We start from the raw sequence: 72089 nt of genomic DNA, 5'->3' as shown, positions 1-72089 counted from the left end.
GTACTACAGTGAACTAGAATATTGTAATAGTGGCAAAAGCGGCACAGGGAAATTGAAGCCAGAAATACGGAAATCCGCTAGGGGCGCTGCTGCGGAATACTGGACGGGACGTAGTGTAGTGGATAGAGTGTCCGCCTTCCAATCAGCATTCATGGGTTCGAATCTCGGTGTGGGACAACTTGTTTTTTTTTTTTTGCATATGCATGAGGCGCACGAACAAGATGCCTAAACCACACTTAAGGTCAGGAGAATATGTCCTTTTTCATAGCGTAGCTGTATTACGTTACGCTTTCATACATTTTTCGGTGCCCTTCGTCGCGGGCACTGCATGTCGCGGCGGCCCTATAAATTTCCGCCCCCCCCTCCTATTCCTATTTTCTCTCTCTCTCGCTCGATTCCCTCACATCAAGACGCCATGCGGCAAAGCCAACTTTATGCGCATGTTTTTAATGCGCGAGGCGTCAAAAAAAGCGAGAAGTTCATGGCTGTGCGCCTATTTCAGAGGCTCCAAATGCGTTGAAGCGCGAAGCTTCCTGAAACACGTGCTTGAACCCGGCAATGGCCTAAGGAAACAAGCAGCGGTGTAACGTGTAGGAGACTGATCGAATGCATTTGTAACCGGAAGGTGGAAGGAGATCGCGAAGCAACCGTAGAGAACTTGGGGCGGTTAAAGATGATTCAGAAAATAAGAAATAATTTTAAACAGAATTAAAACACGAAACTATAAATGAAATCAATTTAAACCTTAGATAAAAACTTCGCTATGCCGTCGATGTGCTTTCCAAGTCATGTTTTCTTAACACGGATTCGTTCATATGCATTGGCGCTCCTTCGCGCAGATACCCGCCGCGGTGGCTCAGTGGCTAAGGCGTTGCGCTGCTGAGCACGAGGTCGCGGGTTCGATTCCCGGCCGCGGCGGCCGCTTTTCTGATGGAGGCGGAAAGCAAAAACGCCCGTGTGTACGAGATTTTGGCGCACGATAAAGATCCCCAGGTGGTCAAAATTAATCCGGAGCCCTCCACTACGGCGCGCCTCATCGCCTGCGTTGCGTCGGCGCGTTAAACCCCAGAATCAATCAATCAATCCTTCGCGCAGATATCTTGGCGCCGCTAACAAGAACGTTTTGTACGATGACGGATCAAATTGTGGTGGAAGTAGGAGTCCAAGCTCTCCTTTGTTGCATCGATTTTAAAAATTAAGTCTTGGTCGTCATAAGGATGGGCGTGCCATTCTTCCATCCACCCCCGAGAAAACCAAAAATTTCGGGAAACAGAGTGACCCGTCACCCCTGCAAAACTATTCCCCCATTAGCTAGAGCTCATCATGCCTTGTGTGTATTTGTCCTTGAAGAAAAAAATGCTCGTGCCTGCTATGGGATGTCACAAGAGCTCAAACGCCTGAACGTGCGTGTAACCTGAGCCGCCATTGCCGCGAAAAAGGCTGCGCGGCCCAGTGTTCCTTTCCCTCCACTTCATTTTTGTTTCAACGCGAGAAGGAAGGCAGATTGGGAATGCCACAGAAAATGTAGGCCATCCCCAATGAGAGCTTGTCATACGAGGTCTTCAGGATGAATTTTCTTCCGAGCGCAACTTTGAGAAGAGAAAGCTGCTTGGGAACAGTTCAGTCAAATACTCCATATCTCTTACAAGTAGGCGCCTTTGGTAGGGAAATAGAGACATTGGCAATTGGGGAAAGCGTACAACCGTCGTATCTGCTTACGCCCCAATAAACCACTTGGCCGAGAGCAAGACTATGCTACTCTCAATGCCCAAAATGTAATAGCATTCTTTGCTGAGTACCTCCGCAGCCAGGACCAAGTAACCCCCTGCATTTCCACAAAAATACAGATTTGTCAAAAAAACAGCTTTAATTGTTACAATAGCGTAAATGGGGATACTTTGTCGGACAGCATTTCAAAAAACAAAAGATAAAAAAAAATTTTCACGAACATTATCTCACAAAATCAAAAATATGCATCTTATACATTTCCTCCCACAACCGAATAATAAACTAAAATGCCCGCAAAAGAACGTCAGAAATGCTAATAAAAAATAGCGTAAACGCTCCAACTCTGCGTACGCTTGCACCTTCGGAAAAAGGTATTATCAGCCAGCTATAAGGCGCTTCATCACTATACTACTAAAATTTCCATTAATCGAGAAAAGAAACAAACAAAACTTAAAAATAATAAAATAAACCAACGACTTTTGCTACTCATACTCGTATTTGGCTACAAAGAACTCACACTCAACACAAGTAGCACAAGAACGCTAGGCATTAATAGACAATTCTGTGAATTTCTGCAGAATTTTTCGCTGCCAATAATCAACCCAAGCATTAAAGGAGCCATGAAGATAAAATACAACTTCGTTTAATTTGAAAGAACTAGAATTCAGTATCTCACTCAGCTCCATTACAGCCACAAAAGATGTTTTTTAACGAAAAAAAAAGCGAGAAGTATTTAAAAACTTTCAAATTTTGCGCCACAGTGACCTGTTATGAGCAAGAATGACGTCATACGGGCCAACAATAAAACATGATTTTCAGTGCGTTAACTGCACGTTAGCATTCAAGTGATGCGGTCAAATGGAACTAGAGGCCCCATTACAGACGTCCAGTCATGTGTCATCGCGACAGGTCAGTTAGGCGGCCGCCAATCGCACAAACAAGATTCCGTAACGTCATAGAAAAGTTGCGGGAAATCGGCTAGGGGGTCGCAACTGCTTCACACGTTTTCTTTAATATCTCCGTTATTTGTTCGAAGAGTGCGATGATATTGGTATCATTGTTATCTTGACTAAGCAGTCTTTCTAAAAAACTCAACTTGTATTTTGTCTTCATGGCTCCTTTAAATCAGTCGGCGTTTAGCACAGAGCATTTGCTTTTATTCGTGTTCCTGGGTTTCGAAAAAAGAAAAAAAAAATGCCACACGCCAGGATTCGAACCCAGGGACAACGAGTGACAGGCGGTGATAGTATCCACTACACTATTGACCCTCTAGTAATCGATGGCAGCGCCCCTTGCGGATTTCCAGTTTTTCGGCCTCACTGCCTCCCATTGAAAATGCCCTTGCTTTTGCCACTCTTCCAATATTCTGCCGTACTTTGCTACATGTAGCGCAGCCCGACGAACATTCGGCGTCGTGACGCGGCTGGTCTTCCGCCGCGCGAACTTCGTCGTGAAATATCGCTCCATGTATAGTAGGCAACTGCGGCATAGAGAAATCAAAAATTAGAAGAGTGGACACACGGGCTAATCGCGGCCGAGTGGCCTGACTCCCGCACCATCCAGCAGTCGGCGCAAGTGGTAAAAAACTATATATTCAAAATTAAGCTAACACAGAATATTATACTTTTAAAATTGTGTTACACATTAGACTACACACTTTTATTTGTGTAATAAGTTGAATGGCTCTGAATGTAAATTTTTGTGGCTTCTTTGCGCCAAGCCTGGCCAAGCCGCAAGCGCAAGCCGCCATTTGGCTCTTTCGGCAGCGTTCGCACGTGCGCTTCCGCAGCCTCGTGATAAGTGGTGATAACCTCTGTTGTTGAGAAGGAAACGCCTAGCGCTTTCTTTGCGACATCGGTATTGCATCCTGAACGAAAGGTGAGACTTTCTTTTTTAAAGTGCTGGTGTGGCGTATCATATTTACGTTTCATTGTACTGCAAACGCTGCGAGCACTGCGTAACCTCAGGGAATCAGGCATAGCTAGTGCTTCGTCTTTAGGGGGTAAGCGCTTTGGAAACGCCCCGGAAAGGCGTAAGACACCATTTTTTAGCCGGACGTAATGGTATTTTAGTCTGGTTGTGCCGTTTTATCTAGCGCTGAGGGATGCCAGCGGTACGCGCCCGTCGTGCACGTAGCGTTTACGTGCCGCAAACGACGGCGGTGAGTTGCGGAAGTGGCCGGCCGGCCGGCGGTCCGTAGGCGAAGCAGGCGTTGTGCGCTGTCGCTGCACTGAATTAGGTGAGCCGCAGGCTGCATTGTATTATACTAGCTAGCCATTGCTAGCTTGGCCAACTGTTACTGCTATTATGTATTATGGCCGTGATGCACTGCAAAGCCGTCCGGGCTAGCGTACACGGCGAAGTATAGCCGTATCTGCATTAATTTGGCTTATCTGGGCATAACCAGCAGCCGTACACTCATCGTAAGTTTTACACATGGGTGCATACCAAGGTGCCTGCGTACAAAGCAAACCGCTCGCCGACGCCGATAACGCGCGCGCGTCGCTTCGCTTTGGCTCGTCAAGTACGGTAAAAACGCGCCTTTCGTCCGCAGATAACAGCTTTGCTCGAGGCGGGGTGAGTGCGCAGTGCATTGAAACCTTCAAATTTGGTCTTCGTTCTACATCGTATATCAATTCCGGTATCGCAGGCATTGCATAGAACTGTTCCACACCTGCTGTTTTTTCAAGCGTTTGCTCTCTTTTCTCTAGTCATATTTTGGCTAGTTTCATGTAACACGTATTGTGCAGATTGTTTTCGTCATATTTTTCAAGGCATGGCCTTTGGCGGTCAGTAGTACTCCGTACGACGCTCGCTGCTGCTTGCCATGGTGCCCACACAGCGCCCAAATATACTTTCGCCAGGTGCCCGTTCTCGGGATGGGTTTCTTTCGCGAGCCCGTGGGGAAACAGGTTTAAGCTTTGTATTACGTTCAGCTCGCTCTCGCTCTTCGTCCTGATTTTACAAGAAAAAGACAAAGGGATTCAGGCTATGTGAGCAGCGTTATGATTTTAGTTAACCCAAACAATAGCTGAATTGCATTAAGAATGTGCCTAACCAGTGTTGCGAAATTACTAAGACCCATATTTGTAGTGTTGCTAATTGCTTGACCACATGATTGCTGAATAGAATAAGAGAACTTGTGTTTTAAATAGGTGGCATGCACTGGAGGCAATGCTTGAGTACTAGTTGCAGTGAAATTTACAGACTATTCGCAGGTCATCAGTCATTGCAAGCAGTTTGTGTACTATATCACCTATCACCTGTGCAGGTCTACATGTGGCCTCAAGACAGAGCCAACGAGCCAGCTGCATTTGTCATACCAAACATGGTGTAAGCACTTCATGGATCCTGCCCTCACAGGACTCACAAAAGTGGCCGTGCCAGCTGTTCTCCCAGAGTTATTCAGTTGTATTGATGACGGCATGCAATGCTTCTTGCTGCCTTATTGATGCTTCTGATGGATACCGCAACTGTATTCCATCTATTGAACCTTGCCATTAGCACCGAAAATCTAACGCAAGTCTCGGCACTCATTAAGGCGTGACCACTGAAAAGACTATCGTTGACTCAAGGAACAAACTGTTTTTTATTACTGACATGCCTCATCTCATTAAAACCACTAACAGCGTATACAGTCTCCAAACTCCACTCACAAATTATTGTTGCTGCTAGTTGTAATATTGTGAAAACAGTACACCCACAAAAACCCTTTTACATTATGAAGACTGCCAGGGTAAGAGCTCATGCTAAATGTCGTTTGTCACCGTACGTGCTGCGTGTTGTCGGACTGGCCTAGATGAAGAGAACCATGTTGGGACCTACGTTGTCAAATGCTTATGCGACTCTGTAATGTGCCACCATTGTCTCATACACGAGAAGCATATACTGCTTCCCTGTTTCTTATATTAGACTGTTCGTATTGACAGCGGAAGGCATGAATTTGTGTGCCTTAATCGAGCCTGAAACCTGTCGGTTGACTACGTGCACGTACCTGAAATATCCCCGCCTGGCCTTTGCCTTTACTGGGAAGGCGACGCTTTCGGAAGGTAACCCGGCTTCTTGGGAAAATGCACCCTTGCAAGGAACCAATAGGAAGTTGATTTTTTTCCTCTTAACATTTTGCGTGTGCATCTGCACACAAATGTGATTTCTGTTCAATCACTGCTACTGATTTGAAGTTGCCCCGAGGGAATATACCTCATTAGAGTTCATCAAATAAGCGAGGCCATCAAAGCCTAAGTTTTTCCCTTCTTTCACATCCTAACTGGAGAAATTGCCAGACTAAAAAAATTGTCTGCGGAGATAGTGGTTGTAAACAGTTGCAAGTATCCCAGTGTCTAGATTATGTTATGGTTGATATTTTTGTATGACTACAACGGCGCACAGAGTCTGAGGGTGTCGTAGATACAAGTAAACCTGTGGATGGCTGAGTCTTCTGGGTTTTCTGCATTTTCAATTACCGTGAAGAAAAAATCATTTGTGTGGTTGTGATACCTTTACTTGTGCATTCTTTTTCATTCCTGGAAACGTATTTTCCTCTCACTACTGTGTATTGTCTCTGTTGTGTATCACCCACTGTTTATTATTATATGTGTGTTGCAAAGAATGATGACAATTTGAACTTGTTGTTCCGTTTAGTGCCATGCAATAAATATTTCTTCATTTATGATGTGTCTCTTTTATGTGGCTTGGCAAGATGTGAACACACGACAGAATTCTTAAAGAAGTGGGAATGGTACTGTAAATTGCAATATCACATTTTCAGAAAAAGGTTTTTCCCTTCAAACTACCCGCCAATATCGGTGTGCGCGAAACCGAAACCGAAAGTGAACGTACGAAAGTGAACGAAAGTATGGTTAGTAGTTTGGCTACCCAACTGCTCGGCGCGCTACACTACAGTACAGTCATTCGGCCGCAGGGCTCTATGGGAGTGTCCACTCTTACCAGTATTTCTTCCTCTATGACTGTGGTTACTCAGCGCAAGGCGCCCACGATCGGCCGCTCCCCGCCTTTGCCTGCGTCACATAGCTGCGCGTGCGTGGCGCAGTGACTCCAACAAACGACGACCATTGGGACTGGCCCAAAGCCATGTTTAGTGAGTCAGTACTTGATCCTGAGGCGTCACGTGCATGCCACAAGACCAAAAGAAAATAAATTAGCTCATTGGCAACGACGTCGGAACTCGGTTTATTTCGACCAGGTAGCAGCCGCACAGTGCCGAGGCATACAAATCGAAGCAAGTGCTTTGTGCCAACAACAACAAAAACAAATGAGATGACGGTGAGCGACAACCCGAAAACTGCCAATTAGCCGTGGCATTATTCCAAAAAAAAATGGTAAAAATGCAAGCGTCATGGCAAACAGTCGCCGGGATAGGCAGCAGCCCCTGGACAACAAAGGCAGTGGCGGGAGCCTTTTGGAGACGCTTCAATACTTCAAGTCCCCCTTGGCAGACACAACAGCCGCCACACGTCGACGAATGCTCTCGAAAAGGCGCGCCGCGAAGCCGGTAGCCCGGAGGTGCTGCCACTCCTCTTCGACAGCTTGCCACAACGCGTCACGCGAGCCGCCCTGTAGCTGTCGGCTGCTAAGGGACTTCTTCATTGCTCCCCACACGTATTCAATTATATTCATGTCCGCCCCCTGCGGTGGCCACTCGATCACCATCACGCCTCGCTCGTCCAGTAGGTGTTTTACTGACCGAGCCATGTTTATCGGCTTTGGTCGTGCTGCAAATAATACAGTCCATCCGCGAATGAACCATCGAGGGGGTGGGGTATCACCACGCTGTCAACAATGTCCTCGTAGGCAGCCGCGTTGAAGCGGCCCTCGATATGAACTAACGGACCGAGGCCATGGCTTGAAATCGCACCCCACACGCTAACGGCGCACCGGCCGCTACTTGAAATCCGCTGCAGGTTGCACGACTCGAGTCTGAGGAAGAAAGAAATCGCAGTAGGCTAGTGCCGCAATCGTTCGGACGTTTGTATATCTCTGGGACATTGTCGACAGATGCACCCGACGATAATGTCGCTCCGGAAAAGGTAGTGCTGTAGGCAGCTAAATGACTGCATATGCTCCACCGTCTTTTTTCCTATTGTGAGTCACAAAAGAAACTTGGCGCCCAAGCTTGGGAGCGCAATAGGTCTGACTGCGGGCGAGGGCTACGCCGAACAAAGATATGAAATAACTGCACTACAAAATGCGTGGTGAGTGGCAACAAACCTTCACGTAAACGAACATGCAAGCAACACGATAGCTTGTCGTGGGCTCGTTTCCCTGGTCTATCTTTTAATTATATTCGCGCTATCACTGTGTATTCTATTACTATTTGGTTTTAAAAAAATGAAAAACTTTTGCATCACTCATACCTGGTGTTCACGGCCCTCCAAATGCGTTGGCGCTGGTCCCAACGGCTTGAAAATGTGAATTCGTCCGTGAAGAGAACACAGCTCCAGTCTTCCGCCGTCCAGGTTGCGCGGTCTTCTGCGAAAAGCAGTCTCGCAAGCTTGTTCGTTTCGGATATAGCTTGGGCTTTCTAGCAGGGACACAATATCGAAGCCGCACATCACGTAAGCGGCGTCGAACAGTTTTCGTGCTTGCCGATTGATCGAGCTCACACTTGATTTGTTTAGACGTCAGGGACGGCTTTACTGCCGCGGCGGCCACGATTAGCATGTCTTGCTCACTTGTGGTAGCCAGTGGTCTGCGTCCTCGGGGAAGATTCTCGATCCGGCCCTCATCGCGGAACGCTTGCAGGATTCGATTCACTGTGCATAGTGGTCGTCCTGTGGCTTTCGTAATATCGCGCTGCCTAATACCTTCCTGGAAGAGGTGGATCATGCCCAGTCGGTCTTCCTCCGGAACGCTTGGCATGGTCGGTTTCAAATGAGGGCATCGCTGACGGCCTCTTCGCATTTTATACAGTTTTGTTAACACGTCACCCTTTTCCTGGTGTCGCTGTTGTGTTTCGAGTCGTGCAATCTCAGATTCGAGTCGTGCAACCTGCAGGGGATTTGAAATAGCGGCCGGTGCGCCGTTAGCGTGTGGGGTGCGATTTCAAGCCATGGCCTCAGTCCGTTAGTTCGTATCGAGGGCCGCTTCAAAGCGGCTACCTACGAGGACATCGTTGACAGCGTGGTGATACCCTACGCCCTCGATGGTCCATTCGCGGATGGACTGTATTATTTGCAGCACGACCGAAGCCCGATACACATGGCTCGGTCAGTAAAACACCTACTGGACGAGCGAGGCGTGATGGTGATCGAGTGACCACCGCAGGGGGCGGACATGAATATAATTGAAAACGTGTGGGCAATGAAGTCTCTTAGCAGCCGACAGATACAGGGCGGCTCGCGTGACGCGTTGTGGCAAGCTGTCGAAGAGGAGTGGCAGCGCCTCCGGGCTACCGGCTTCGCGGCGCGCCTTTTCGAGAGCATTCCTCGACGTGTGGCGGCTGTTGTGTCGGCCGAGGGGGACTTCACCAAGTATTGAAGTGTCTCAAAAAGGCTCCCGCCACTGTCTTTGTTGTCCAGGGGCTGCTGCCTATCCAGGCGACTGTTTGCCATGACGCTTGCATTTTTACCATTTTTTTTTGGAATAATGCCACGGCTAATTGGCAGTTTTCGGGTTGTCGCTCACCGTCATCTCATTTGTTTTTGTTGTTGTTGGCACAAAGCACTTGCTTCGATATGTGTGCCTCGGCACTGTGCGGCTGCTACCTGGTCGAAATAAACCGAGTTCCGACGTCGTTGCCAATGAGCTAATTTATTTTCTTTTGGTCTTGTGGCATGCACGTGACGCCTCAGGATCAAGTACTGACTCACTAAACATGGCTTTGGGCCAGTCCCAATGGTTGTCGTTTGTTCGAGTCACTGCGCCACGCACGCGCAGCTATGTGACGCTGGCAAAGCGGCCGATCGTGGGCGCCGAGCGCTGAGTAACCGCAGTTGCCGCAGTTGCCTACTATCTTGAGCCGCCTTGCTAACAGCTCAGCTTTCAGCGCTCTTGCGGCTGCTCTTGCGGCGCGGCGACAAAGCAAGCATGCGAGCGAGCAGAGGGACAATATCGGAGTGGGACACGCAGCCTTGCTCCCTCCATCTCAACTGCGCATGTCCGTGAGTTTTCCACGGCCGCTGCCAGGTGACGGTACTGGTATCTTCGGCCATGCCCTCCACGGTTCGCATTTGAATTGTCCATGACTGTACAAGTACTCTCCCCTATACTAATTATTGGTGTTTCATGCATAACCTAACATGTAGCCACTAAATGGCAACCTTGATTGTTGATTTCGGAAAACTCAAAATTTTGCCCAAAATCATAATTTGGGTTTAGCAGTTAATCACCAAGTATCCGAATTTCCTGGGGTTAGTCATGTTTACGTTATTGCCATATTTCTTAGGTGTGGACACAAAAATGTCGGTAACTTTGTACTTTCGTCTTGGATGAAGCCCGGCCAGTTGTTTTGTTTTGTTCAGCCTTTCTTCGGATGTTTATCATGTGAATTGACAGTCCTTGCAGTCCACTTTCCCAGTTCGTTATGTAACTGGCTGTGCCATGTAACGGGGCCGGATTAGGGTTCTGAAGGCTGCCATTTACAAACGCTAGTTCAGGACCACCAATAAGGGAACATCCTTCTACAAAGAAATAGATTTGGAAGTGTGAAGTATCAGCTGCATTATCCTTAACTTGAACGTGCTGATTACAAGGCTTAGGGCTTTTCCCGAAAGTACTGTGGATGTTCAGCTGACCAGGTAAGAGGGAAACCACCAAACACACCGGCCAAGGCCGATGCTGCTGCAAGATACGAGCAAGCATTGAGTCGACTCAGCAATACATTGTACCTTTTTTTAAGCGGCCGACGTGCATGCCCCAGGTTCTCCTGATTGGGCGTGTTCTTATTCTTTCTTGCGTCCACCACACTCGAGTCACGTTAATTTCGGAATGGTGGAATACAGCATTTTCGGGCAAGATAGGAGAGCTTGAACTCAAGCCACTTTCCCGCAATGAGTTTTCAAAGCCCTCCACCAGCTGAAGGTACTGCAGTGAGTTGTAAGCATTGCCTGAAAACCATAGCAGATGAGGTGAAATATAAAGCATAGTTTGCGTTATGTGTCTTTCTGTCCCATTTACATGTTTTGAACGAAAAAACTCCCACCTCCCCTCGCGCGAACCCCTGTGTAGATGCGACGCATAGGCGGAGCGGCGAAGGGACCGCGTTTTATAGCGCGCATAACGTTGAGGGGACTGCGTAAGCCGGTCCCAGTCGATGACGACGTTGGCGTACTTGTAAAGCGGCGTGGACTCTAGGTGTTTGAGCCAAGCGTGGATGTTGCTTCGCCGGAGAACGGCACACCGGTTATATGCGCAGCGCGCCCGAAGGAGAGGAAACCGCGGAAGAGAGAGTACTGCACATGCGCCGGCCCCAGCGCGTCTGCCGCGGCTATGACGCAACACAATCCAACACAATCCACTTTAATCCAATCCGATCCAATCCAAATCCAAGCCAAGCCAAGCCAATCCAATTCACTCCAAGCCCATCCAATCGAATCCAATCCAATGCCCCTCGCGAGAGAGTGTTCTCTATCGGAGAAGAGAGGGGGTGAGCGGTGGAGAGTGTAGCTGGCGCGGCGAGGAGAATGGGGGAGGGGCGGACAACGCCGACCACGACGACGACGATGACGCCGGAGGGACAAGGCGAGTGAATGAGATGCTCTGCATCTAAAAAGTGCCATTTAAATGTGACTCCTCCTTCCTTGCCGATTTCCGATGCCTGATTGTTCAGTTTGTGGGGATAAGTTTAGCCGATTGCTCACATATGTCTAACCTGTATGTGTGCTTTAGCAGTCAAACGCTGATGTTAGCAGTGAAGTAGGTGAAAATAGTAGTTTGATTGTAGTTGTGTGCAGATTACCTACATTGTGTTAATTCCTAGAAAAGCAAAATTGAGGTAACCCTGCTAACAGTTCTACATTGCAGCATTTTATTATGCGAACGTTAAGGAGTTCAGCTGTTTGGTAAAGGTGAAATAAACAGTGGTACAAAAAGGAGAGCATCTACTAAACAGAAATATCTTCACAATCGCAGGATGCCAGCGGTCCGCCTACCAGCTTGTGTCCTGCATCGTTTCTGCTGGCTGGAGCGGCTCATGGAGCATTTTCCAGCTTCTCAAAGTTTGTGATCAAGTGCTCCTCCAAGTGAAAGATGCCGCAGAGGGATCTTTTGTTTTAATGCCACAATTTCACGTGCTCAGCAGCTAATTTACTCTGAAGGCTTTTTAAATATTCATCTCCCAAGAGGGCATGTTACCTTCGTCTTCGGTGGAATGTGTCTGCAATCAGGTTATTTGTGACAGAAACAAGTGGACCAGGTTGTGAAAGTCATTGAGGCCTTGTTGATTGTGCATGCTTCTGAAACGACATTTTCATTCGGCTGAATTTTTTCCAAATATTCCGATTTGTGAACAAATTATGGTAGAAGTCATGATTAGTTGTACAACAATGCAGGAAGGAAATGCCAACATACGTTTCAAGCGCCTCTAATATTTCAGATCGTTGGCTGGTGAGAAATAAAACAAAACTGAAATTTTTAAAAAGTAAAATCAAATATTGGTTGTCACCAGTGCATGACTATAGTAAAAACTATCTAGCCACCAAATTTCGAATTAGACACGAAATGCTAAGAAAAATAGGGAAATAAACTAGATAGCTCGCTACAATAAACCAATTCGTAATATTCCTCAATGTCTATAAAGTGATGATTCAGGCGGGTTAGTTAAGGTGTCAGTGGGTTTACACACCCAACTTGCAGGGAAGCACATAAGCTCTTAATATTAACATGTTTTAAGTGAAGACCGTCTTCCTTCATTAAGCTGCTTTGCACATCCATGCCAGTCTGATAAATGTAGTCCCGAATTTTTGTTATGAACAATCTTTGTATGGGACCCATATTTTTTTATATGATGTCGCTGTGTATTTCTGAAACTGTATCTAGTCGCCAATTCCAATTTGTTGTGGTCAGGTTTTTTCAACTAATTCGTAGCTGTTTTAACAATTATGGTATGTTTTGTGTGCCTAAAGGAATGCCTGATTGCATGTTCGGCCTATGTAGTGTTGAAAGCGGACATTTTGCCTAAAAGTGGAATGTCGGGCTGGCAACATGGTACTTCGCGTGCTGCTCACTTTCATTCATGCCATTATTTTTTATATTTTCATTTAAAATTAAAAGCCAACCAATTTGCTGTCATTTCAATTCTGTTACCTACTTTATACTTTCTTTTTTTTCAACTTTCTGTAAGGATTGACTATCCATATTTTTATGATACCAAGGCGTTGGACTGGGCTAGCTGGTACATGTTTGAATGGATGAAAAACTAAAGGAAAACCCAGGACACAGAAGAGAACGACGGGACAAACTTGGGCCGTCATTCTCTTTTAACTGTTTCCTGTGTTTACCACTGGTTTTTTATGCATTCAAACATTTTTTATGAGTTTGTTGAACAGTGATTAGTTTAGGTGCTCAAACAATTTTTGGCTGCGAAGGCTCCCTGTAGCATTTATATAAGTGCTCTCTGCTCTTTTTTTAAGCCAATACCCCATCACCAGTCTTCATGAGGTGGTCTTTTGAAGAAATGAAGTTGAAGTAAATATTTCTTTGCATTGCTTTTCGCGGTTTGAAAGAACTTCTTGTTCATTCTTGTTTCTTTCAACACTGTTTCAGAATCCTCCTTAAGGCATTTCCTCTTTTATTTTTTTTCAGAACCAGGAAGGGTGCTCATCCTCGGTTCTTGCTGAAGCAGCAGTATCCATACTTCACACGTGAGCTCTGAACACACAGTAATTATGGTATGAAACATTCTACCAGTATAAGCTTGCTTTGTAGAGGTCATTGTAGATGTCAAAGCTCTTGACAGTGTAGTCCAATGTCTGGTGTAAAGCGCAATGTCTGCAACTTGTAAAAATTAATTTTGTGGCTATAATGTTTGAGATTATTTTAAAATGCACGTCAACTACTAATAAGAATCGCTGTCTAAATTGGCAGCCATTTCCCTGGTGGATACAGAAAGTGAAAAAGCGCATGTGTAGAGATTTCAGTGCAGCTTATATGTCCCAAATTTACTAAAGCTAATCTAGAACACTCACTGTGGTGCACTTCATATCCCATGTGCAGTTTTGCGTAAAAACAGCTAAAAATTTGTGATAAATTTAAATTTATTTTATTGTTTTTAAGTGCACATATTGTCAGTTTAACTGCCATATTTAGAGTAAAATAATTTGTAACAATTGTATAGCTACCAAAGGTTTACAGAAAAGCTTTTTGCCTTTGGTTATGCACCTTCTTATCAAAAGAAAAATGTTATTGAGAAAGGCAGAAGAAACCCAAACATGGAAATTAGCAAACCCAAAAGCTGCGGATAGACTGAATGTTTTGTAAAGAATCTTTTGCTGGTTTCAGTTCTAGTCAACTCTAAAAAAGTATAGACGTAGAATGCTTGCTGTGAGGCACCTCTTAATACTAGCCAAAACTAATGGGCCCTGGCTGTTGGCTTTTCATTTGCAACAGTGACAAATGACCCCACATCCACCGGCAGGGAAATAATGCAAGGCACCATGTACAAGCTAGCCTCATGATAAAATAATGTTTTAGGAACAATGACATCACATTTCAACCATGGGCTTCACCAGGGAACTTGTATGCATTGTTCTTTGATGTTTGCAGTTCTTGTTATTGCTATGTGGGGTCATCTAGTTCTAATGTATGCTTATAAAACTCGATATACCACCAAACCTTGCAAGTGCTGTCAGCATCATCATCATCATCACCAGCCTATCTACGCCCACTGCAGGGCAAAGGCCTCTCCCATTATTCTCCAATTATCTCGGTCCTGTGCCAACTGTGACCAATTTATCCCCGCAAACTTCTTGATCTCATCTGCCCATCTAACTTTCTGCCGCCCCCTGCAACGCTTTCCTTCTCTAGGGATCCACTCTGTTACCCTTAATGACCAGCGGTTATCTTGCCTTCGCATTACATGCCCTGCCCACGTCCATTTCTTCTTCTTAATTTCTACTAATATGTCTTTAACACCAGTTTGCTCCCTGACCCACTCCGCTCTCTTCTTGTCCCTTAATGTTACACCTATCATTTTCCGCTCCATTGCCCGCTGAGTCGTTCTCAATTTAAGTTGAACCCTCTTAGTGAGCCTCCAAGTTTCTGCCCCGTAGGTGAGTACCGGTAAGATGCAGCTGTCATACACTTTCTTCTTCAGCGAAATGGTAGGCTGCTATTCATTATCTGAGAATGTCTGCTATATGCACCCCACCCCATTCTGATCCTTCTAATTATCTCTGCCTCGTGGTTTTGATCTGGGGTCACAACTTGGCCTAAGTAGATATATTCGCTTACCACTTCCACTGCCTCGCCACCTATCTCAAACTGCTGTGCTGTCCCGAGGTTATTGATCATTACTTTAGTTTTCTGCATATTATATTTCAGGCCCCCGGTTCTACTTTGTTCGCCCAGTGCGGAAAGCATGCTTTGCAATTCGTTCCCCGAGTTACTTAGCAAGGCAACGTCATCAGCAAATTTGAGGTTACTGAGGTATTCTCCATTAACCCTCACTCCCACCTGTTCTCAATCCAACGTTCTGAATACTTCTTGTAAGCATGCTGTGAATAACATTGGAGAGGTTGGGTCTCCTTGTCTGACACCCTTCCTTATAGGTATTTTACTGCTCTCCCTATGGAGGATGATGGTAGCTGTAGACCCATTGTAGATATCCTCTAGTATTCTTACATAATGCGCATCTACCCCCTGGTTCCGTAATGCCTGAATGACTGCTAGGGTTTCGGCCGAGTCAAATGCTTTCTCATAATCTGTGAAGGCTATATACAGGGGTTCGGTATACTCAGCGCACTTTTCTATCACCTGATTGATCGTGTGAATATGGTCCATTATTGAATAACCTTTACGGAACCCTGCTTGTTCTTTAGGTTGACTGAAATCTAAGGTTGCAGAGATTCGGTTAGCTATTACCTTGGTAAATACCTTGTAGACGACTGACAGTAAGCTGATCGGCCTATAATTTTTCAAGTCCTTCATGTCGCCTTTCTTATGGATTAGGATGATGTTCGCGTTCTTCCAAGATTCCGGTACCATTGCGGTCATTAGGCATTGCGTATACAGGTTTGCCAGTTTTTCAAGTACAATTTCTCCGCCATCCTTCAAGAGGTCTGCTGTTATCTGATCCTCACCAGGTGATTTGCCCCCTTTCATTTCTTTCAAAGCCTTCCTTACTTCTTCGGTCGTTACTGGTAGGATGTCTATCTCCTCTGAACTACTGTCTCGTTCGGCATTATCCTGTATGTCCCGGCTACTGTACAGATCCCTATAAAACTCCTCGGCCACTGTGACTATTTTATCCCTATGTGTGATGACATTGCTTTGCTTATCCTTGAGTGCATACATCTGATTTTTCCCCACGCCAAGACGTCTCTTCACTGCTTTCAGGCTACCTCCGTTCTTTACAGCGTATTCGATCCTCTCCATATTATACTTCCGTATGTCAGCTGTCTTACGCTTATTGATTAACTTCGAGAGCTCGGCTTGTTCTATTCTGTCAGCTGCGGTAGAGATTCTCATGGTTTGCCGTTTCCTGATTAGATCTTTCGTCTCCTGTGAAAGCTTACCAGTATCCTGTCTAGCCATAGTGCCCCCGATTTCTACTGCACACTCCGTGATAACGCGTGTAAGGTTGTCGCTGGCTTCCTGTGTCGTAAGGTCGGCTTCCTCGTTAAGGGCGGAGTATTGGTTCTGCAGCGCGATCCTGAATTCTTTTACTTTACGTCTTACTGTTAGCTCATTTATCGGCTTCTTTCGTATTAGCTTGTGGCGGTCCCTCTTCAAATCTAGCCTAATTCGAGATCTTACCATACGGTGGTCCCTACACCTTACCCTTCCGAGCACTTCCACATCCTGCACGACGCCAGGATTATCGCATAATATGAAGTCTATTTCATTTTTGTAATCCCCATTCGGGCTCCTCCAGGTCCACTTCCGACTTTCCCGTTTACAGAAGAAGGTATTCATTATGCGTAGGTTATTCCGTTCTGCAAACTCAACTAGTAGGTCCCCCCTGCTATTTCTACAGCCCAGACCATAGTTCCCAACTGCCTTGTCTCCAGCCTGATTCTTGCCTACTTTAGCATTGAAGTCCCCCATAACTACGGTATATACTGTGTTTTTACTTTAGCCATTGCCGATTCCACATCTTCATAGAAGCGTTCCACTACTTGGTCGTCGTGGCTGGAAGTGGGCGCGTAGCCCTGCACCACCTTGAGCTTGTACCTCTTATTGAGCCTAATTACAAGACCTGCTGCCCTTTCGTTAATGCTATAGTATTCGTCTATGTTGCCAACTATGCTTTTATTGACCAGAAATCCCACTCCCAGCTCTCTTCTGTCCTCTAGACCCCGCTAACATAGGACGTGTCCATTTCTCAGCACCGTAAAGGCTTCGCCTGCCCTCCTAACCTCGCTAAGCCCTATTACATTCCATTTAATGCCCTCTAATTCCTCAAACAACACCTCGAGACTTGCTTCGCTAGATAAGGTTCGCGCGTTAAACGTTGCCAGGTTCAGATTCCATTGGCGGCCTGTCAACCATATGAATATTTTTTTCGTAAAGCAAAAAGAATCATGCAAAAGAAAATAAATGGTTTGGGTACCCAACTTTTATGAGTAGATTATGAGCCACAGTACGGAGGGAACCATATTACGAGCCGCAGTACGGAGGAAACTATACATTTTGCATTTGGTCTTCCTTCATATTGAACTTTCCTGCTCAGGTCAAGAATAAGGCACTAAACATTGCAGGTAGCTACCCTGATTGGAAGTTTGATGCAATACTGAGAAGCCAAGGGTTTTAAGGTTCAAAGAAGTTTTGTGTGGTTGAAGTGTTACACACCTAATTGCTTGCACTGCATAGCATGGTTAAGCTTTGCAGTGAAGCTCGAAGGATGTGTACTGCAGTTCGGCAAAGTGAACATATAATTGGTTTTTTACGAAGTTTTGAATAATCAGCTACCTCTAAAGTCATAACTCTCTACTGAGATGTGGCTCCGGACTCTTTAAATTGATGTTTTAACAATCGGTGACACAAGTTCAAGGAAATTATCAGCTGACGTTGATCTTCAATGGAATGTCTCACAGAACCGAGCTTGGAAAGCACGAATGTTTCATACCATAATCGTGGGTCATATTGTGCAATATGTGGTCTCACACCTGCTGCACCATTTGTGAACCGAGGATGACGCACTCTAGTGTCACTAGATAAGCTACAGAGTACCGTCACTGAGGCATGCAAGTGAAAAACGGCAGCCATTTTGGTGTTTATCAGTGTTGCCAGATTGCCGCTTCTACGGCTTCAGTGCTCACTTTGACGAGGTCACCTGTAAACAACACTGCCGAAGACGCAGCAACGCGGCATCTTCGGACACTTCTGCAGCTCAAATGCTGCGAATCGCGTTATCTTTAACTCACGTTCGGAACGACGCCAGTCGCGCGCAGCCGCAGAACCGAGATGGCACGCTGAGAATACCACAGTTGACCGACAGAAAACGCAGAAGCAACAAAATGGCGGTGCCCATCAACCATCGCAGTGTAAACAAATGTCACGTGATGCGAATTGACCAATGATCACGGCGGCGGCACGGAACAATAGGAGAAAAGAGTGCCGATACTCTGTAACGTTATCTAGTAACACTAACGCACCCTTTTTGTACCCCTTTAGGTGGGTGCTTTTGCAGAAGATGCTCCTTCAGATTGGGTTGCTAAGTAGCACCCTAGGATACTTTTAGGCCAAAAAGGGTGTTATAAGCCACCCGTCTTCTGGGGTGCTTCACAGGGTGCTCCTGCGGCGACAGAATCCAAGCACCCTAAAGGGTGTGAAATATTCAGTTTTTAGGGTGCTCCTGCGGCGACAAGCTGAACACCCTTTTGGGCGTAAACATTTTTAGTCCCACGACCAAGTGCGGCTTAAGACGGATGCTGTCCCTATACAGTATTGGAGGGACACCCGATGCTCTTCATAGCGAAATTTGTATCGAAAAGAGAGGTCGGAAAGCAGGAGCCCGTTGCGAAACGCCACAGCTGTGACCACCGAGACGCTGGACGAGGAGTCGACTGAAAACGTGGCGAAAACTACAGAAGCTTCGATCTTCCCGAACCCCTAGGAGAAAATCAGGCAGCACCACAACTACCGAGACTTAGTGAAGGTCGCCATCCTTTTGATTCGTGGATGAAGCGCGCAACAGCACCAGCCGACACGTTAACTTACGTGAGATGGGACACCCTCACGATGATGAGGATTTGGTTGTAGGGTTTAACGCGCCGACGCAACGCAGGCGATGAGGCGTACCGTATACGTGGAGGGCTCCGGATTAATTTTGACCAAATGGGGATCTCTAACGTGCGCCGAAATGTATTACACACAGGCGTTTTTGCTTTTTGCCTCTATCAGAAAAGCGGCCGCCGTGGCCGGGAATGGAACCCGCGTCCTCGTGCTCAGCAGCGCAACGCCTTCGCCACTGAGCCACCGCGGCGGGTACGCAGACGAACGACTTCTCCCATCTTTTTATTTAGAGAATGGTACTTATGATTTGCACAATGTTCAACTACCGTTGTATGGTGGAATAAACTATGTTGAATTGTATTTATAATTTATTAGCCAGGCGCAATGATTACAAAGCTGCATGCCGATCGCTTACGTTTCAAACCTAGTGAGATCGTTTAAATACACTTGCAAGCACAGTGTAACGTAGTCAGATATCAACCGTAGGCGACAAGCAAGAGCTTATTTTATGTGGGATGGAGATTGCGCATAAAGGCCCGTTCACACTTGCGTCGAAAGCGACCGGGAATTCTGTCGTATTGTCGCGCGACGACCTTTTTGTCGAATGGTCCGGACCAATTTTCGTCGCGCGACAGAATTCCCGTCGCTTTCGCTCGCTTTCGTTGCAAGTGGGAACGGACCTTAATGGAAAGTTGTGCTGCTGCCAGCAGCTACGTAGCGCGGCGGTAACCGCGCGACCTGCTCGGGCCGGGAGAACGCGCACACTCCCGCACGGCAGCGCCCCAAGCGGCAGCCGGCCGCGTACATCGCTCCTGGCGCCCGTCTGGAGCCCGCCCTCGGCACACTAGCCAGTATATTCTAGGCACTATAGCTGTATAGAGGAACTCACCAACGGGATATACAGGGTGTTTCAGCGAACACTTTCAAAAATTCTTAAAAATAGGCTCTTCGAGAAAAAAAGAAACCCTCTTCAGAAGGAGATTGCTAGCTACGGCGGACGCCAGATAGTATCAAGGGTGTGCACATTAGTTAGGTGGGTAATTAAACTCTACTAATTAACTTCTTAATTAGCGGAGTTTGGTGGTTGTTGTCAATGGTGATTTTGTAGCCCCGGAGAAGACGATCTCATATCAGTTTTTAAAACAACGAAAAAGTCGGTGTTTAAAGCCCTGTAGCGCGAGGAAACCCGCCGTTGTTTTCCGCTCAAAAACGAAACTCGGCGCTGAAGGAGCGCCGGAAGTCTTGAGCGAACGCAACGTCGGCTGGTGACGTGTTTCAATGAATGTGGTGGCCAATTGGAAATGTAAGTGCAATTTTCCCTAGCCACAGCAAGCAGCCACAGCCGCGAAAGCCCTCCTCGCCCAGCAAACAAACCTTTCCTTTGTCTGATGCGCTTTCTAACACGCAGCGATTATAAACGAACAGCAAATAAACCTAACGAAAAAAAAAGGAACGGATGGTGACGTTTCACATCTTGCACGTCTGGTAGCCACGTCAGATGTGGTCGAGAGAATATAAAAAAAGAAAAGCAAAACTGTCGCCAACGCCCACTAAGGCTCCCGAAACGGGCGACCGTGTTGTGGGCAATGGCTAGCCTCTTTCTTGCGCCTACCAACGAAAGAAAAGATAACGCTAGCCGTGGTATAAGGTGAGCATTGATTATTGAAAAAATACAGGAGGCGATGGAGTTGATATCAGCTGATTCCCTAGCGCCTTCTTGAATTGGGCGACACAGTCACTGCAACACGTCATCAGCGGATGTTGCGTTTGCACTAGACTTCTGGCGCACCATGTGCGCTGCGTTTCGGTTTCATGGGGGAAAAATACTTGATTTTTGCGGGCTGCAGGGCTCTACAGAGTGCATTTTTCTTTGCTTTAAAAACTGGTCCGTCATCGTCGTCTCCGTGGCTACAAACTCACCATTGGCAATAACCGCCAAACTTCGCTAATTAAAAAGTTCATTAGAGAGTTTTAGTTAATTAACTATGTAATTTTCATGTTTCTTATAACTGCTGACGTCCGCTGAACCTGATAGCTTGTTCCTCAAGAGAATTCCTATTTTTCTTGAAAAGCCTACCTTCAGGAATTTTTGAAAATGTTCACTGAAACACCCTGTATTGAGCGCGTCATCTGCTGCCCGTAAACAGAAACACGAGAATTAGCGCTGCAGAGAAGTGGCACTAGATGGCAACAGCAACCCGTCACCTCTAAAGGTTTGCAACCATTTTGCAACTAAAATATTTTAGGCGCTTTTGTCACCGCTAAGCTAGGTTTATTTCACTGTAGTGCTGACCAAACTGAGAACACAAACTTCATGACGAACTGAAACTCGTAAGATGATGCAATGTGAAACGCAATGTGAACCTAATGGCAAAGTAACACTTCTACAGTTTACCACGCAATCCACAGATAGCAGCACCTCGCGGGATTTCCGCTAGTTTCCGGACCCCGCGAGTTTCTAAAAGCCCCATTCGTCGATTTTGTTTCCGCCGTGAACCAGCCAAAGAAAGATAAGGTCATTTGTTCCGAGCTTCTCGTGCTGGTTGTACAAAACTTCCCATTTCAGTACTGGTAGGACAAATCATGAACACCACATTTTAATTTTAACAGCATGTAACAAATACGCTTACCTGTAGAATCCAGTCACAGAAGGCAGCTTGGATTTACCGCATTGAAACTTAACGGCATCTCGGCGTTGGCCGCATGTCGCATCGTTTACTCACCGCGAGAAGTATATCTGGATGGCTTTACTCTTTATTGTCCATGCCCCATAAAGACTTGAAATATTAATATTGCTTTATAGCAACAGCAGCAAGACCGATGTAATAATCAATAAGTCGATAATTTATTTGCGTGCCCAGGAACAGCCGGGGACGTTGTGCTGGCGCACGGAAACAAGACCAAAACGGACAATACGCAATGTATACAGGTGCCGTCAGAAGTAATTTGAGCACGGGAGCTGTAGACGAACCACATAGGAGCGCCGTGTAGCTGCACCAGCAGTAAACTAAAGGAGCAGAGCACGCATGCGTGTCTGCCGACGCCAATAGCCCCTCTGCTGATAGCCCCTCTATCGTGTCTGCCGACGCCAATAGACGCACGCCCCCGCGCCAACACCCACGTCCCCACGCAGGCGCGCACGCACGCGCCCGCACAAGCATACGCACGCGCACGCACACGCACACGCACGCGCACACGCAAGCAAGTGCATGTACGCCCACGCACGCCCGTGGACGCGCATGCGTGCACGCACACGCACGCACACACGCACGCGCACACGCGCGCACACACGCACACGCACACGCACACACGCACGCACGCACGCACACACGCACGCACACACACACGCACACACACACGCACACACACACACACACACTTGCATTCTTCTCATGCACGCACGTGAGGAATATGTGACTGCGGTAATCACTGGTATATCAGCGCATGTGCAACTACTAGAAGAGAACTATACAAATATAGTATTGTAAATTGCGCGCAAGAATGATCGTAATGGCTTCTTCGTGAGAACAGCAGCTTTAAGAGAATATATATACATACAAGGACACAATAAAATAAAAAACTGAATAAACCCCACTGTAACGTTCCATATTTACGGAATTACGGCAATGGCACACCGAAGCGTAGCTAAAACAAAAGAGGGAGAATCCGATGATTTCTAAAAGTGAAAACATTACCCATTGTTTTCGTGTTTCTATATCCAAGAGAATAGAGTCAAGAACCCACAATAGAATAGAACCCAGAATAGAACCCAGAATTGAACCGAGAATACAATAGAGTCAGGAACCCAAACAGGTGCGGTTTGGCACCTTTTGTTCCTGTCTTTAAGTTTGCTGTACGTAAGAATAGTGGAAATGCTACTAAAATAATAAAAAAAATTTTAAAAAGCCGAAATCAGGCTCCGCATGTTTCTTGTGGGCTCCATATCCCTTTCCTGCCCAACAAAAAGATTTTAGAAAAAAAGGCCACAAGTAAATAAATTTTGTTTATTTACCCCTTCCTAATCATGCTTCGACAAGTGAAAATAGAAAGCGCAGATTATTTCACACAGAAAACAAACCCACACATATGTGTGGGCTGGGCTTCTATTCGTATGATCTGCGGGTGGTAAGAATACCTTAAAAATGGCACCAGGCGCAGAAAACCTGCATTTTTACGTTTTATTTACGAGTTTTACATTGATTTCATGAGTACTTATATTATACATGAGATTTTTGGAAAATTAATAATAGTGAAGTTTTAATTAATATAGTTATTAATTATAATAAATATTTTTTTCAGAAGTAATTACGGAAATAGTTAAAGGTTAAGGCGCGGGAAAACATTACCAACGAGCCAGCACAAAACCGCGAGTAAATGAGACACGAAGAAAGGAAGAAAAAATTTTTTATCGCTAGCGCTGCAGTGCACGAGCCCGCCACCCTGTAGTGCCCAGCAAAATTTTCGTGACGACAAAAGCCCAGCCCACACATATGTGTGGGTGCATTTTTCAACCGTGATGATTGAACGAAGACGAAGGGAACGGGTGTATTTTTTAGCCAATCGCGTTTTTCCAAGTCTTGCAAGTCGTGTATTACACTTGTTATTCAGAAAATACGAGAATAGCAAGAGGAAATATCAGTTTTCATCTTGAAGGCGGCTAGCGTGATCGCGCTGGCTTGAGCGCCGTTTTTAAAGGAGCCATGAAGAGAAAACAAAAGTTTGTTTTATTCGAAAGATTAGGTGTTTCATAGTACCCCAAGCGCTTTCCCGGAAGCAAATGATGCTTTATTCACTGAGAAATAAGGCAATTTAAGCCAAAATTTTAAATCTCCCGCTAAAATTGAACATTCCGTGACGTGTGCAATGGCGTCATAGAGCCGGTCCATGAAACAGATACTTAGTATGTCGACTCCATAGAGCACCCACACGCGGGAGTCGATCGAGACGGCGGCCATTTTAAAAATACTAGTAAAACCTAGTGCGCCCGCAGCCCTAGTCATGGAATCGCCTGATCCGGAGAACAAAACTCTCGCCGAGGAGCTCGGGCTTGCATTTAATAACCTCACACCACAAAAACGCTCAATGATTTTAAGTGCACGAGCGGCAAGAGTTGTGGCTATCGCGGAATGGTCGCTTTCCCGTCCACCGCGTATCCCACAACAGACGAACGCCCAGCCGTCGGCACCGCTGCCTCGTCAGCCCCGTCGCGACGGACGAATATAGACTGGTACGTATGTGCCGTATTTTGATTACGGTTAATAATAGTTCAATTTCAGTAGCAGTATCACTTATGCCAGTTGGCCGGTGTCGTGTATGGAAAGCCGTTCGCGCGAGCTCTCTGCTTCGACCAGAAAGATACAAGCGTCAATGCGCGGTGTTTACGGCATTTTTTTCCCCAAGGTCAGAGCGATTTGACGAAGTCGGCGACGAGCGCCAGCATGACCCAGGAGTGAGCTAACGTAAGGGTCCCTGCCGTAACTGAACAAACTGAAGTGTTCACTGGTTGTAAACTGGAAACGAGCTCGTAACGACAGCAACAAGCCAACACCATTCGAAACTTACGCGACGACTGGCACTATCTCGTCCTCCCCTCGTTTCTATTAAGTGCGAAGCACTTCTTAGTCGGGCCTACTCCTGCTTCCACCGCCGTCCTCCGTCCGCAGCCTAGCAACGGAGCTAGCTACCGTGCCTAGCAACGGCGCCGGATTTCCGACGCGTGAGGGCGCTCGCATAGCGCCTCCTCTCCCCCCTCGCCTACTCTCCTAAAGCCCCTTTACTACTCTCCAGCTCGCAACACCCTCTCTCGGCGCGCCAGCCAGGCCACTCTACACTATACAAAAAAAACGGCATCCGGCGCCAGGTTTCGATCCGAGGACTTTGCGGCCGCAGCGCGACGCCCTACCGACGAAGCCACGGACGCGACTCTGATATCAGTGTTAGTAACGCGCCTTATATCTTTAACGCATTCAAACTACGTCGTCAGCGGCGTGCGTTGGCGACTCAGCGGCGTTATAGCGGCTGCAACAACCCTTAACGGTCCACTTTAGCGACCACAAGGCGGTCGTAATGACCGTCGCATACAACGACAACACAAACAAGTGCTGAAATAAGTACTGTCGTTTCACTTTACTTTGCGTGTGTGTGTGTGTGTGTGTGTGTGCGTGATTACATTCCCTCTCGAACATCTCTCGAACATACACGTTAATTCACCAAGATTTCCGCAGAGGGACAAACGAGGCGTGTTAAGCCGAACGTGATCACGAGGGGGTGTTAATGTAACTAACGGGCAAAATGCCACCAAACTTCAACAAACTCCCCCTCATAGCATCACCCCGTGCTTCGCACTTCCTCATACTCCCCTTCGGGGAAATGCGGGAGAATTTTTTTTATCTTTGCTGGTTGGCGATATGACCGCCAACCTCCTGTGAAGGGATTACGATACGAAGCAAGGTCGCGGCTGTGCGTGCTGGAACGGTTCGTTGGCCCCGAAGAGCCTCGAACCCGAAAATTCGTCTGCACGACGGCGAGATGTCGAGATCGGCCGGCGCTAGTTTCGTAAGCATTGTCGCACACGCTTGCGAGTTCGTTCGGACCTTTAACCGTTTACTCCACCGTTCTTTGTCATAAAAAGAATGTGCAGTATGTTTCACGGGCATTTAGCTCGCTATGCCAGCTGTAAGCCCTGTCTAACATGCGTTTGCTTTTGCCGGCCTCCGCCAATCGCAGAGCATTCCCAAGTGACATCACAGGTTCTGTTGCGGAAAATGAGCTGGTGGGTCGCATGGTCATTTCCTTTTTTCCTAATTATGTAACTTATTTGAGCGAAGTTTGCGTTATAAGTGGTGTTGTTATGGTTCTAACGAGGCAATCTTTCGAATGAACCAAACTTGTGTTTTCTCTTCATGGCTCCTTTAATGTGCGATTTCTCGCCCCCTGGTGGCGAAATGAGTGAACTAACGAAACCAATAAAGTCTCGAAAGCGTTCGCAGCGGCTACCAAGTGCTGTGAAACTGGAACCGAAACAGGTGCCACTTAGTAAACGATTTGTTGACCCACATGTTTGTGTGGGCTGGGCCGTAAAGGGATATATACGGAGTTTATACGGACAATGAATTGGGCTTTCTAAAGGCAGTCCGATAGCAGGAAAAACGGTGCCAAATTTTGGGGAAGGTATTCAGTATTGTATTATTATGTGTTTCCCACAAATATTCCTCATTTGATTACGGCCTTCTGTCAGTCTAGGTAAGAACTCCGTATTCCCGTAATTCCGTATCTACAGAACGTTTCAGGAAGGAAGAAAAAAAATAACTCAAGAGGATGAAGTGAGTTACAGCATAGAAGTGAATCAGCTCACAAAGACAGATATAAATATGTGGCTAGTTAGGCCAAGCCAAACTCACACACATGTTTGCGAAACAAAGTCTGGCAATCATTAAATATATTCAGATAATCAAAGTACGGATTGCACGTGCACTGCATTGTGAACATAGGGCGCAAGTCACGCTGACGTTGTGGTTTGTAAAAGGCACCATGTTTTCTGGTCACCTTTTGCGGCACGTGGGGAGGAACATGTAGCAGCTCGTAGTAAACGTGCTTGACGGGACCGAGGCGCCGCAACGTTTTCGAAAGGACGTTGGTACTGATTCTTCCTGCCATCCGCATCGCAGGAAGACTTATGCCTCTCCCTTAATTGAATACCCAGCACGCATCACCATCGCTCCCCTGCCAAAGCACATGGACCCCCACCGACATGCTGAACGACGCCACATCAGTACCGTCTTCTCGAAAGCGTTTCGACGCCTGGGCTCCGTCAAGCACGTTTACTACGCTGACGGACATACTGGAGAATATGAAGGAGGCATAACGGCTGTCGTCGGATCCTAAAATACGAACTTGGTACTATCGAACCAGACGTACATGCTATCGACGACCTATAAACTCGATCTATTGCACGTGCCATATACGCCGCTACCACTCATATAGTTCGTCCGCAAACACCCATCCTCATCGTCACCGATTTGCAAGCACCCTGCAGACAATTGATTAGCAGTGACCTGCACCACCGCACAGCCCGCCTCATCAAAGACGCGCTCGACTACAAGCCGTACACGTTCCACATTATTTGAACTCCTGGGCACGAGGGTTTGGCAGGAAATGAGCGGGCACATACGCTCGCCCGAGCAAATATTTACCGGGCACCTGACTAGCTCTCGTGAACCGTAAGCGATGTCCAGCCGTCTGTCAGCCCACGCGAATGCCTCGGGTCTTTTCGCGCGCAGTGCAAGGTACATCCGTCCCCATATCGTACACTCACAAGGCGGCAGTCCGTCCTACAGACAAACACATTACCCAGTGAATATCCCACATATCGCTTTCGAAATTTACCAGGCACCCCTACTTGCTCGTTCTGCGGAGGCAGTGTTGTACAGAACGGCGTTCCTAGAACTAGTTCCTTTTTGGAGGAACAAAGGAACGCCACCGTTCCATTAAGAATCGGTGGAACTCTAACGGTAACTCGTTAGATTCTTGAAGGAAGGGCAAGAACGGCGTTCCTTCTGCGAGCGTTACATCGCCAGGAATTGACTGTTTTTGATGCGAAGGTTCGAGTACAAAATTCCACATGTCGCTACTGCGTTTCTCTTCCTATAAGCTGGTCAGTTTGCCCGCCCTTCAGTGGAACGTACTTCCTCGAAGGTGAAAGGCAGAAGAATAACAACGCAGCGGGCCGAAGCTTGTGCTTGCTTTCCGGTGAACTTACGCGGCGTTCGATGGCTAAATAGCGCATCCGCGAGAATTCTTTTCAACTTTCATCGTTTGTCTTGGGAGGTCAGGATGCGTGTCTGACTGATAGAATTGTTCCCTGCCGGAGAAAGGTTTCGAAGTTCGAGCGGCGCTGCAGGTACCTTGTGAAACCACCCTATATTTTCAGGGGCAATTACCGCATGAGGTGCGGGTGTGTTGTTGTCGAGGGAGTTGCTCTCGCTGTGAGGTCATTCGAAGCGTCACCGGGATCGCAGGCTCACCGGGCCACCGGAAATTGTTCAGGATTCCAGGTTGAACCCTCAAAAGAAAGAGCGAGCTCGTTGTGGCCAGTTGCTTCATCCCAAGGTTTAAAGGGGCCGTGACACAAAAATTGTGCATGTTTTTTTTTTTTGTCGCGATAAGTAGCTAGTGAGCTACTTATCACCCGTAGAAACCTCATTTGCTTCAGCGTGCGACGGTTGTTAAATTAGAGACGTTTTCAATGCGGCCAGTCGCAGTTTCGTTTTCAGCGGGTGCCGCGAAACGATGGGCTTTATGTGAACAAAGCTGACCACGTGACCATCGGAGGGATATCACAGGGCAGAGCTGCCCTAGCAATGTCGAATCCGCATCGCCGGCAGTTTCTGCGAATACCCCACGTACGTATCTCGTGAGCCGCTAATTAAAAAGCGACCATGGACGTGACGCAGGCGCTGCGAGTGCAGATGCTACCGTGGATAAAAAAACGACGTCGATGCGCGACGCTCGAGACAGTGGGTGGCAAGACGCGCTCTAGGAGCAGCCGGCCGGTCTGCCTACAGGTCCGCCTGCTGATGTGTTCGGCTTAGCACTGCGGCGGATAATCGATTGCCGCTCTCGTAAGCGGTGCAGATGACAGTTTTTAATGCAATTCACCATCGCATCATTAACTCCTTTCTCATATAAGCTGGCATGGTTTGGACTTGGGTACAATTTCGTGCAGCGTTAACAAGCTCTCACTCGAGCCACCTGCGCCGGCCTGCGCCACTTCGCGGACGTGGGCGCCGCCTGCCCAGCGACCGTGCGGCTCGCTCAATTGGCTTTTCGTGTCTCCGGCGTGTTTTCGCGTCCAAAGTAAATAAAAAGTAATAAAAGCAAAGTGCCTGGAACAGAGTACCTGGAATCGCTCTAGAACTTTGGTCGTCGCCAGCTGCCCGATGAGCAGACGGAATCACGGCGCCTCCGCCGCCTACGATCGGGTCCTTCGTTCTCGAGAGCAGAAGCTCCACTCTCCGATTGGAGCGGCGAGCCGGGCGAGCCGGCGAAAAACGCCGGCAGTGCGGAGGCGGCAAACACAAACTCGTGACGTGTTTGGATGTTGTTTATTTACAAAATATCCACGGGATGTCGATTGCGCGTGGTCCTCTGCTGGCTGCTTGGTTGTGTTTCGCACACTTTACAATTGCTTTTAAATATGTTCTAGGCGGTATTCGCCCCTGATATTTTGCAAATGATGTATGCGTGTTCACACCAACCTATCTCCTAAGTTATCTCGCGTTCGGCATTTTGTGTCAGTACCCTTTTAAGCTATCATGGATCCCAGACAGTTGTATGCGAAGCAACCGACCAACGACATGAAGACAGAGCTGGCTGCAGTGACCGAGCCATACAGCGCAGATTTTGCCACCTCGTCGGCGCCCGAGAATTTCTTTGTTTTGGGGAAGCAAACCCTTACATCCGAGGCACAGGATGACCGGTCGCGGTACCTGCTGGTACCAGTTGACTACCCGATGTCGCAGACGAAGAACTTTGAGGGACTGAACGAACTTTTCTTCGAGTACAACACGTCAGTACCCTGAAGCGCTTCCGCTAAACGGCTCTTCAACATTGCCAACGAAGTGTTGACGAAAAAACGGGTTCATCTGTCTGACTCCAACATCCAGATGCAGCACTTGCGGAGTTCAAACAAGGGACTCTACTTCGTTGCGATTATGCATTCGGGCATTTTTTTTTCCACTTATTGGTTTCACATTTTTTCATTCATTCTACATTTTTTTTTCTATTCTGCCATATCCTGTAATTTTGTTGTTTACTTAACTTTTTTCTGCTTGAAGAGCCAAAGAAGCTGTCGTTTCGTACCACGGCTCTTGCTTTTTGTTTTCTCATCACTTTTTATTTATTTATTGTTGTTTCTTTTACTTTATAGCGTAGAACTTTGTGTTCGACTATATTTCTTATTGTGTAAATCTTTTTACGCACGTGATTAGGCTCGGTGTTATTTTCTAGGCTTTTCCCTAATGCGCATTTCTAACTACCGCAACTGATTGGTGCGCCGCGTCCACATGCTTGGCTATCTTTGGTTGTCTCCTTTATCTACTACCCTGATTGTGATCGGCATACTTTGTAATTCTTGTGCGTAGATTTCGTGTGTGACTACGCTGTTGGCTTTTATTTTTTAAAGCAAAGCTTTCTACCTCTACCCCCCAAGGGTTCTTTCGCGACCGTTGGTGTCACCAGAAAACTCCAGCGAACAAATAAAAGAATTTACTGGCACCACCGGGAATCGAACCTGGAACTAATAGACTAACAAAGCGAGAGCCCGTTGTCTTACCGATTCAGCTACGAGCCCATGCGAAGACTGGGAAGACAGGTGGTGTACTCACCAAGCACATCTACGGGTTTACCCCCTGCCTTCTGGCTGAATGCCACGTGAAAGCGTCACACGACCACTCACGCCCGTCTAGCGGCCCTGTGCGCACCTTGCTTATGTGCTAAGAGTTACAAAAATTAAAGGAAGCTCACACCAATCCATTGAACCTCTCTTTTAGTACGTCAATGGGCTAAAGCCTGTGGCCTCCAGTGTTCACGTAAAAAATCACAGCTCCTTGTCGTCCACCCTCACGCCAAATCAAGGAATACATTCCAATACTCCTTGATGACCAGGCCATCACTCCAAACCCCAGCATCAAGATCCTGGGCCTACATTTCCAGGCCAACACCAAGAGTGACGTCTCCTTGAAGCGCCTCAAAAACAGCATTAATCTAATCATACACATGATCAGGCGAGTTGCCACCAAGAAGCGAGGCCTAAAAGAATCCGGTACCTTTCGATTTATTGAAGCTTTTGTCCTCTCGAGAGTTACTTACGACAAACCCCTATCTTCTTCTCGACGAGGAAGACATAGAGCAGCCATTGGTCTTCTCATGAGTGCGTCCACACTGAGGCTGCTTAGCACGCGTGCTCCACAACACGGTGAAAGGGCTGATAGAAGGCCATCGTTCTAACCAGAAGGTCCGACTCAGAACTGCGGTGGGTAACCGCATGCTTCACCAGATTGGCTGGACAGCCCAGAATGTCACTCCGCTTGAAGTACTCCCAGACTCTTGGCGGCTAAAACTAAAGATGCTCCCTTTGCTTAGAAATATGAACCGCTCACATGACGACGGTCAACGAAAAGCACGGGATCAAGCGCTAAACACCACCCTCGGTGGGGCTCATGGAGTTATCTACACAGACTTCTCCTAACATCGAGGGCAGCAACACGCCATCATCGTGGCTACCTCCAGAACCAACCTCCTTGCGTGTACCTCGCTTAGGACCCAACAAATGACGGTAGCAGAAGAGTCAGCCATCACCTTGGCTCTCACTCAACCAGGGGTTCGGAGGGTAGTCACCGATACCCAGCAAGCCTACAGGAACTACCAGTCGGGTTCGGTGTCCTGACCTGCACTATGCGTGCTAAAAAACCATTCCCAAAACGGTTCCATTCAGCTCATCTGGACACCGCCTCACGCTTCAATGGAGGGCAACAAATACCCCCACCCAACAAGCCTGCGCCTTTACCTCCCGTCCTAAGGAGCTGCACGAGGACAGTCACCCGCTTGTCACGCTCAGGGAGATAACCCAGCATTATCGCCTTCTGAGACAGACCGTAATTTCGCCTTACCCAGACCTTTCCAGAGAACAACAAACTACCGTACGGGCTCCTTCCCACAGCCTACGCGTCTTCACTTAATGCATCCGAATCGCTACTCCGCTGAATGTAAATTTTGCTCAGAAGTAGGAATACTCTGCCCCGTAATCGGGGTGTGCGACTTTAGCCCTGAGCACCCTCCTCTCTTTCCGTCAACTACCCAACAAGAGCAATGGGAGATGCTGCTGTCCAGGCCCTCTCTACCTACCCAGCTTCAGCGGGTGGACACAACACAGGCCGCGAGGACTGGATATGGGCCCCACAGAAGGAGGAATCACTCCCCAGGGCTGCACTCTGGGCCGTTCAAAAATCTGAACAGAAGTATTTCTTCCTCCTCCTGCTCCTTCTCTGCCGCAAATCTGGTCGCCTCCGTCCGCGGCGCAGAGACGGAGAAGTCAGATCGTCTAACACCGGGTTGGAGCTTACTTTGATTTTATAAAAAAAGTTTCCACTCTTGTGCTACACCAATACAACTCAACCAAACACCGTTCATGCATCATGCATTGATTTAACCTTACCAAGAATATCTTTTTGAAGTAATAAATGGTGTGGTTAGGTGCATTTCACTTCTCTCTGGTTTTACTATTTGTAGAGCGATGTCAGTGAATTTAAGTGACGTCGCATGGGTAATCGTTATGGGTGCAGTTTACAGCTTTGCTTTCCAACCACATTCACGGGGTGGATTGGCGCGATTTTTGTTTCTTGTTATCTTCTTCCGACCTAAATTTGGATTGCGAACCTCGTAGTGATTACTTGTTCTGCTGTGTTTTGTTACTCGCAAATTTGCGCTGTATGATCCGCAACGCTTCACTTTTGTAACCCTCTTACTAAATTCCCTGCAAAGCGCCCTGTAAGGTATTTTAAATAAACTTTAATATTGTCTCAGATGTGAATCAGCATTCATTAAAGGCCCATGTATTGTTCCTTTCGATGCGGTTTTTTATACAAGACATTTACTTACGTTCCTGCGTGTGAGTAACTTTCTTTTTGCATATCTGAAGCGCAGAAACCTTATTGCGCATTTGTAAGACCAAAGTGGTAAGTGTCACTTGTGTTGCACCTATAATAGACGAGCGCCAAAATCGCAGTTAGGCATGTCTCGAGTTTGTCCGGTGCTCCCTGAAAAAAATATCGTCTAAGAGGGTTTGTTTCGATTATTTTTATCTCCAGATAAACTGCTACCGATGGTGTTCCTATTCTATAAAATACCTAGTTCGATGTGAATTTTAAATTTCTCACATAATTTTGCCCGAGGAATCCGATGCGATACTCTAAATTAAAAATGAAATGTAACGTAAATGTGACGACACGTTCCAATGTTCGAAGTGGAAATGGAACGCATTGCTTTCGCAATAAAGGAACTTGTAACGGGAACTCGTTTTAAAGTTAGGAAGGAACGAGGAACGAGATTTCGTTCCTGTTTTAGAGGAACGTGTACAACACTACGCGGAGGTTACCCAAACATATCCAACATGATATGGGCCTGTGATCGACATCCAAAGTTGACCCGCATCCCGAATACAACTCTGGAATCCTGGGAGGCAAGTCTGGCTGACCCCAGCGCTGCGACACAGCTCCTGCTGACTTCCAGAGTGGAGGAAGCGATGACCACAGCTTCTCAAGATGGCGCCCTGGACTATGGGTGCTTAGGAAAATAAAGTTTGCTTGCTTCCTTCCTTCACCACAAAGCGCTGTGCCGTGAATAATTTCAAAGAGGAAGAGAAAATCTTGGTGTTGAAAGCGCTCACAAAACAGGGACAAAGGCAGAAAAAAAAAGAGACGATACGGCGCTACCTTCGTCCTGTTTTGTGAGCGCTTTCAACACCAAGATGAACAGTCACCAACTAGCCGAATTGTCCGTTCTACTTAAGGGGAGATCTGCCTTATTTCTCCTGGAGATAAAGAATGATAGCATCAACACAGCAGCTGATCCACGATTGTAAGTATTACTAGCAGTAAAGCGATGGTTAAAGATAGGTATAAACTTTTTTTTTACCTTTGCAATCAGCATGCGGCATATTTTACACCGGCTAATCAAGAGTGTAGATACATATTTAACTGAGGACGAGAAATTCTAGTTCAGGTCTTGGGGAGGCATTTCGGCTCCTTGAACTCTTGATATGCGGCACACAACGCCAAGGAATTGAAGGGCCCTACGAGTAATTAACTGGATATGCCGGGAGAAGGGGTGATTGCTGTCAAAGTTGACAAAGGACATTAACCTCCACCACACGTGGTAGTACTTCACCAATAATGTTATGCGAGAATAAGATGCTGACAGTATTTCGTGTGTATGCCATGACCATATTTTAAGATGTCTTTTTAATAAGTTTATTGCATGCACCAGTACAAAAATGACGTGATTGCTCTCTGAAGAGCCGAACAACTTGCAGTGTTCGAAATAAATTGTAATGTTTTGACATCATAGGTATGTAGGAGAAAACTACAATCTAAATACTGGTGAAACCTCATTTATTAAGATTGAAAAGAGACGTGGCCCGAGAACAGAGCCTTGCGGGACGCCACTGGTGGCCACATAGCAAAGTAAAGACTGCCCAAAAAATGTTATGTTTGGTGAGGGCTGTTGTGAAACCCTTCTTAGACATTTTTTCCGGTCGAGCACCAAAGCCCGCCGTCGGCCGCTTGCCTTCCCTCGTCAACGTTCGACGGCCCGGTGTGTCCATGATGACGTCGCGGTGAACTGCGCTGGCAATGGCCAAGCCCCTTTCAGCAACCTTGCGGCCCCCAAGCGCCGCCGGCGGCGGTGCTGACAATAGCATCGCTTGGCGCCCCGCACTGCAAGCTTTGGCGGCGTGCCTGCGCATCATTGTCAGGCATTTTTGTTGCGTGTCTGACGACGCTAGAGATGTCTTTAACAAGCCACCCGACGAATATTACGACAGAGGAATGCAAGACGCCTTCCCGGTGGTGCAACATCACCAGGACAAAGGGGGCTCCGTCCCCAAACGGATTGCCGTGGTGGAAGCACCCTAACGCCCACCTGCACAAGAGTGGAGCGTGTCTCTCGTGTGCGTGCGTGTTTGCGTGCGTGAGTGCATGCGTGCGTGTGCGTGCGTGTGTGTGTGTGTGTGTGTGTGTGCGGGCGTGCGCGTGTGTGCGTGTGCGTGTGCGTGCGTGTGTGCGTGTGTGCGCGCGTGTGTGTGTGTGTGTGTGTGTGTGTGTGTGTGTGTGTGTGTGTGAGCGCGTGTGCGCGTGTGTGCGCGTGCGTGCGTGCGTGTGCGCGTGTGTGCGTGCGTGTGGGCGTGTGCGCGTGTGCTCTTTCCGACAGTTACGCCTCGGAAACAAAGGCCATGCGGCAATTAATCACCAGTAAACTACCGGGACTGCTCAACGAGGTCGAACCGCCCCCTAGAAAGGTTGCACCAAGAAACGCGCTGACTCAATGAAGCACTCCTTTAAAATACTTCAGTGGAACTGCCGTAGTTTTACTCAAACCAGCTCCATACTTTCAAACCGCACCCTTCACATTTCACCCTTTTTAATTCTACTTCAGGAAACGCGGGTCACTCCTCAAGTCTATGGCTTTACGACTTTTACAGAACCTTCAATTACGAGAAGGGGCCCAGGCCGTAGCCCACATTGCACGCCCTCAATTATTGAACAAACGGCGGTCCTGGTCAGATCAGACCTGGGTTGTTACAAAATTTCTGTCCCTGGGCAAAATTCTGAACATCATGAGGCTGTCATCGTCACATTGGCCTCTCGGACGGCAAGCCAGTGATTGCAGCCTCGGTTTATTACAGACCTCGGTTTATTACAGACTCCTCTCTCATCTCCTCCTCCACACTCCATCTGCTCTATATAATAAATCTGGTCCGCGCGCCCCTCCCTCAGTTGCTGCGTCGGTTGAGTCATGCTGCGCCGTCCGGAGTTCCGTCATTTTCCGTTATTTGGATATCCAATCTCTTTAACGTTTCGGAATCTCCGAGATGCTTCGCATCAACTCAAGGTTCCCTCGCGGGAAGGTGGTGTCATTTTTTTTAATCCCAAATATGCTTAATTTTGTTGTCTTTGCTTTTATTCTGCTTGCGCTGCTGGCCATTTTCAGACCACTTTTATCTTTGCATTAAAAAAGAGCCACCTTAACGCAGGGTGAGGTCATATTCATGAACACCTGGATCTGACAGCCCTATGAGAAGCCTAAATTTTCATCCTTAATTGGATAGGTTTCCCTGTATACCAACAGAATCAGAAACGGCTCAAAAGAAAATAAATGTCATGCCAACAAACACCGGCATACACATCATAAACCGAAATGCGTGCGGTGTACCCTCCTTTGAACTAAAATTGAGGATGTCTATGTGAAAGTATTTACAATCGATAAGCGGTCCACCAGCGTGTCGGATTCTCTCACCGACACACATGAATATCTGTCACGTTCAACTGGTAGAGAGCGTCACACTCAGTATCTTATCCTAAAATAAAGCTGAGGCGTCATGGATTTTTTTGCTACCAGCATAAACGCCTTTATGACCTAATGGCGTGCTGGCACATGTAACAAGTGTCGCCATACCTGCGATTCTGTGCACTGATAAGTTTCTTCTTATTCGTTGGCATTTCAGGCGAAATGCCAACGAAATGCCATTTCAGGCGAAACAAAGCCCGCGCCGCACCCACGTGCATGGCGAGAGGAACGTGCCGAGCTGCGCGCGCTTTCCTCGCCTGAGGGCCAATGTAAGCGGGTCACAGCGGGAGGAGGGCTCGTTGACCGGAAAAACCGGCCATCGATCTGCCCTCCCCACAGCGGCTTGCTTTCCCGGAAGACACGGCACCACGACGCTCTCCTCTAGCCCCGTCACGTATTCCAGTCTGTGAGCATTCCTTCTCCCCCCTCTTTATCTTTCCCAGCGATTGACTACCTCTCGGTTCCGATTTTCACGTGTTTCGGTGGGTACCAGCCGCTCAGGAAAACACACTCTAATCGCTTTGTTGATGGCGTATGATCAAGAGTTTTTCTAGCCTTGTCACCTTTTGCGTTCTTGCGATGGTCACACTGCGCACTACAGTACTGGGCCACACCCTAGGCGGCTGCCGCGTTTTCTGCTGCTTTAAGGTGCACTCAAGTGAGTTTGTTGAAACAGCATTTGTGGTTGCCTAGTTTAGCGCATATGCTTCATAATACAACCGTTTATACGTAGCCTAGAGCCTTATCCGTTTGCAATCGGCGGAAAAAAGAAAACATCATGCGCCGTTTCTGGCCGCCGCTCCTACTACCACCCTGACGTCACACTGGTTTGCATTCTGTTTTCACGCTACCGAAACCTTCAAATATTATTTTTGACCATCTCCATTGAATAATGTTGACATTTTCTTTGTTCATGCGCAAGTCATCAAGGCGGGCCTATAGCAGGTTCTGGGAGCAGTTGCAGCCTTTCTCGAGGGCCGTGGCCTACAGCTGTCGCAGGCCAAAACGCAGGCCCTGATGCTGCACCCGGGAGGCTGCAGGGCTCAATGGGCAACACCGCCAATCCCACTCCATGGACAGGCTCTTTCCTTGCGGCTGAACATTAAGTACATGGGGTTGCTCATTGACTGCAGGCTCACATGGTTGCCAGCCTTCAAGGCCTTCCCTCTGAGTCCCCGGTGGCGGGCACCGGGCCTATCGAGATGCAGGCCTTGCACACAGGGCTGCGGCATATCCAGCGCCTGCTGACTGCATGCGACGGGGCTGCCCTCTTGCAGAGGCTCCTCGGTCGGCCCAGATCACGAATTGTAGCGCTGCTGGCTGTTTTCGAGGTGGGATCGTGATGCCTGGCACCACCACCATCAGCCAACGAGGAGGCCCTGCGGATCATCACGATCCTGCCCGGAGTCCACAACAAGCGGACCCCGCCACGAGGCCACCCGCCACGACGCCGCCGCCCTACTGCCGGACGACTTCAGTGGCTACCTTCATCTTTTCACGCACGGCTCCGTCAAGCACAGCACGGGCGAGGCGTCGGCTGCGTGCGTGGTGCCTGAGCTGGGAGCCAACCGGAGCTGCCGCCTGCCGTTGCCCGCCTTCTCCACGTGCGCAGAGCTAGCCTGACTGCACCTGGATGCCGACCTCCTCCTCGAGAGTGGGCACCAGGGCCACCCCGAAGCTATAATTTTTACGGATCCATCACCTGGAGACGACCGGCCTTACAAAGCAGCTGTAGCCAGGGCTGCCTTATGACTGATGTGCCCGGACTGACTTGGCCTTATGTTTTATTCTTTCTTTTCGCTATCTGTATCTCTTTAACTCTCTACTCTATCTTTTCACTCCCCTTTACTTCCCCTCTCTCTAACTGGTTTGTATGCAGGTAAGCACCCTGCCGAGCTCAAAATATCCGTGGTGCACTTCAATTTCAATTCAATTCGATTCATTTTATTTTTTAGATAGATCTAGATGCATTCCTGGGCAGAAAGCTGCTATTCACAGCTTGACTGAGGCCCACAAACCAACACATGGCGTGACATACAATGCTAGACGTAAAAAATACTATGGTACCAGAAATGCGTAGCTTCTAAACAATCGATGCTATAACTATCACTTCATATAGGAATACGGAAGGTAAAGCAAGCAAGTGCAATAAATTTTAACATATCATCAGGCAATACTGTAACAAAGTATTAGAAACATTATCAGGAATTTACACACCCTATAACGCGATTTTATTGAATATTTAATACATGAGCCAGAAACTAAGGACTAGGTAGATATACAGGAGCGTAATTACGAATCATAGCGGAGAATAGTTCAAATTTTAGCACCAAAAATATAAAACTACAAAAAACCGAGACATTAAAAACAATAATAAAACTGAACAAATATATCATTCAACTACCATGATAAGTACTAACCGCAAAAAATGATCTCGACATTCTTTCAATGAACAATTTTGCAGCTGTTGATATTTATTTAAAATGACAGGAAGATTGTGCTGCAAAGATGGAAATTTGTAGTGAGTATGAAAACGAAGGATGTGCCAGGTGTCAGTGTTGTAGGTGTTTACTATATGATTTGAACCTTCTAGCTTCGCTGTGAACATTTAAAATTGTTTTGACGCAGTGCAAGAAAAATAAAAAGAACGCAAGATGCAAAAATCGTACATATGCTCGAAGAATATAATGTTAAATGAGTTGCATATGCCTCTGGTTGTAGATAAATAGTGGGGTTCTTCGATTTACAGTCTAGGACTCACCGCGGACTTCCCGAGAAGCAGTCCGGCATTCAATTTTCCCATGTATCCCTATGGCTTCGGGGAATCCTCGGACTACCCGCGGGCTATCCGGGGTGAGTCCGAGACGGTAAATCGACGAGCCCCAATGTGTACCTGAAACTAGACGTATAAATTGTTTCTGGAGTGTTTGAATTTTCAGGATGTTAGTTTTTGTTGTGGTTGCCCAGACTAAGCTTCAGTAGTTGAGGTGGGCCTCAAACAATGCGTAATATAGCTTTATTTTTACTTTTCTGGGGAGGAGCATTTGGGTGCGGACCAATGCTCCAGTTGCTGAAGAAAACATTTTGGAAACGTCATTGATATGGCTATCCCAGCTTAGGCATTCTGAAAAGGTTACTCCAAGGATTTTAATGTCATTCACAATTTCAATTGTATATTTAAGTCCCAAAACGAACAACTCGAAAACAACAAGTCACAGTCCCGACGACCCCCACCAGAGTCCCACATGGAAGTCCCAGGAGTGAAAAAAGTCCTACAGCGAAGGACCGAGAAAACAAGACATAGTCCCCACGACCCCTATCCAAGTCCCACATCCGACCCCAGGGGAAACAAGTCCCAGAGCGAACCGTCCAGTAACAACAAGGCAGAGTCACGATGACCCACATCAAAGTCCGACATCAAAGTCCCACATCAAAGTCCCACAGTCCCACAGTCCCACATCGAAGTCCTAAGAGTGAGTCGAAAAAAAAAGCACACGAGTTAATGTCCCATTCTTCATGAGGCCAAAGTTGCGTAGTTCCAGAGCACCATCTACAGAGGATGCGAGACGAACCACGGTGAGCCTTGGAATCGTTGGTCCCGAGTTGAAATACCCGATTCCTGCAGATCTTCAGATCTTCGTTTCGATAACGGGTTCTCCGAACGTGCAGACACCGTCCCGACACCTTGAACCAGGGGAACAGCGGGGCCCAGCAGGACCACCGCACATGCTGAAAGCTGGCAGCACGAATCACTAACAGAGACAAGTAGCCAGCTCCACCTCCAAGGGTGCAGACATGAACAGGTGGTAGGCCAGCGAAGAACGCCAAGAGCACATCCATCGTAGCTATCCGGTGTTGTGCATATCACCCTGTAAGAATATTGAAATACATAGTTTAGATTAAAGGAGCCATGAAAAGAAAATACAACTTCGTTTAATTTTAAAGAACTAGGATTCAGTATCTCACTCAGCTCCATTACAGCACAAAAGATGTTTTTTAACAAAAAAAAAAGCAAGAAGTATTTAAAAACTTTCAAATTTTGCGCCACAGTGACGTGTTATCAGCAAGAATGACGTCATACGGGCCAACAATAAAACATAATCTTCAGTGCGTTAACTGCACGTTACCATTCAAGTGATGCTAACTAGAGGCCCCATTACAGACGTCCAGTCATGTGTCGTCGCGACAGGTCAGTTAGGCGGCCGCCAATCGCACAAACAAGGTTCAGTGACGTCATAGAAAAGTTGCGGGAAATTGGCTAGGCCGTCGCGACTGCTTCACACGTTTTCTTTAATATCTCCGTTATTTGTTCGAAGATTGCGATGATATTGGTATCATTGTTATCGGGACTAAGCCGTCTTTTTAATAAAACCCAACTTGTATTTTGTCTTCATGGCTCATTTAACTGGTTTTTGTTTTGCTCGGAAAATAACTACTTTTGTTTTGACTGGGTTTATGTTGATTATGTTTGACTTGCACCAAAAGTTCAACCTCTCAAGATTGCTGTTACATTTTAAAACGAAATTGTCTACGCATTCACGAGACAGCAGTATCGTGGAATCATCAGCATACATTATAAATTGTGCTTCTGTGTCGATTTGTGTTATGTCTTTAATAAATGCATAAAAAAGCAGGAGCCCTAATACACTACCCTGCGGCACACCACTTCTTATGAGTAAAAAGGGTGAACTATGACCATCGATACATACACATTGTTGTCTATTCGTGTTAAATATGATCAGAGTAACGGCAACGGATTCCCACGAATACCATTAGGCATAAGTTTATTTAGTAGAATGTTATGATCGAGGCAATCAAAGCGTTGGTAAAATCTATGAAAAGACCTAGAGTGTAACACTTGTTTTCAATATTTTGTAAAATGGTTTCCCTAATTGTCAATAAAGCTTTCTCTGTGGACTTGGTTTTTCCGGAAAACGAACAGTGCGTCGGATAAGATGTTTACTCTGTCGAAGAAGCTTGTTATTCTTCAAAGCAGTAATTTGTGTATTCCTTTAGAGAAAACCGAGACGACTGATATTGGTCGATAATTTGATGTGTTATTCCTATCCCCATTTTTGTATAACACAGAGACCCTACTTTTCTTTATATCATCAGGAAATGTGCTAATTTCAAATGATAAATTGTAAATATGCGCGAGTACTGGGGCGACAATTTCTATGACATGTTTTATGGGTTTGATCTGTACATTATCGGTGTCTAGGGCTTTGGAGTTAGAAAGGTTCATAAATGCTGAATAAATTTCTTGTTGATCTGTAGGCGTAAGAAAGAAGCTTTCAGGGGACTCAATGATGGGATTATTTATAGCTACAACGTCATTAACAGGAGGAACGATATTTACGAAATACTCATTGAAGTGGTGAGCAAAGACCTCGCCAGTAATTTCAAGATTATTGTGCGTTATGCTCTCAGGACTCCGCTTTTTATTAAGTCGACCTAAGACATGATTTAGTAATTTCGAAGTCACATCCGGTTGTCTTGGGTTAATGTCAGCAAACAGCTGTTGATAATTCTCTTACTTTGCACGTTTGAGAACTGAATTCGGCGCATTTCTTGTTCTTTTAAATTCTTCAAAATTTTCCTGGCAATCTCGAAATAAGTAACCGACGATACAAGAGATTTCTTGATTTGATTGATTGTGGGGTTTAACGCGCCGACGCAACGCAGGCGATGAGGCGCGCCGTAGTGGAGGGCTCCGGATTAATTTTGACTACCTGGGGATCTTTAACGTGCGCCGAAATCTTGTACGCACGGGCGTTTTTGCTTTTCGCCTCCATCAGAAAAGCGGCCGCCGCGGCCGGGAATCGAACCCGCGACCTCGTGCTCAGCATACAAGAGATTTCTCTTTTTTTTCTTTTTTTTCTCTCTTTTTTATAAAAGCTAGATGTGTTTTGGTGACCCATGTCTTCTTTATCTTTTTAGTACGTTGGAACGACTTGAAAGGAAAATGTGACGCATATATTTCAACAAAAGACTGAACAAACTTGCGGTATGCGATGTGAACATTTGTTCCGTTTAATACGCAGGACAGGTCAATTAGAGGGATTCTTTGTTCGAAAAGTTCTAAAGCGTCCTGGCTTATGTATTGCACAGAGATTGGTTTTTCACCCCGTGATATCTGTCTGTTTTCGGAGCAATACAATATAAAAACTGGGCAACGATCGCTTATGTCAGATGTGATTGTCCCAGTATCTGAAACAACTGTGTCAAGATTCGTAATGATCAGGTCGAGGATGGATGAAGAAAACATTGTGACACGAGTTGGCGTTCTGATTGTGTTAAGAAAACCGTCGGACTGAATGGTGGGACTGGACTGGAAAAGAGTTAATGACAAAGATCCTGCAGTAGGTGGGGGCCGATTTACGGATCCACCTCAAAGCGGCCTAACGTTGCATCTCCTTTCGCAGCCCTACTGAGCACTAGCTGCTTTCGGAGCCTGTGCGTTTCAAGCGCGGTGAAGATCTGCTGGGTAGCCCATTCTTGATCCATCTTGCTGACTGACTCGATGGCTTCTTGAAGTTTCGCTGGATACATCTCAAAACTGGCACTGTCCGGTTCGGTGGCGCAGTCCCACATAACGTGCCGCCGGTTGGCCGGTCCCTTCTTGCACACACTGCACAGGGCCTCGGGGTATTCGTCCGGGAACATCCAATGTAACGCTACCGGTGATGTGACCGACGCTGTGTGGAGTCTTCTTAGCCACACCGCTTCCTCGCGACCCAGCGACCGATGTGGCGGCGGGTACGCCTGTCTCGAAAGCCGCATGTTCTTGAGTGTTTCGCCATAGCCTCTCGCTCGGTCCTTGGTCTCCGACCATCATTCGCAATCAGGACGACTCTCCACATTGGTAGTGCGGTGAGTAATGCGCGCACCTCCCTGTGGGCCGTCTCGTTGTGGTTGGGTGTTGGAGATCATTCCCCAGCGTGCGCAGGGATCCACCTGACTTCCTCTCTTCTTTCTTCCTGTGCAACCACTCCTTAGATTATCTTGGCTGCATTGTCACTGATCCGACCGTTCGCTAGGTTGCCGACGGCTTTTAGCGAATCGCTTTGGACGGTGTCACACCACGTCTCGGCCATTGCTAGGGTGATGGCGATCTCCTCTGCTTCGGTTGCATTCACACACCGCGTACTCGCTGACGTGGATACTTCCCTCGTTCTCTCATTGATAGTAATCACTGCGTATCTGCCCTTTCCGTAGTCTGCTGCATCCACGTATCTCGTTCTCGGGTCACCGCTGTACTGCTTGATGAGGCACTTGGCCCCGGGTCGCCTCCGCTCCCGGTTGGGCTCTGGATGTACTATTATGAGCAATATGAAAGGGAACACAGGAACGCGCGGCAGACAGCCTCGAAACAGACTCGGAGCGATACGCGGATGGCGCTGTGAAAAACCAAGGGGGAAAGGAAGGCGCTGTTTCATTAACTGTTGGCACTCCCACCACTCTAGCCTTCCTACAAAGCAGCAGCTTGCATCATTTCGCCGATACTATGGTACCGTGCGACAGCCGATAAGACGCAGGGCGGGAATGGGAACAGATGATTACCGAAGCAGAGCTTTGGAACATCATCCGCGGAATGAAACCGTTTAAACCGCCCGGATTTGACAACATTAGACTAAGAGACTTGTTGTGTCACTACAGCAGAATAACCTAACATAACAAAACTTTATTTCAGAAGGTAGACGCGTCGGTCAGCATGGGGAAGAAAGGAAGGTGGGGGGGGGGAGAGTTTAAATGTTACATTCTGCGGTCGACGCCTGAAGAGCGCGCGAAATCCCACAGAGAAAGCAGCGTCTGCCTTGCAGTGGCGGGTTGCAGCGGGGTTGTCCATTCCACAAGCCGCTGGACGCCGGGCGGAAGATACTGTAAACGGAGCGCTTGAAGGCGGGGACAGTCCCACAACATGTGGTGTACAGTGGGCGTGGCTCCTGTGGAGCAAGAGGTGCAGGCAACTGTGGCCACAGATTGCGCAACCTCGACGGCATGGTGGTGACGTTTTGGCACATACGCACGCCACTTGGCCAACACATCATCAGAATACAGCAGAATAAAACATGTGCTTTTAAAGATTCTTAATGGAATATTTTAAACGGCAAACATACCCAAAGAAATGAAAGTTTCCATTGTGAGGCCGATTTACAAGCACGGAAAAAAAGGCGAGCTCGGTAACTACAGACCGATTGCAATATTATCAGTGTTGTCTCATGTAGTGGAGAAGCATATAGCGTCTGTAATGCAATCCTTCTGCGAAAAGTACAACTTAAATAACCCTGTACAGTTTGGTTTCACAAAACACAGAAACAGTATTTTACTCTTAGAAGAATTTTCGGACCTCGTTAACGCCTGTATTGAAAATAACGAAGCCATTTTAGTGTTATTTTTAGACCTATCGAAAGCATTCGATACAGTAAACCATAAATTGATGTTACAAAAACTTAGCTCTTTGGGGTTTCGTGGGCAATTTCTTAAGTTCTTTACGAGTTATTTCTCACAACGATTTCAATGCGTAAAACTCCATGGGGAATACAGCGAACTTAAGGAAATACAATGTGGAGTGCCTCAGGGCAGCACGCTAGGGCCCATACTCTTCAATATATACGTTACCGATCTTAGCTTACTTCCACTGAAGTCGAACGTGTTCCAGTATGCAGATGACACTGCTCTGGCTCTGAAAATCACCGACTCCTCTTGCTAAACAGACACGTTTCAAAATGACATTCACAAAGTCATGGATTGGTTCATACAAAATTCAATTTTTGTAAATCTACAGAAAACAAAATTGGTATGCTTCAGGAACCCACACAAAGCTGTTTGTCTCCATAGGCCTGTATATTTGCATACGTCACAGTGCAGCTCTTCTAAATGTAGGCCCCTTGAATTAGAACCCGAAGAAAAATATTTAGGCCTTTTCGTTGACCAACACTTGACGTGGAATAAACATATGCTGTTTGTATGCAAGAAATTAAGGGGTGTAGCAGCTATGATTCAAAACTTAAGAGGGAAGGCCCCATTGAAATTAAGACAAACCATATATAAATCACTGGCGGAAGGAATTTTGAATTATGGAATTACCCTGTATGGTTCCTGCTCAGATCATAAACAACAATGTATAAACCGAGTAATTAACAGAATAGCAAACAGTATTGCCTATGGAACAAAGTTACAAGATGCAAAAATAGAGGACAAGTATTCTTATTTAGGTATACTTCAGGTGCCCCAGCTTTTTCGGTATGAGGTACTAACTCGATATTACTTCTGCAACCAGTTCAAAGTTCCGGTTAGGAAAAGTAGAACACTAAGAAAAACAGAAAGGTTCGTGAAGCCGCGAGTGTTCCCAAACTATGGGGAAAAAATGCGGAAACATTACGTGCCAGGATTCTTCAATGCTCTCCGAAACGATTTGTATAATTTAAAAACACGGAGGAAAATGTTTAAGAAAATGCGCCAATATTGTGTCTCAGGAAACTCATATGGGTGAAGAGTGGAATACATTTGTGCTGTCCACAAGTACGTTTTTGCTGTTTATATTGTGTTTCAATGCATAATTCTGCTATGTGATTTTTGGCTGAGAAGTATTTGTCATGTTCAAACTTGAGAGTGTGCTTATTCTCTTTTGTGTATGTTTACACCAACTGCCTGGAAAGCCAACAAGCATTCGGTGCTTAGGCAGACCAGAGAAAAAAACTATGTAAAACAAAAGTGAATAAAGTTGAATGAATGAATGAATGAATGAATGAATGAATGAATGAATGAATGAATGAATGAATGAATGAATGTTAGAACAGCGTCCCTCTTTCCACTTTGTTTCCGACGGCGACCGCCGCGTTTCACTCCTAGCTGGGTCTGAGGGTGTTTTCTACGCGTTCCCGTGTTTCCTTTCATATTGCTCATAATAGTACGTTCTTCGGGATGGGACTCACCCGCATTTTTTCTCGAACTTTATCACAGAGCTCGGGAAGCTGTCTCGCCGTGGCCTGATAGCCGTACCCCAAGGTCTCGAGTATGGCCCGGCCCGTCTTGGTCCCGCCAGTCTCTCTCGCTGTGCCGCCAGCAGCGCCTCGACGAGCTCGCCCACAGTGTTGTGAACGCCCAACTGCATCAGTCGCTCGGTGTTCGTGGACTCCTTCAACCCCAACGCTCGTTTGTACAAGCTTCTGATCATGGTGTCAATCTTGTTCTTGTCCGTCTGCGACCACATGTGGTATGCCGCCGTGTACGCTATGTGACTGACAGTGAAGGATTGCACCAGCCTCGCGAGCCCTTCCTCACGCATGCCCGCCTGCTTGGACGACACGTGCTGGATCAGCCGCACGGTACTTGCTGTCTTGATCGTCAACTTATTCATCAGAGTATCCTTGCTGTCGTTGCCGCTGATCAGAATGCCCAGCACCTCGATCTCAGGAACCTCGGGACATCTCTGACCGGTCTTGGTGATCAGAACCAGGCGATCGCACTCCCCCGGGGGCAACCGAGGTCGCCCGGCCTTGCGAGGCGAGTACACCAGGAGCTCTGACTTGGATGGCGAGCACTGCAGGCCCGTCCCGTCAAGCCGCTCTTTGATAGCCGAGACTGCTCTCTGCAACCTACTCTCAATGCTGGCGTCCATGCCGCCGGTCGTCCACAGCGTAATATCATAGATAGTATGCCGGACGCCCTTGACGCCCGCCACCGCTTCGGTGACCCGGATCATGACGATGTTAAACCGCAGCGGTGAGATAACAGACCCCTGGGGCGTGCCTACGCTGCCAATATTTCGTTCTGGTGGCTCGATCTCCCCTGAGTGCAGCTCGATACTTCGCCCCGAGAGGAAGTTCTTGATATATTCATAACTTCTCTCGGTCATGTTGAGCTTCGTCACCTGCGCCAGGATAGTCGAGTGCTGGACCCGATCAAAGGCGCTTTGCAGGTCCAATCCCAGGATCACCGTGTTGTCTCTCGTCTCGTTCTCGATTATCTCTTGTTTCAGTTGTATCATCGCGTCTTGGGTGCTCAGGCACCTCGGGAACCCGATCATCGAGTCAGGATACAGCCCCTCTTGCTCTAGGTAATCTTGCCAGCGATTCACCAACACGTGCTCGAGGACCTTACCCACGCACGAAGTCAGCGAGATTTGGCGCAAGTTCTCGATGCCTGGTGGCCTGCACGTTTTCGGGATCAATACCGTCTTCGCATTCTTCCATTGCATCGGTAGCGTGCCACTCCGCCAGCACACGTTGTAGTATCTCGTAAGCGCCTCGATTGACAGGTCATCTAAATTTCGCAGAGCCTTTTTCGAAACCCCATCTGGTCCCCACGCTCACCTGGTGTTCAGCTCCCACAGAGTGGTTTCAACCTCGCCCGTCGTGATGTCGCGATCTAGTTTCTCGTTCGAGACCCCTGCGTACGCCGGGTGTTGCTCGGCCTGCGTTTCAGGTAGATACTTGGCACTTAGCCTCTTAATCAGCTCGTCCCTGCCGAGGCTCTTTTCGGCCTCGTGCATGACTCGAGCCATGCTATTCTGCTGGAACGACTTGGTCTTGGTCTCGTCCAATAAATGGCGCATCAATGACCAGGCCTTACCCTGATGCAAGCTACCATCTATGTGGTTGCACAGCTCGTCCCACTGCTGTCTGCAGAGCAACGCGCTGTGCCTCGCAATCGCGCGGTACAGTTCAATCACCTTCTTCCGCAGCTCCTTGTTCTACTTCTGCTTCTTCCACGACTCCTTGATCGATGTCTTTGCCTCGATCAAGTGCGCCAGCTTCCTGTCGACGCTCGGGATGTCATCGTGTGTCTCGATCGACTTTGTAGCTCGCCTGACCTCCTCCTTCATGCCGACCGTCCACTCTTCGATATTAACGATGTCTTTTACCGCCACCGGGTCGTCTCGCCTATCGTTGCGAAAAGCGTCCCAGTCGGTCCACCTCTGCTCCATCTTGCGGCCGTCGCCGCCGACCAGCTCGATCTCCAAGATGTAGTGGTCGCTACCCAGGTACTGCCCGGTGTTACGCCACGCCACCTGTCCCCCGTTCTTGACGAAGGTCAGGTCGGGCGCGGTGTTCCGTTGAGTCGAGGAGCCGCTCGTCCGCGCTGGTTGCTTGGGGTGAGTGATCAGGGTGAACCCCTGCTCGGTTGCGTCATACATCAGGTCTTTGCCTTTGGCCGTATCATACTTGTAGCCTCATGTTTGATGCGAGGCACTGAAGTCTCCCGCCACCACCAGTGTCTCTTTCTTGGCTTGGTTGCTCGCCGCTCTCTTCAGGGTCTTGAACTTCTGGCTGTGGTATTTCCGGTTACTGTATACGTTCACAAAGAACACGGCGCACTTGCAGCCTTTACCTGGAGCGATCTCGACACACACTTGCTCGCACTTGCTCTTCTTGGCTTTGTTTAGTTGATGTTCAATGGCGGTTAAGCCCTTCCTTACCAGGGTACACACCCATCGCCGACCGGACGTGTCAGCGTGGGCCCTGTACCCCGGCAAGGTCGAGTGCTTCACCACCGTTTCCTGTAACATGATAATGGCTGGCTTCTTCGCCGCGCCCCGCACACGCTGCTGGAGCGACGCTCTCTTGTTGTTGAGGCTGTGGCAATTCCATTGCCAGATCGTGAGTGACGTGGTCGTCGCCCCGATTTTACTGTGCGATGGGACCGTCTTGGCATGGCTGCTGCTCTGCTGATATCTGCACTTGTTCTTGCAGACACGGGTGGTTGACGAACTGCGCCGCAAACACCGGGCTTCTTACTATGGGCTTTAGCGTTTGCTCAACCAGCTCGAACCTCGCGTTCAAGTTCTGTACCAAACCCGCTATTGCAGTAATCGGTTCCTCAAATCTGGCGAACCTTTGCTCTGTTGTCCACGCCTTCTGCTCCGTCACCGTCGTCAGAGTAGCGATCGTGGTCGTTAGTTTCTTGAGCTGGGCTTTGAGGTTGACCTTTGTTAACTGGCGTGGCTTCTTTTTTGGGCTCCTCGGATGCCTCTTCTTCCTCTTCGTCTCTGGCAACCTCCATCGGCAGGTGTTGCGATGCCTCAACTTTTTCCTGATGCGCTCTGCTTTTCTGTGCTGTTGTACCTGCTTCTGCGGCGCTGGAACCGCAACCATTGAACCTGCGGAGAAATTAATGTTGAAATCACCCACGGTGATTAGCCGCAGATTGTTTGGGTTGATGTAGTCGAGAAACATTTGATAAAACAAGAAAAAAAGTGCGGCGTTAACGCTGGGAATCCTGTAGACAACGGACACAATATATGGATTGAGCTTAATCGTTAATATTTCATTGTCGTTTGTAATTTCGGAAAATTCTGAGACTAGCTGGAACTTAAGGGATGAATCAACATAAATAGCAACTCCGCCTCCACGGCGATCCTTGCGGTTAAGAAAAAATATATTATACCCATCAAGCTCAACCATGTGACTATCATCACAAGTACCAAGTCTCTGTTAAAAGCATGGTTTTAAACTTAAATTGAAATTCACTCAAGGAATCAGTAAGTGGGTCACCTTTGTTTGAAGCAAAGGAGCGTTAATATGCAAGACCGACATGGAGTTTTGCTTTGTCGTTAAAGAGTTAGGCAATATATAATTAGGATATTTGTTTTGGGTCATGACTGGGGCTCGTTCAGATATAGAAATGCCTAGCAAATCTTTGCAAGGTCCTTCTCACAGGTAATGTGTGTGGACGTGCTATCATCTGTCTGCTTCGCCAGGATTTTTCCACTTACACACCACACAAACTTCCATTCATGGTCCCGTTTCCTCCGAACCGCCATTCCAAAAAGTTTTTTGAGGGCCGGGCAAAGGTGTTCGTTAACGTACATGGGTGCTTGCGTTCCAAGTCCGATGTCGTTGTTTGTGAGCCTGCGTTTCTTAGACTTCTTGAGAACAATGTCCCGTTTGAACTGGAGAACGATGTTTGTTTTGTCAGGCTTACGGGTGGGTACGCGGTGGTAAGTCTCGAGGTCAGAGTTTGAAATAGTCTCTTCAATTAGACGGCCGATTTCTGACACAATGCTCTTAACGCTTTCACCTCCCCTGTACGCTGTACTCGACGCCTTGAATTTCAAGGTTCACGTTGCGCGACTATTGTTCTTGCTGAACAATCCGTTTGTCCAACTCCTCTGTTTGGCGTTCCAGAGCGGCATTTCTAACTTCCCTTATCATTGCTTCGTTTTTCGCGATTTCAGTGTCTAGTTTTTCCTTCAGGTAGTCGATGGTTCCATGCACATGCTCAATTCTTTTTATCATTTCAGCCTGTTCGCTACGCAAGCTGATTTCACTTCGCAATGCGCGTTCTATCGCTTATCGCTTCTCGTGAATTTTTCATGTGCTGTTGAAGTTCTTCTTTGCTTTTATGAATTCGTTTCGCAGTTCTTCTTTAAGTTTCGCCACATCGTTTGACATGGTTCTAGCGACAGGCACAGGAGAACAAGCAAAGTACAGCAAATCTTGGCAGCGGTGACAGCACAATTATGGAATAAAGGCACCCGAACGTTAGCACTAGCCTGCGCAAAGAGGAAGAAAAACGTGCTCAGGCGTGGTTCGTTCCAGGTGCCTCCACCGCCAAATGAAGCCTGGTACAGTGGACGTCCACTTTTATAGCTGGCCTATCTTCGGATGCGATGCTGCCGATGGTGTAGATTGCGGGCACAGCTGACAGTGGCGCCTGCCGGTGTCCGCCGCTCTTGATCCTGCAACGTAACCACACGTGCTGGTGCTGACTTTTACCGGCGCGTTGAGCAGCTGAGGAGGGCAATCCCCGCACTGCTACTCCCGTCGGTGCTGGGCAACAGTTCCAGCAGTCAGTAGTTCGTTCGTTACTTTCTTTTTCCCTCAAACCACAAACAACAACAGTCGTACATGTTGTAGATACTGACAACCCGTTAATTGTATTCCCACAGATGTACCGACGGCAGCAAAGCAGAAAAGGGCGGTGTTTAGAAACCGGCACTTTCGGGCTTAATTTTCCCGTTAAAAAGGATAGAGAATCCAGCAGAGAAACTCATAAACGGTCTACGGATTCTGTAATTTAATGTTGCAAGGTAATTAGGCAAAAACCACTGCAGCTTCCCATTCACGGACACTGGAGTAATTTGTCAACATTGCCAGGTTACTGGTGCAGATTAAAGCCTGGAATCCTTAAGACAAGTTTCAACCAATCTGGATGTATTTAACGGAATTTACTTTGAAAAAAAAAAACTCGAAAGGGCTGTTCTACTTTCTACATCCTGCTTGCCTATTTCCTCTGACGTTTCCTATGACGTTTGCTGTTGCGTATTGACTTGATTGCGCAGAATGCGCGGCTCGCCGAACCACCGAAGGGTCGTCAGAAGTCTATCGCGAAGTGAAAACTGATGCCCGGCAAGACGTTCCTCCTGAAGAATGAGACTGGATTTTGTTAGTTTGTAATGTCATTGAGCTCAGTAAAGTCGATGAAGAAAATCAACTCCACACTAGCGCTTATGCAAACGGTATATTGGCATTAGGACGCATCGCTGACTTCGCTTCGCTGGAATTGTAAGCGGCGTATGTCTGTACGACTGGTACGCAAGTGGAAAACCTAAGGCCAATTAAAGGCAGGAGAAGAGAGCGAAGTTAGTCTAGAATTAAAATCAACCAAAGCTTCTATTGCGAAGCGTATACGGGAAGCACTTTTTGCGCAGGGTAAACTACCCCAGCGTGCAGCAGCACGACCACAAATTCAAGATCACTTTTACGGCCAAAGAAACGCAGTCGTTAGTGATAGGATACTTTGGGCGGGGGGGGGGGGGGGGGGGGGGCTTAGGGGAAGCTTACTGCACCACCGTCATTGAAGAAATACTCATCTCAGATGCTCAGAATGTTGCAGTTCTAGAAGTGTACAGCCCGTACGATAAGAAGGGCCAGTTGGAGTGATATGCTCAATATATCCTCTCCAGCAACCGTGGTGTTTTGGGCGTGCAGACTAAAAAACTTGGTGTATGTAGTGCGTCGCTATAAGCAGGTTAGAATCCCAGGCAGAATTATGTCTTTTTAAGCAATGTTTTTTACATCGTTTTCATTATTTCCTGCTGCACTCTTCATTGCTCCACGACCGAGTTGACAGACTCCGTGAAGACTGCCACTAACGCGCCGCCATATTCTCGTAGGCGTGTTGTTGACGTAAGCACCGACAGCTTGCAGACACAGTCCCCAATCAGCCTACTCTCGATCTGATGAAATGGGACGGAACGCCTCGCAGATTAGCGTCTCCGATGACGCGGAGGGAGTTCAGCCACGGCGTACGCGTCGGCTAGTGAACATTACGATTCTAAGCGGTGCTGGAAGGCTCAGCTGGCCCATTCGCGGTGTGCTGATTCCTGAGATGTAGAGATGCGGGACCAACAATGACGCCGGATGCCAAGCATGTTGTTGTACGGAAACCAAGCCTAAACGTGTTTGAACAACTCTATAAAAATAAACCACAAGCATTACAGTCCACCAGCTATGCTTGTTCCCAATAGCGCTTCAGTTGTTACTAAAGAAAAACAGTAACATTTACACAAACGCAATAGCTGTGCATGAAATTTCAACCCGTGAACGTCACCCGCCGCGGTGGCTCAGTGGCTAAGGCATTGCGCTGCTGAGCACGAGGTCGCGGGTTGGAATCCCTGCCGCGGCGGCCGCTTTTCTGATGGAGGCGAAAAGCAAAAACGCCCATGTGTACGAGATTTCAGCGCACGTTAAAGATCCCCAGGTAGTCAAAATTAATACGGAGCCCTACACTACGGCACGCCTCATCGCCTGCGTTGCGTCGGCGCGTAAAACCCAACAATCAATCAACCCGTAAACGTCGTCCAATCACATCGCAAGACAAGTTCGCGTCATTTCGCGTCACCGTTTCAATTCCTGCGGCCGCTGCAGATGTCGCATGGCATTTTTTAAAGCGAAGCTTTTTACCTCTACCCCCCAAGGGTTCTTTCGCGACCGTTGGTGTCACCAGAAAACTCCAGCGAACAAATAAAAGAATTTACTGGCACCGCCGGGAATCGAACCTGGAACTAATAGACTAACAAAGCGAGAGCCCGTTGTCTTACCGATTCAGCTACGAGCCCATGCGAAGACGGGGAAGACAGGTGGTGTACTCACCAAGCACATCTACGGGTTTACCCCCTGCCTTCTCGCTGAATGCCACGTGAAAGCGTCACACGGCCACTCACGCCCGTCTAGCGGCCCTGTGCGCACCTTGCTTATGTGCTAAGAGTTACAAAAATTAAAGGAAGCTCACACCAATCCATTGAACCTCACTTTTAGTACGCCAATGGGCTAAAGCCTGTGGCCTCCAGTGTTCACGTAAAAAATCACAGCTCCTTGTCGTCCACCCTCACGCCAAATCAAGGAATACATTCCAATACTCCTTGATGACCAGGCCATCACTCCATACCCCAGCATCAAGATCCTGGGCCTACATTTCCAGGCCAACACCAAGAGTGACGTCTCCTTGAAGTGCCTCAAAAACAGCATTAATCTAATCATACACATGATCAGGCGAGTTGCCACCAAGAAGCGAAGCCTAAAAGAATCCGGTACCTTTCGATTTATTGAAGCTTTTGTCCTCTCGAGAGTTACTTACGACAAACCCCTATCTTCTTCTCGACGAGGAAGACATAGAGCAGCCATTGGTCTTTTCATGAGTGCGTCCACACTGAGGCTGCTTAGCACGCGTGCTCCACAACACGGTGAAAGGGCTGATAGAAGGCCGTCTTTCTAACCAGAAGGTCCGACTCAGAACTGCGGTGGGTAACCGCATGCTTCACCAGATTGGCTGGACAGCCCAGAATGTCACTCCGCTTGAAGTACTCCCAGACTCTTGGCGTCTAAAACTAAAGATGCTCCCTTTGCTTAGAAATATGAACCGCTCACATGACGACGGTCAACGAAAAGCACGGGCTCAAGCGCTAAACACCACCCTCGGTGGGGCTCATGGAGTTATCTACACAGACTTCTCCTAACATCGAGGGCAGCAACACGCCATCATCGTGGCTACCTCCAGAACCAACCTCCTTGCGTGTACCTCGCTTAGGACCCAACAAATGACGGTAGCAGAAGAGTCAGCCATCACCTTGGCTCTCACTCAACCAGGGGTTCGGAGGGTAGTCACCGATACCCAGCAAGCCTACTGGAACTACCAGTCGGGTTGGGTGTCCTGACCTGCACTGTGCGTGCTAAAAAACCACTCCCAAAACGGTTCCATTCAGCTCATCTGGACACCGCCTCACGCTTCAATGGAGGGCAAAAATACCCTCACCCAACAAGCCTGCGCCTTTACCTCCCGTCCTATGGAGCTGCACGAGGACAGTCACCCGCTTGTCACGCTCAGGGAGATAACCCAGCATTATCGCCTTCTGAGACAGACCGTAATTTCGCCTTACCCAGACCTTTCCAGAGAACAACAAACTACCGTACGGGCTCCTTCCCACAGCCTACGCGTCTTCACTTAATGCATCCGAATCGCTACGCCGCTGAATGTAAATTTTGCTCAGAAGTAGGAATACTCTGCCCCGTAATCGGGGTGTGCGACTTTAGCCCTGAGCACCCTCCTCTCTTTCCGTCAACTACCCAACAAGAGCAATGGGAGATGCTGCTGTCCAGGCCCTCTCTACCTACCCAGCTTCAGCGGGTGGACACAACACAGGCCGCGAGGACTGCATATGGGCCCCACAGAAGGAGGAATCACTCCCCAGGGCTGCACTCTGGGCCGTTCAAAAATCTGAACAGAAGTATTTCTTCCTCCTCCTCCTGCTCCTTATCTGCCGCAAATCTGGTCGCCCCCGTCCGCGGCGCAGAGACGGAGAAGTCAGATCGTCTAACACCGGGTTGGAGCTTACTTTGATTTTATAAAAAAAGTTTCCACTCTTGTGCTACACCAATACAACTCAACCAAACACCGTTCATGCATCATGCATTGATTTAACCTTACCAAGAATATCTCTTTGAAGTAATAAATGGTGTGGTTAGGTGCGTTTCACTTCTCTCTGGTTTTACTATTTGTAGAGCGATGTCAGTGAATTTAAGTGACGTCGCATGGGTAATCGTTATGGGTGCAGTTTACAGCTTTGCTTTCCAACCACATTCACGGGGTGGATTGGCGCGATTTTTTTTGGTTGCACCTCTGTTTTAATGATTCAAACGTTGTCAGTATGTTTTGATGATCCTTTGTGCTGTATAATTCTTTTTGAAGTATATTAATTTTGTCGTTTTCTTTTTTTGCCTTATGTTCTCTTTCATTCTGTGTATATTTATTTGAATATATTTTGATTTATTTACTCTTTACTTCTACTGCATATAGAATTGCACTTTCATCTGTTTTATGTATTGGTAGAGGGTCCCTCTGACAGTTTTGTAACTTTTGGACATCCTTCTGTATCAAATGTCTTTGTTGTTGCTGTTCTTGTAAAAGCCATGAAGGAGGCGTTCTGTAACGAGTTCGTTGTTATGCTTGGTGAAATTACGATGGCAAGCTTGTCGCTAAAAAAGTTCAAAAAATGCTCACTCTAACATGGTTTCTAGAAACAACGATGATAGATGGTCGGATCTGGCAGCTAACTCCCCTACGTTTTCAGGTGTAAATGCAAGAATCAGCAAAGGAACGTATCATGCATACTAAACTGGAAGTTTGCGCATAAATAAACCAAGCCATGTTAAAAGTTCAATATACTGAAAAGCGCATAAATTTGCTGATTCATTTTTATAATTACTGGTCGCAGCTGAGATGTAGTGATTTTATTAATATATACAATAAGGAATGCAGTCGGTCATTCTGGACGTCAACCAGGGTCACACTAGTTGCTTGAAATGGTTTCGCACTATCTAAAATGATTCTACCTGACCGCTCGCTTCACACCACACCATACGATGGCACCGATTTGTCTTTCTCTCCACCTGCATTCTTATGTACGAACTCCGACCATCCGCACATTTTAGTTGCAATGTATCATTGAACTCAGCAGGTCAAACATTTAGCATCGCCGTTGCCAAATGGAGGCTCACAAATGTGGCTGACAGCGCAATCAGTAAATTAGGCAAATATTTGTTAAGATGACGCCAAAATTTTCGAGGGCCATTCCTGTATACGGAGTGGAGTTACTCCCTTTAAAAAAAAAGACACGGTTGGGTGGGAGCAGCATTTGAACTGGAGTTTCCCTAATATGAGATATCCATGAATTCCCAGCCCTGGCAACTCTCAATTAAGCTGAATGAAGGTGGACATAGAAAAAGTGTCGTCGCCTTAGTACTAGAAACGTTGTTTCGAGACACAAACTAGGGCCTTCATCAGTCACTAGAGCATGCCAATTACACAAGTGCCATTTATGCCAATACTGAAGTACGTTTATCCTCGTAGTTTATATGTGGGGATAAAGAGGCGATTAGCCAAGTATTCACTCTTAGCAACATAGAGAAGAAAATGACAGAAATTGAAAGGGGTGATAATGTTCCATGGAGGGCACGTTCTGCCGTTGGACAGTGATGGTTTCGCATTGAGTGCATCGTGAGGAGTACGGCTTCGTGACCTTGTAATTTTTATAAAGTGAAAAAGGCAGTATTTGATAGTGATTGCTTAGGAGAGTGATTGTGTAATAGCCGTCGAAATGACCTTTATGTTCTTGGCCCGCATGCCCTCATGAACACTGTTTTCCCGTTCTCTTTTTCTTGAAGTTTCACTGCCGCGAGAGGTTCTGCTCGCGTAGGAGAGTTTGTCTTAGTATGAGTTCTGTTTTAATTGAATGGCACACCGTTATTCGAAGCGTGCTAGTCTAGATCTAAACAAGCTGGCCCGGATCCACTCACCACGCTCTCCTATTTGCTTCTCTAGCCGCCCTATTTCAAATATTCTAGAGAGGTACGTAGTTACCTAAGCGATTTCTGGTGGGCGGTAAGGGAAGTGTGAGAGGGTGGTTATGGGGCTTATCTCGACGAAGGATGGAAATGGTACTGGCTGCGTTTCCCGTCCAGCTTCAGCAAAATGCAGAGAAGCCACGCATTCCGGGGCCTCCAAATTGCCGAGCCAGCGGAACGGCCCCATCAAGCAGGCACCAAGCCGGCCTCGGAGCCACTCCCACATGCCCCAGCCAACCTCGGCTCCTCCGGAGCGCTGTAGCCTGGACACTGGGAGGATAATGAGTGTGAGGATTCTGTGCAGGAGCTCCTGCAGAATTATACGAAGCTTTCACGTTTCTTAGCTCCACATCTATGCCTTTATTCAATAGCTGGAACCCGGGTGCGACAGGCGACAGAAATGTCGGACGCGTTTAACACTCAGGCAGGAAAGTGTCAATCTTCAATCAGTTGAGCACTGCTGCCTTACGGGTGGCCCCCGACTAACCGCCGATTTTTTCCTTTCGCTGCAGTGAGGTGAAGTAATCCACCCTATGTTTCCTGGGCTGGCAGTGGGCGTGCATTGCTGAAGTTGCAACGCAGTCCTGAGATAAAAGTTGGGTTTTGTCGATCGAGTTTGCCCAGCTCCGCGTTAGACTAGGATATCGGAGAACATAAGCACTTTCAACTTTGAACTTTACATCACATTTTCCCCTCATACTACAAAGTAAAAAAATGCCTGGACCGGAAAAAGAAGCTACAGCAAAATAGCTTGATAGGCCTCCTGCCCATTATGCAATTCTGCTGGTGAGGCAATCTTGCACAATTTACTCGGTCTCGTTCTTTCAGGCCATGAGGCACACTACCAGCATCGTGATGCGTTTGCCCTGCCTGTCATTCACGCCCCCAATACATTAACGATGTCATCCTTCCCCTTTAAACTACTCCAACCATCCACAGCGGAAGAGGTGGCCATATTCCTCATGCTCTATCGCAGACAAACCCCTCGATTCGTAATTTCTTACTTGAAAACGGCCAGTCCGAACTTCGCCCGGGGCCACATTTCCCCTCAGCCATGGAAAATCTTCTGTCGCAAACTCTACCCTCCAATCTTGCAGTATACGCATATCCTGTTAAAATTGCAGGAGATTTGGTGATGTGCGAGGAGGTTGGAATGTATTATAATAATAATTCCTGCACTACGCTGTCCATTCAACTACGAGAACCAAAATGAATGAATCGATTCATTTTATTCCCCACTACTAAGTTGAAGGGGGGGGGGGGGATCAAGCCACGCCCGCCTTTCACAGATATACTGGACGTCTTTCACAGCTGCTGGACGTCACCACCTCCTGCGGACCATATGTTTCCAACACCGGCAGCTCACCCTCGTCTGCCCTTGTTGAAGTCGTGGCATGGTCGAGCAGGGATGCATCGACGTAAGCCTGGTAACGCAGCGGTGGGCTTACTCCTGGTAGACCACCGCTAGTACGTGAGGGTCTGCCCACTACACGATACTGCCCCCCCCCCCCCAGAACGACCGCAAGTAAGCCGACACTAGAATTTATGCGTTGATAGCTGGTTCGACTTCCCCGAGGAAAGGACCAAATGCACTCAGTACCTGGAAGTCGACTTCCTTGCAGCAGTCTTGCGTAGCGCCGACAAGGCCACGGTACAGGGCGAGGAACCCCTCTCAACGCCACTACTGGACCTGGAGCTGCTTAAGTGTCGGGCTCGATGCAACCTGTTAGAGAGGAAGGCAATGAGCAACCACCTCCCAGAGGACTGGACGGAGTACCGGTGGACAGACGCCCAATATCGGTGGCGGGCACAGCAGCGTCGCAATCAGGGCTGGGAGTATCTGTGAAGGTCCATGGACTAACGTAGGGACCCGGGTTGAGCCTGGCTTGTCTTTATAGCCCTGCTGGTGTCTACCACCACCTGCGGGCATCCGCTGCTCGCCATCGCCATATTCCTGGGCATCACCCATGGAACCCTGGTTGAGCTGTTCGCAGACCAGCTTGCTCGGGCCTCTCAAACCCCGCCGGCGGGTCCACCGGCCGTGGCACCAGCCGTCCGACACGACAACAGAGCGGTGGTCCTGAGCTCCACGGACATAACGCTCAGTGAGCTACAGGCCACCCTGAATCGCTGCTCCTAGCTGCGGGGCACTCCTGGCGTCGACGGCGTGACGTACCACATGCTGCGAAACCTGGACGTCACCCAGCTGCAGCCACTTCTGCGCCTGTTCAATCATGTCTGGCAGACGGGTATCCTCCCGCCAGCCTAGCTGTTGGGACTCATCTCGCCGATCCTCGAGGTTGGCAAGACCCAACGGAGCCCAAGTCCTACCTGCCAGTGTTCCTAACGTCGGCTGCCGGGAAGGTCATGAAGAGGTCCGTCCTGGCCCATCTTCATTATATCGCTGACCGGCGGGGCGTCTTCCAGGAGCAGTAGAGTGGCTTGAGGTAGCACCGCTGCATGGGTGACTCCCTGGGCGACGCCATGCCCATGCTGGAGCAGGCCCGCCTCAACGAGGAGGTGCCCTTCCTGCTCCTGCTGGACATGCGGTCGGCCTTCGACACAGTCACTCACGGGGCCATCCTGGAGGCCCTGGACGGAATGAGTGTTGTGGGGCGCCTCGCAGGCTACGTCCGGGCGTTCCTGCGGGTAAAGGACCGCCGGGCGAACTGCAGCCCTGGAGACGTCCGCTGTGGAGTGCCCCGGGGGAGCGCGCTGATCCCGTTTTTATTCAACTTGGTGCTGGCTCCTCTCCCCGACTGCATCCCTCGAAGATTGTGACACCCAGTGGAGGTTGTGGTGCACGCGGACGATGGGGTGCTCTTGACCCACGGCCCCACCGCAGGCTGCCAGAGGCAGGCGTGCCTCCAGGACGTTCTGGGACCATTTGCCGCCTTCCTCGATATCTGCGGCCTAAAGCTCTGTGAGTCCAAAATGCAGGCCCTGATACTGAACTCGGGAGCCTACAAGGCTCGATGGGCACCGTCCATTAAATTTGACGGACAGGCGCTTCTCTGGGGGATGACTGAACTATCTACGCTTGCTCATTGACTGCCGGCTCACATGGCGGCCGGCTGTCAAGGTCCTCCGGCAACACACTGGATAAGTGCTTCAAAGGGTGCGGACTCTCCTGGCTTGAGGCAACGGCTGCTCCCACCAAGTGTCGCAGCGCGTGTTCCACGGACTGGCCTCCTCTGCTGTACTTCACGGGTTTCCCCTAAAGCTAAAGGCCCCATCCCCTTGCGCCAGATACCCCGCATCTCGATGGGCGCCTGGCCCATCGAGAATCGAGATGCGGGGCTTGCAGACGGGGCTGCGGCACAATCGGCGCCTGATGACGGCAAGTGACAGGGCTGCGCTCATGCAGGGATTTCGCGGCTTGCCCAACTCGCAAATGGAACCGCTGGTCCCAATCTTCGAGGAGGGCCTGGAGATGCCGAACCAACCCCACCCATCTGAAGCCGCCACAACCAGACACCGGGGCAGCGCTGGAGATCCCGCCGACACTACCCAGGGTCCGTAACAAGCGGCCCACACCGCCCCAGGCCATCCGCCATGAGGCGGGCACCCTGCTGCAAGACGAGTTGAGCAGCTACCTGCATTTTTTACGGACGGCTCTGTTAAGCACAGCAATGACGAGGTGGCGCCTCCGTGCGTGGAGCCTGAACTGTGAGCCAGCCGAAGCTTCTTCCTGCCCTTCCCCGCCTTCTCCACACGAACGGCGCCAGCCGGACACCACCTGGCTTTATTAAACGGCATCATGAACTGAAACCCTTCCCGTTTCACCGAGGTAGAACGGGTAAATTAAATACATTGAAAATGAATGTTTGGATTTAAAATAAAAAATGTAAAAAGGTAATTAATAAGATAATTACGCAGAAAATGACTCACTACAGAACAATGATAAATACAAATGATCGACCTCCTCGAGACAGGTTCCCAGGGCCGCTCCGGAACGGTCGTCATCACTCACTCCGGGACTGCCATACTGCGGCTGCACGCGGGCGACGAGTCCACCTACAGTATCGGCTACCAGGAGCGCTCCCTTGTGGACAAGCTGCAAAAGGTGGCCTCCCGAAGCTGTGACCGAAGCTCCTCTGGCTACTGGGCCGCTGTGGCACCCTTGGCAACCAGGACGCCTCCGCCCTTGCCAAGGACGCCCACTACGTGGTTACCCCAGATTCCCGGGACGTCACCGCCTTCGACGAAGCCCGCACCGTCCTAGCCCGCGTGGTGCAGACGATGCACCCTGACCCTCGGGTTGTGAGTGACTTCATTGGTGCCTCGGCCGCTTCCTGCAGACATCAACAGGGATGCCCGCTGCCTGCAGCTACACATGCGGCTCGACTGCTGCAAAATGGCAGAGAGCCTGCACCGACACGGGCACAAGGCGTCCGTACATGTGCGGAGCGTGCGCAACCACAGACGCTGCGGCATCTACTCTGCTTCTGCCCTTACCACATGGCGCCAAGAGCGGAGCTCCACCGCAAGCTTCAGCATCAAGGCCTTCCCTTCACTGATACGGAGAACTTTATATTCCTGAAGGGGCCTCCGGCAACCCAAGGGGAAGTCTTCACCCACCTGATACATTATTTGGAGACGACCGACGTCACAGCGGCTGTATCCCGGGCTACGGTGACGAAGGCTGATGCACCCGCACTGACTCGACCTAATCATTTATTCTTTCTTATCGATTTCTCTATCTCTTTAACACTTTACTCTATCCTTTCACTCCCCTCTACTGCGCCTCCTGCACCCTGGGTTGTATGCAGGCGAGCTCCCTGCCGAGATCAAAAATATCCCCAAGGCAATTCGTTCCTTTTTCGTTTAAACCAGAAACTGCAACACCTTGCGGCAACGCCAACTTTATCCAAGTGCTCTAATGACGATTACGATGATGGCGATGATGATGATGATGATGATATTGATGCCGTTGCAATGTTTGTCCCGTACCCTCTCAGGTGGAATGGCCTGAGATAAAGTATTGACTGTGCCACTGTTGGAGCTCGTAGATTGAATTATCGATTGAAACCTTCCCGGGTATTGCCCTTCTCAGGCGCCGTTCTTGCTGGGCGTTCGCAGCTTGAGCGGCGCGCGCTCACCGATCAGGCCACAATGGGAGCCAATCTTCGTCATCGCTCCCATCCTGCCCCATCGCAGCTTCAAACGCTGGCTGCCGTGGGGCAGTTCACCATCATGATGGCATGAATATGCCGCGCGTGCTTCGCTCCGCGGAAAAGAGGGTACCCATTGAAGAACTCAAACGTTACCGATAATCGCAGAAGAATGGTCTGACATAATGTATAACAAACACTTGCGTTCGGGTAAAGCTGAATGAAAGGGTTTCGTTTTGTCGGTAAATTGGCAATGCGTTTTCATTTCGGTCATTTCCTCGGGATTTTTGCGGTCGTTGCATATTGAGTTTGGTCGTTTTCGTTTTCAGCGAGGTCATGCTTCGCGTTCAACCCTGTTTCCAGTGGTGAGAGGTTATAATTTATATCTTTGTTTTTTACGCGATTTAAACACGTTTCTTAATTTCCCGTATTTTCTTAATGACATTTTCGATTCTTTACTCATTCTGTTGTCTCTGTGGGCGTAGGTGTTTGTTCGGGGGAGTGATACACATCCTACTCTCAAGGTAGAACTGAGAATGTGACGCGACGCGCGCGAATTGAAGCCCGCCAGACCAGGGCGATTGAAAGAAATGTATTTTAAAGAGCAGAGGCTGATGCTACGGGCTTGGCTCTGTGGAAGGCATTTCTAATCACGGATTGTTGACTTTAACTGGCGTTCATAGCTCGTATCGTTAGGATGAGCTGGATATCCGGTTCCGGGCTAGCCACAAAGGTAAGATCTCCACTGATCGCAATAGGGGTTTCAAAGTGTGGGCAAATCTGGGATGCGTTCGCACGGCTATGCCATATGGTAAAACGAGCCAGGCTCGAGACAGTAGGCACACAAGGAAGGGTATTCGGTTGGAGAGACTAGGTGGAAACGGGAAGAATAGGGGTAAGAGTTCGCCCCTACTTGTAGCTTTCTCCCGGCCGACTCACCCGTATGGTTGCGGAAGGGTACGGCGCAGTTTGCGGGTATTGGGCTAAAACCTCTGCGTCGCCGAATCTGTAGGCAGTACCTAAAAGTGCTACACAGTAACATGTTTAGACGAACATGCTCCATCATGAATTACGTGGGTAGCATGATAAATAGTCATTCCCAATGAAGCAATGGACAGGTTTATAACATCACCAATCGTGGGCCATACACAAGAGCGTCGGATTTGAGATGATCTCTGGAATATAAAATGAGGAGCTTTTGCTTCTGGTGCATTGCAAACACCAGCCTCACTTCTCTCACTTCCTCGGACTAAGAGAATAGGCGGTTTGATATACGACGATAGCGGAATTTGAATTTGACACAGGCAAAAGCATTGGATGTGTTCCCTATCTGACATCTGCGCATTGTCCCACCCAGTTTAGCCGCAGCTGAAATAATGAATTATTTTTGCTTTGTTCTTGCAATTTTACTGCGTGAGGATCTGCTAACCCGTCTTTTATTAGGCATTCCATTTTCGATCATCAAAACTGAACGTAGCCCACACCGATTTTGAAAGAATCTTGCTTTCGCGAAGGCATAACGGAATTCTTTCTGCAATGTTATTTTTGGTTCTAATACTATTATTTTTTTATCCGCCCATCTCTATTCGCTAGGCCATGGCTTAATTCTATACTGGCCATTCACTCAGCTCCAGAATCCCATTGGAACGCGAGGAGGACTACTCTTGTTTAGGCGATGACCATTCGTCGTAAAAGGACCCCAGAAAGTTCGCAGTGAGAGAAACTGACATATTCGCCCGATACTCACTCGGGAAGTAGACCCGGAGAAAGGCATGCAGTTTTGAGAACTAACATCGTTGTGCTCTACAGTTGCGTGAGAAGCCACCTAAGCACCGAAGCAAGCCTTCAAAGCATGCTGCCCGACAAACCATGTGTCGTGTCGACATATTGAGCTCGACTGGGTGTTGTGTAGCATTCCAGGGCAGTATTTACAATATCTTCGGAAAATTATTTCAATGCAGGTGTAGATATTTATACGCACGTTAATATGATAAGTTTGAGAACGTAAAAAAACATCTCAGGCCAGCTTTCGGGGTAATAATATTATACTTAGAGCCACGTAAAAAACCACATGCGCAGCGTCAAGAAACGTGCCGGTCTCGCACAGTCCAGGCACAGAATGCCTGCCAATTCGCGCAATGGTTCAGGTGCTCTGTGGCTGTCCTGGAGGTTCCACAGGGATGCTTCGAGGAGTACGGCACATGGGGACATACGGGCCGAACTCACTGTGGTCCCCCATCGTGAGTAGGCTACTGCGCGAAAAAAAAAAGTTGAAAATTAAATGCAGGTATGGATATCTTTGAAAGCGTGACCATTTCGACCTCTCCCTAAAGAGCTTGAAGGTTGGACCGATAAGCCCGTATTGCTCCGGTTTACTGTTCTGACGCAATGCATTACTCCACACTCCGTTCTACAACGCGTTCTACAAATGACTTCACATAAAAGGCCAGTTTTTTTCTCTTATTCTCTTTGCATCCTGTTCATCATTCGCATTGCTCTGAGGGCGAGCATGGGCTGCAGTTTAGAGGTTTGTTTAAGACCATAGCTTTTATTGCTCCCACCAATGCTAAAGACGTCACAGGGACCGGAAGCCACTGGTACTGTAGACATTCTGGAGATTTCCAGCAAGATTTGGTACCCCGGCCTTCTGACTCCCTCCCACGACGGTGTTTGGAGTTTGAAGTGAAACAGACAGTATGGAATATGCTTAGGAGAGTGATGGCCGAAGCAGGTGCCGAAATTTCATGTTCTTGGCCCGTGTGCAGTTACCTTTTGTGCTTTGTTCTCCGTTTATCTTTTTCTTGAAGTCTTGTTGTAGAGGAGGGTTCTGTTCGCATAGGAGTGAGTGTCTTACTATGAGTTATGATTTAAGCCAATGACACACGATTACTCGAAGTGTTCTAGTCTACATATAATGAGGTTGACCTAGAGGTTGACCTCACGCTCCCCTGTTGGCTTTTTTGGGCACCTATTTTAACTATTATACACGCGCCCGAAGTAACCTAGGGGATGTTTGGAAGGTTGTAGGCTAAGAAAGAGAGGTTGTTTAGTGGGGTGTACCTCTACGAGGGTCGTTAATGGTGCGGGTTGTGCTTCCCGTCCAGCTTCAGCAAAATGAAGAGAAGTGGGTGGTCCTGGTGAACCAGAATGGCCAAGCCACGTGGACAACTTCACCAAGAAGGCAGAAAGCATGCCTTCCAGCCACCCGCACATGCCCCAGCGAAGGTGAGCTCGTTCGAAGTGGTGTATCCACGACACTGGGGTGGCCTTGAACAGCGTAAGGATGGTGTGTTGGAACTCCTGCACAAGGAGGGCGAAGCTGTCACGTTTTTCAGGTTCACATCTACGTCTTCATTTTAAAACTCAGCATCAGATGCTATTCTAGAGTGACTAGAACACTGTTACCTTACGGGTGGCTCCGCTGAAACCGATGTTTTTTTCCAGTCTAGATTTCATTCTAAGATGCGATTTATTCCTCTCGCTGCAGTAAATAAACTAAGCGAGGTTGTATAATTACCCAGAACATGGCAGCGATGAATGGTTTTGGTACAACGCTATGCGCAACTATGCGGAACAGGGTTCTGCGAGAGTTGTGAGAAATATTACTGCCGTTCAAAACGCGCTTGTGTAAATGACACCACATGCATCCGTCAAATCAGATGAATGAATGCAGCGCCACGTGTTTTTGTGGTTTGTGCACGTACGATTATGTGACCGGAGAAGGGAATATCGAAGCCGAGCGTTCATCTCAGAAAATAGAGCCGCTGCACGAGGTAATGGCGGTAAAAACAAAACACACTAAACATGTTGCTAATAGACCCAGTTATGAAGAACAAGATAAATATCAACCCGTTATCATATAAGAGTGACGTCGCCCGTTGGCGACGCGTGTACTGATTTGCTTTGTCTGGGGCAGAAGTGATATACTTTCGGAACAGCACTGTAGTGGTAAATGTTATGTGACGAGAATCGTGGTCTGACGCCAGAAGCATAACGAAGGGTTTAATTAGAGGGGTTCGTGGTTAAATTTAATGTTTTTGTGAGTTCACACAGCCCGCTTGAACCTGGAGGCCATATATGGAACTCAGGATGCGAGTTTGTGTGAGGACAGGACGTGTAATAAGTTGAGTGCGGATGTCTGCTGCTATCGTATTCAAAGATTCGTACTGGAGCGTGATGGGCTGGTAAATTTTAAATAAAATAGATTGTCCTGTGGTAATATAGGTTTTTCTGGTGAAAGAGAGTGTTCTGTGGGAAAAGTTTGGGCAATGGGATCGGCCTCGAATAGTCATTGAGCGTTGCTATACGTTCCAGTGTCCCCAACGCTGGCAGTGTGCGTGCATGGTGAAGTACCAACGCGGCCCTGAGAATGTGTGGGATTAGACGTTCGAATCTATCCAACTTTGCGTTAAGGGTCAGGACATAGAACAGCGCAAGTAATACTGCTGGTGAGGCAATCTTCGTCAAGTTGGACTCTGTCTTGTTCTTTAAGACCATGAAGTAACTACACGTAGACGTTACCAGACGCAAAATCCCCCCTCGTGAAAAAAAAAACAGTTCCAAGGTATGCGAAAATGAGGAAGAGGCAAATGGGATAACCGACCGGCATGCTCTGGAAGCATGTTCTGACTCTCGAGACGGCGGAGTTTCAGGCGCACTGAGAACACGTTTGTTTAGGATCTATCAAGTCTAAATGCTCCCCCGACCCCTCACACAGCGATACATCCATTCTGGGGTGTTCCTCATTACCCCCTCCCAACCCCGGATATGCCCCTAATTTTCTCCCTATATTCTCATAAAAAGGCTCCATGACCATTAAAACCCACACTGCGGGTCGTACACGTTTGAATGAGCATCCTAGAAATTAAAAGATGGTTCTCCCTTACCGACATTGACAGGACGGCACAAGTAACCACTCGTTCGCACAGAACATATTTCCCTATACACAGCTGTTACCGTAAAATGAAATGCGCTACAGGTATTCTTGTATTTTCATTCAGAAGAACATCGGACGCGCTATGCGAACGTTGTGGGTGCGAATGAGTCAGGCGGTATGTTTTGAACCCATTTCTGTGTTACCTAGTGCGAAACTCCACACCTCACACAGAGAGTAGAACGGTAGAACTACTTCCTGTGTTCCGTTATCCGGGACACGTATTTTTTTGTTAGCTTTTGTTGTTAGGTAACCTTTAACATTTTATATTCGGAAAAAAAGGAAAAATAACAGGCTCCCAGTGTGGCGACCGAACCCACCGCTTCCGATAGCATGTTGGATGCCTTAACTAGTGGGCTATCTGAGCTACTGGTGTATGCGCCGTTTTCTGGGGTATTTATTTTTAGTACAACTCTTTTACGCGTAAAGATGGTATCTAGCGCTGCTCGGAAACTCTGGGGAAGGAGAACTTCTTTTCAGCACCAGGCCGTGAATAGAGCATCCCCATCCTGTCTAGAGCGGTGGAGTGGCGAAAAACCATCTTACGCTGATTTTGGTACAAAGGCTTTCAGAACCTAGGCCCTGGCTACTCTTGCTTGCTTTCAGCTTGATATTGTTAGAAACAAGGACTATAATCGGAAGGCGTTGCTCCCAAATAAGACGGGTGTTTTTCCCCGAATTTTTTCTACAAGGGGGAGAACATAACATTAAACAGGTTAACTTCCCTGATGGTAAAATTTGGGAAAAAAAAACGGCCGCACAATTCTTCTGTGTCATCCTTCGCGTTCTAGATGTATGGATTTCCTTGGTGTTCCCTCTAGAAGACCATCATTACTTGTGTACGTGCGTGACCGTGCGTGCGTGCGCTTGCGCGTGTGCATGTGTGCGTGGGTGTGTACCTGTGCGTGTGAGTTTGTGCGTGTGTGCGCGTGCGTTTGAAAATAGAGAGAAAAAGAGGGGGCGAGATAGGCTAGGTCTGTCATTTTAGAGTAGAACCAGGTGTCTTGTCCAAAACCCACACACCTTTGTTGGTTCTACTTGTACTATTATAGCGGTATCTTTATCTTGGTGTTCCGACCTGCACAAAACGAAACGCCTTTTTGTTAATTGGAGAGGAATCTCCGTGCTGTTCTGAAGGCGGGATGTCCCATTTGTCAATATGCGTTTATGAGATATGACATGTACAACTCTTATAAGACACAGTTTGTGCCCTTGTCAGCCTTGCTGGGTGTGATATATACCTTAGGTGGTAATGGGACCATAAAAACGTATGTGTACATTAAAGTGGCAGGATAGTTTGTGATTTCGAAACACGTTTGAAGGCATTATTGTATGATTACACGCACTATGCTTTCCGTCCATCTATGACACAACCAGAATGAACGAACCGATAGGTTTCAGTCTCCACTCCTCAGTTAGGGGGGGAACAAAAATGGGGAGACATAGATACCAAGCCTTGAGAACACGCGCGTGTGGCTTGCGGAAACTTCCCTCTAAACACGGAATAGTTCAAGCAAAGAAGATGCCAGTATGCCTTTCTGCGAATACGTGCGTAAACTCCTGGTTGGAACTGAATCTTATTCGATATTTGTGCGCAGTTTTCAGAGGGCCGGAAGTGGTGATCAGCAGTTCTGTGACATGGCACACTAATGAGGGTGAGGTGCGACAGTTCGCCAAAGTCGAGGTCGCCAGCCCTTTCCCTCCTGAAAATATGTGTATTATTAGTTGTAGACAAAACCAAGAATACCAGGAATGGCCAGAAATAGCGCAACACAAAGTAAACATTGCGGTTGTTGGGCTTGCGCGCCTATTGTGTTCGTTCTCGCCATGCAGCCAAACCCCCTGGACAGTCTCACACCTGTCTAATGAGATGGAACTAATGTTTGAGCTAGGGAACAGCTCAAAGTAGGTGAACCTGAAAGAAGCCCCTCGAGGCTTGTGATATCAACGACAAGGGTGGCTTTTTGAAAAAAAAAAAAAAAACTCGGCCCAGACATTCTGGAGCCTATCTACTAGTGCGTGACATTTCTAGCCGCTCTGGTTTGCAGCAACACTTTTTGAAGAGAAGTCCACTGTTGTAAGTGGATGCAATACTAAAAGATTCACGTGGAACAGTTTTAGCAGTATAGTTTAACGTAAAAGGCCCCCCTTGCATACGAAAGACGCACTATACATCGATTTTGGTAATCTCGGCTACACCGCTGTACAAATGTGCACTGCGAGCCAATCTTGCCACGAGTTTTTGTTTAAAAGACGCAAGTGATCCTTGGGTTACCTCCCAACAACAGTTTACGTCTGTCTGTTATTCCAACTAACTCTCCTGGCGCCCCCCCTCCCCCCCCCCCTCCATAGAAAATCTGTCGAAGGAATTCTTGAGCACAAAGTAACTATAGGGAAGAACTTCCGCAACTACAAAAACTGCTGACATGGATTGTGCATGTCCACTTTATTCAGCGCAAACGAAACTTGAGGCATTTTTGGTCGAGTTGTAGGTACATAACCGCGAAAAATCTATTAATTATGACTACACGCTGAATCGTATCTTACGACGGCAAAAAAAGAAAATGAGTTCTTATAACAGGTGTCGATGAGGAGCTGGTTAAAGCCAAACACTACAAAAAGATATCTTGAGCAGCACCAGATGTTTGAAATTTACGAGTATGCGTCTTGGCTCCGGTGATGTGAGCGCTTTCAGAAAATCAGCATCCGCTGATGTCGAGAAGGGACAGTATGTCTCATACAGGGAAATCACTAACCATTACAGGTTCGAACAGGCCAAGTACCCCCCGCCCATCCATCCCTAGGCAAAAGGTAATCGGTCGTCTGGCGCCACCTCCGAAGAAATACGTATTCAAAGCCTGTAGCATTCACTACTACCGTGGGCAGTATTGAGGCATGTGCGGGCTATGTAAGGATCGGGTGGGTGACGAGTAGTGAGAGGCCGTGCTGCTCACCTCCGACCCATTTGTCAAACCTCTGTTTAGGGAGGAGGACTAGTCCTCTTTAAAAACAACCGATCAAATATAAAGCTCTCTCTCTCTCTCTCTCTCTCTCTCTCTCTCTCTCTCTCTCTCTCTCTCTCTCTCTCTCTCTCTCTCTCTCTCTCTCTCTCTCTCTTTCTCGGGTAGCTCCGAAACTAAAACAACTTGGCTCAACAAATGGCACACGATCGGCGAAAAGCGGAAAAATATAGTCCAATTGAAAAATATTCTACTGCAATTATCATTGGAGCAGCGAGCGGAAACGGGAAGATCGTGAGGTATGCGACGGTGGAGAGAGGCGATGGTGTTAGTTGACGGGGTGGCGAAGAATATCGTCTTGCGGCGACATTTGCTGTGAAGCAATCAACTACGCGGTAGTTCAACCTGTTCTAGTTTCTTTTTTCTGATGAGCTGAAAAAAAAAAATGCCCTAATCATCTACATTTTCATTCTTCTAACAGTTTCGTGCGTTAACTTAACCAATTAGTCGTTTATAATGTAGATTTAAGGCGTCACCCTATGTAAGCTGTAGGGTTAAGGCAATAACCCTATGTCTACCTAATGAGTACAAATATCCGCGCTTTTTTATGGTTTCTTCCTTATTTATTACGAGAGTACCAATCATCGAAGTTCATTCTGCTCTAACGACTAAATGGGTTAACTTAACCAATAAGTTATGGAATTTTCCGATATATGGCTCACGTTAGGCGCAACTTCTTATCCCTTATGTACTTGCGGAAGAATGTTTTCGCGATAAAACGCGGTGGGCACTAAGGCCACGAGACCCCGCGGCTGCTCCCGTTATCTCAGCGGACGTAAACGAAACTGGTGCCATGAATGGCGTTGCTTTCTTCATCGGCAGCGCTATGGCCGCAGTTAATTTGTTTCGCATATTTTATGCGGAAACAGGAACGAATTAGAGCAAAACACAATGATAAAAGAGAAAGTTGTAGACTACTACTTCACAACGCGGCTTCACCAAAGCGTTGAGAGCGATTAGCTTCATAAGGGGACACTAGCGGTTCAGCTGAGACAACGCAAGCATTACCCCGTGTGGATCCCTGTTCTCATGACGAGTTTTACGTGTGAAGAGGCCTGAAGTTCACTGCTTTTCCGACCCGCAGGCACTTGAATACTGAGGCAAGGAAAGGTGCCACGTGTTTCTAAAAGCGGGCCTTTGTTAACGCCTTACTAGCCCGTTGCCCGATAAATCCGCCCATGGCTTTGCCTATTATAACCTGCAGATGAGGCTTGTTCTGCAAAGGACGACAGTTCCACATGACGTCACGAAATGATACAGCTGCTACGCTGCATTTGTGATAATGCCTCGAGCATACTTCAGAGTGCACTCAAATGAAATTTGACGGCTAAAACACGTATTATGTGATAAGTTTCCCGTACATGTGAAGAAATGTCCTCAATAAATTTAACTATAACCGTTTACGATAACGCATTTCAAACAAAATCAATTTTGGCGGGCCTCTGAAAGCATGGAGGACGCTTACTTTCTCCACAAGTGCCGAATTGATATTGTGATAGACTAGCAGCCAAGCGCATGATGTCAAGCTGCGCCAACGACACGGCGCGTAGCGAACAGTATTCCAGTTGGGGAACCATTTGTGTGCTGGAGTGCCTATTTTTTCTAATAACGTGAGGTGCTTATGTGCTTGCGGTTTCCACAACTGCGTTCAGAACCATCAAGGCTCCATTTATGTATATTTGACAGCCGTTTACATTACTGAAACGGAAGAAGGGTTAAAGACGATTTACCTCTCCATTATCACCTATTTCTTCTATGTGTAGTCATATGAGAACTCAAAATGAAGTCAAAACTCAAAATGGGCTCAAAACTCAAAACTTACTGAGAACTCAAAATGAACTCAGAACTTAAACGTACTCAGACTCAAAATTTGCCCAAACTCACCATTATACTCTGAACTCAAAATGTAGTTTTGACTCAAAATGAACTCAGAACGCAGAACGAACTCAGAACTCCCTCGGTGTCAGGCGTA

General features: G+C 47.8%; 1 protein-coding gene across 1 annotated transcript; it reads right to left on the bottom strand.

Moving 5' to 3' along the window:
• Positions 1-37185: 37185 nt before the first annotated feature.
• Positions 37186-47710, bottom strand: LOC144156149 (uncharacterized). The gene is made up of 4 exons (XM_077687990.1): positions 47520-47710; positions 46207-47357; positions 43398-43519; positions 37186-37221 (listed from the first exon to the last, which is right to left on the bottom strand). The coding sequence occupies exons 1-4, from the start codon at positions 47708-47710 to the stop codon at positions 37186-37188; spliced, it is 1500 nt and encodes a 499-aa protein (XP_077544116.1).
• Between the last annotated feature and the right edge of the window lie 24379 nt (positions 47711-72089).

Source organism: Haemaphysalis longicornis, unplaced genomic scaffold (genome assembly GCF_048455015.1).
Source record: "Haemaphysalis longicornis isolate Haplotype H1 unplaced genomic scaffold, Haemaphysalis longicornis Haplotype H1 scaffold_1, whole genome shotgun sequence".
Lineage (NCBI taxonomy): Eukaryota > Metazoa > Arthropoda > Arachnida > Ixodida > Ixodidae > Haemaphysalis > Haemaphysalis longicornis.
Note: the sequence above shows the minus strand (reverse complement) of the source record. Positions and strands in the feature narration are given on the sequence as shown.

Bases quoted from the DNA above. Each gene is read 5' to 3' on its own strand.
- LOC144156149 (XM_077687990.1), bottom strand. From the start codon at position 47,710: ATGGCTCGAGTCATGCACGAGGCCGAAAAGAGCCTCGGCAGGGACGAG. The intron at 43,520-46,206 runs GTACGGCTATCA...TGCTCATAATAG, and splicing joins GCCATACTCGAGACCTTGGG to TACATCCAGAGCCCAACCGG. The intron at 37,222-43,397 runs GTGATTACTATC...TCCCGGGTGCAG, and splicing joins ACGGAAAGGGCAGATACGCA to CATCAGGGCCTGCGTTTTGG.